Below are 68456 nucleotides of genomic sequence, written 5' to 3'. Positions count from 1 at the left end.
TCTCAATGTTTTCTCTTTTTTAACAGCTCTTCGATGGCAATAGGGAACACTACTCCCACTCTCCCAACATCCCAACACACTCATCATTCTGTCTCCCACAATCCCTTGCGAAAACAAAAAACAGCGCTGTTCCCTATAAAGATGTGGGAAACGTTGGGCTTGTACGTATACCAGCAGACCCTTCTCTTCGTCACATTTACAAGCATCCTGGCAGCTCAGAACATCACAATTCCCACAATGCAACATTCGCATGTTGGATTTACGGATTTATTTATGCGATTTATGACGTCCCTGTGTGACATCTGTACTCTGAATGCAAGGCCATTAAATTGGCTCAAAAACATTTGTTTCGACATGGACATTAGCATGTAGCACTAGGATATTATGATGTACTGCAAAACAAAGCAGCTATACATGTAAAGACCACGGTTATGGTTGTACTATGGTATGTTTTAATCTAAATTTCAGTCAGAAATTGGCTAATTTGGCTAATACCTTGGCTAATTTATTTCCTGTGTGAGTGATGCAATGCTAACCAACACTATTAGCAATGGCTAAATACTATAGCTAGTTTTGATTTGTTTTTGTGGCTATCAGTTACTAAGAAATGAATACATCTGATTTTAATATTGTTCCTTAAAAGCTCTTTACTTGCTAACTAGCTGTGACTTAGAGAACACAAAGCTATAGCTATTCATGCTAGCTCTGCCACTACTGTGTTTACATAGCACTGATCCAAAATGAATGCTAGCACAGGTTTTGACTGCCTTAAAGCCTTTTTTCCAAACATTTTTGTCACTAAATTTCTGGCTTTTAGTAGTCACAGGTAAGTTATCACAGGTGTGAAGAAGTGATGAAGTGATTCAGCAGATTTTTCCAGCATAAAGAACTCGGGCTAATAAGCTAAAGGCTTTTATTTTCTGTGGCTTTAATTCAGAACAAAACTAAACTTAAAATGTACTGACCTCTGCATCTGAAGTAAAGTGTGGGTTTGTGTGTGTGTGTATGTGCAGCTGCACTCTCTCTCTCTCTCTCTCTCTCTCATACACACACACACACACAGTGATCATAGCCAAGCCAAAGAGGGAATATTATTACAAATGAGGGTCAGATGTGTGTGTGTGTGTGTGTGTGTGTGAGTGTGTGTGTGGGTGGGTTAGAGCAGGATGCTAATGGAGGAGCAGATCATTTCAAGAGTGTGTTAGTAAGCTGGATAAAGAGAGGTGGGGAAGGTATGAGTGTGCAGATTGAGTAATTGTTAGTGTGTGTATGTGTGTGTGGTTGACAAGAGGGGCACGTGCGCAGAATGGGTGTTGCAGATCTCTTTAGATACTGCCTGTTCCAAAACACTTTGTGTAAATACACAGCCGCCCACGTGTGCGCGCATACACACACACACACACACACACATTCAGGTACTTTCCCTCGTCCTCTCCCTCTCTGCATGGTTCTTCATAGCTCGTATGGGATGTTAAATATCCAGCTGTCTGCACTCCACCCATCCCACCTCTCTCATTCTCTCTCTCTTTTTCCCCCCTACATCCTCCTGTCCTCCCCCACGTGCCCCCTTTTTTCTGACAAAACACAGGAGAGAGTGGGAGTTGAGAACGTGTGGAGGAATCCGCAGGCATTCCTCCTCCTTCATTGCCTCATTTCCTGTCCCAATCTCAATGTCTCTCCCTCAGTAATTGGAAACAGAGTTCTGTCTCTTTCCACTTTTTCACCTATATCTCTTAGCTGCTTCTCCATCCCTCTTTTTTTACTCATTCCCTTTGTTTATCACTCTCACAGCATGCTTTTTTCTCTCTGCTTCACCCATCCTCTGGCATTCCTCTATTCTGTCGTCTCGGGAAATAGGTGTGACTCAGGCAGGATGGGAAAATTGATGACTTAGCTTAAATTGAATTAGATAGATAAATTGATATGGGTTTATGATGTGAAGCAGAGTTACTGTTACCACCCTGAGGTTGATTATTTTTCCTATAACAGCAGGAGTTTTATCCTCAACCATGCTACGATAATCACTTGCACCCAGCAAAGGAGAATATGCATCTCAGTCTTGCACTTTTACCATGCAATTTTTTCTCTCAGGCAGGCAAACTTATTTTTTTTCTGTCCCTTTGTGAATATTGTAGCCAGTGTGACAGACTCTGTTGGTTAAGACACAATATTTATAGCTTGTGAACTAATTTTATAGAGTGTTTACCACAATTGTTTGTTTTAGTTCCCCTATGGTAAGAGAATAAAGAAAACGGAGCCGGATAATGAATACTGTATAAGGGCCTAGCCATGATGGCGCTGGATGTCCGGGAAGCAGGACGTTACGGTCTGGATGTGATGAAGCGAAGTGGAAAGCCCAGTTTAAGGAAGACGCCGGAACTTTGAGCTCTAGCTCTTTTTGTGCCCATAAATCCAAATCCATACGAATTCTCACAAGGCAGTTTGTATGAAAAGTAAAAATAGTTCAGTTTAATTTTATTGTTCTTACTATTACTGTCTGGGGAGCACAATGAAGCATACTTGTTGAAAGAAATGTAATCTAAGAACTGGGTTCCACTACAGCTACATTTACACAAATACATGTAAATGTAGTGAAGGCCTGTACATCCAGTGAGTTTTGATTCTAAAGCAGGTGAAAATCTGGCCAGAAGGAGCCATCTCTGCTCTTCAGGACTATTTCGAGCACACTGACTGGCACATGTTCAGGGAAGCTGCAACCAGTGGCGACTCCACCAACTTATACAAGGAATACACAGCATCAGTGACCAGCTACATCAGCAAGTGCATCGATGATGTCACTGTCTCCAAGGCCATCACTACACGCTCCAACCAGAATCTGTGGATGCACTGCTGAGGACCCAAGACTCTGCCTTCAGACAAGATGACAAGGTGGCCCTAAGAACAACAAGGGCCAAACTGTCCCAGGCCATCAGGGAGGCAAAACCTGCACACGCCCAGATGATCTACAGCCGCTTTAAGGACAGCGGCGACATGTGGTATCCAGGCCATCACCAACTACAGGACAACATCACCTGCCTGTGACAGTGATGCCTCCCATCCAGATGTGCTGAACAACTTCTATGCTCAGTTTGAGGTGTAGAATGATATGACAGCCAGGAAGACCACCCATCCTCCTAATGACCGGGTGCTGTGTCTAACCACTGCTGACGTGAGGAAAACTCTACACAGAGTCAACCAAGAAGGCTGCTGGAACAGACAACATTCCTGGCAGAGTGCTCAGAGGATGTGCAGCAGCTGATTGGAAAGCTGAGCTGGCTGGGCCTGAACACTTCCCTCTGCAACTTGATCCTGGACTTCCTGAGACTTCCTGAGACCTCAGACAATCTGGATTAGGAGCAGCATCTCCAACACCAGCACACTGAGCACTGGGGTCCCCCAGGGCTGTTTGTTCAGTCTACTGCTGTTCACTCTGCTGAGTCACGTCTGTGTAGCGATGCACAGCTCAAATCACATCATCAAGTTTGCTGGTGACACGACCGTGGTGGGTCTCATCAACAAGAACAATGAGTCAGCATAGAGAGAGGAGGTGTAGCAGCTAAAGGACTGGTGCAGAGCCAACAACTTGTCTCTCAACATGGACAGAACAAAAGAGATGGTTGTTGACTTCAGGAGAGCATGGAGTGACCACTCTCCTCTGAATATCAATGGCTCCTCCGTGGAGATCGTTAGGAGTACCAACTTCCTTGGTGTTCACCTGGTGGAGAACCTGACCTGGTCCCTCAACACCAGGCCCAGCAGTGTCTCTATTTTCTACAAAGTAGAAAGTAGTGGACTTGTCTGGAAAGTCTCTTTGGGTGTGTTTACATGCCTCCTATCCCTCAGGTCCTATCCCCCATCATACTGCTAAGAAATCAATGATGGAGAAACCTGCTGACTACAAATGAGATAGAGACGTTGGACACTGAATTATCTACAGTATACATCATTTCCCCTATATTTCGATCAGTAACACTGTTAACTGGTAAAATGTTTGAACTAATGATTGCTAGAACAAATCTAGATATTTGGTGTAATTTAGCTAATGTTTAATATCTAGGCAAGTAGAATGTGATGACAAAAAGTTAGTTAACTTGCTAGTTATCATACTAATGTGAATGAACTCCATTGGCCACTGTGGATTTTGGGAGGTGTGGCTTTGTTGTACATTGGCAGGAATTAGAGATAGGGTCAAAGATGTCTATCCAGAATGTCTAAACAGCTGAGCTAACTGACCAGAACCGTGACCCTCTCGGTTTCAGTGGGACTTCGACACTACATGTAGACTTTGCGTATATTTATAGAGTTAAATAGAACAGCTATACTGATCTAGAAACTAACAAACTGCTGTACAATATAAGTTGTTCTGAAGCGTATTTGCAGTCTAGGAGTCTTGACCTAATGATATGTTATGCACACACACACTTCACACTTTACTGTAATCCTAGTATTTCCTGTACTTCTCTTATCGCCTTAAAATAAGCCGGTGCTGAGGTTTAAGTGTGGTAATGTGAAACAGTGGCCTGCTCCTTACCTTTGGGATCCTTTGATCCTTTGAGAGAGAGAGAGAAGGATGAGGCTTCGCTTGGATATATATAGCTACAGTGTGTATGGTTCACCCTTTCTGTTTATTCGTTTAGTGTTTTGGGTTTTTTTCCAGAAGGGAATCTTCCCACGGCCTTGCTGAGGAGCACGACGATCTGCGTCAGGGATGAGAGGGAGGGAACGAGGAAAAGAGGGGGGCAATGACAGAAAAGGAGGAGATTCCCAAATATTCCCTGTAATATGTAAGAGAATGTAAACACATCCTCTGCTCCTCTGCCCCTGTGACATGTCATTAACACTACACTCTTTCCTGCAGGATAGCATTGCGTGTGTGTGAAAATGACACTGACTTTGACCCTGCTACTGACAACCAGATTCCTGTTCTTGGCTGACGGGAGTGGAACTCGATGTGGTCTTTTGCTGTTGTAGCCCATATGCCTCAAGTTTTGACATGGCAAGCAATCTGAGATGCTTTTCTGCTCACCACGGTTGTAAAGAGTGGTTATTTGAGTTACTATAGCCTTCGTTTCAACCAGTCTGGCTTTTCTCCTCTGACGTCTCTCATCAAAAAGGTGTTCCCACCCAGACAATTCTGTGTAATTTCAATCCAGATGGGTGTGGTCTCTTCCAGCATGACAACCATGCTGTGTGTGTGTGTGTGTGTGTGTGTTACTGATGGAACAGGGCGAGTGAACACCTAAAACTATAGCCAGGCTAAACAAACATGGAAAAGCGCTACAGAGAGCGGGAAGGCCGGGATAACCTTGTTCTCACCAGTGTAGACTTTCATAGATAACAGAATGGCACACACACACACACACACACACACTGCATAAGGTTAGGTTATTAAGTAAACACACACAAAATGTACACATCAGGAATGACAATGGGATGAGACTGGAAGGAAAAAGTAGGAAAGTTCGGTTCAGTGGAAGAGTGGAAGCTCTGTAGCTCGCTAGTCACAATGTTTGTGTGTGTGTTTCTAAAGCACAACTTATTGTTGCCTCGACATACTAAACCCAGGTCATGAAATCATAACGTGTACATGGGACATAATCTATTTGATCTATAAAGAAATGGCCACGGTTTAAAGGATACTCTGACCAAGCCCTTATCCACTACACTTCAAGTATCAAGTACCAAGTGACTTTTGTATTGTAGTAATGACCTGTAATTCCACTGATAAACAAAACACACACATACAGCTTCTGTTAGGGAGTGTGCATGTGATAGTGTATGTTTGGATCACTTACGTTTCCCATGAACAGATCTGTGGGAAATAATAGTTCAATCCAGTGACACTGGACACACACAATTTCATGACAAATTGCTATGAGTGCTAAAAATGCTGGAGTTCATGTAGCGGTCTTTAAAGACACCCGTTTTTATAGAGACATGAAAAATTCTGCAGTCGTCGCACTAGATACACACAATAGACAAAATGGGCGAATACTGTTCATTTGCATTACTCGAAGACATTACTCATCCATTCACCCAACACACTCCTGTACTTCGCTGTCCGTGTGTGTGTTATGACAAATGCACTGGGTTTAATGGCTTGTGTCTGGCTTTCCCAATTATGATGGAGTGTCCTCATATTCTGTCCTTGTTACAGCATTAATCATCATTTAGTCCTGTGTCGAGACTCAGGCGTGCGTTGGACTCAATAAAGCGGACAGACACACAAATTTATTTTTCACTTACACCAAAACACCATATTTTTGTGAGGACGGGGTGATTATGGGGACATATGACTGTATCCTTTCATTGTGAGGACACTTAGTCTATTTTTGGTTTGAACAATGGGCTAAATACATGAACACACACATCCACACACACACACACACACATCCACACTGAATTGGTCCTCATGGACCATTGTCAAAAATGAGCATGAGACTCCTAATTACAGTCATTTTGATGCTTTTTCAGGGTTTTTTTGGTTCCATGACGTCTGGGGTCCCCGTGAGACAAAAAAATGTCTCCCCATAAGTTACAATAAACGTAACCTTTTGGGAAAAGTAGAGAAAAGCATGTTTATTTTTATAGATGACAAACAGTCCAAGAGAATGAACAAAAAAAATGTCACATTTACAGGAAGTTCTTACCTTATTTGCTCTTCACACTCTGAACAAACACGAACCTCCTAAAGAAGCCAATTACTGCTCAGAGTTCACACACTGGCGAGATAGCAGTCTCAAAACCTGCACACACACAGTCATCTTACACTGCATACATACACAGTGTTCAGAGATTATGATCCTGATTGCGCCTGAGATCTTATCGCGCATAAAAACTTTCTCAGGCATAAAAACTAACTAAATGGCACAGAACAAACATAAAATGTTTGCATAAATGTTCAATAAAAAGAAAATGTGATGAATAAGCCCAGGCCACTGCATTGAGCCTGTTGGGAAGGTTCTGTTTACAGCCACGGGAAAGGGGAAGAGCACCAAAGTGTTAACAAACACTGGGGGCAGTTTAGTTGTTGACCAGGCCGTTGTGGTTAAGCTGCTACTGTGTGACTTTTTCATGGGAAAAGCTAACCGTTTCCCAATCTAACTCGAGATTTTGGAGGGGGGAAAAAAGTTGCAGGAAATCTTGGGAACACTCGGGGCGAGGTGGGAATACACCTTGGATGGGATGGCAGTCCTTCAGAGGGCTCCACACACACACACATTTTTACACATTCATTCACTACAAGGGTCGATTAACTTTGCCAATCCACCTACCGGCATGCCGTTGCGAGGTTAAAGGAAACCGGATAAGTGGGTGGAAACCCACATGGACACGTGGAGAACATACAAAACTCCACTCAGACAGTAATCCAAGCTCACGAGGACCATGGAGATGTGAGGCAACAACACACCATGGCAACATACTAAAATAGCAATATGGTGTCTGGATTATTATTGAGATCTACACCATTTTAGTGGATAAATTATCATCACTTTAACAAAATATGACAGGCTATTATTAACATTTGAGTGAGAGATATTCATCATCCTCATATTTCAGTGCTAGTAACCAGAACATTGAGAATTTCAAATCCCAGTTCTGCCAGAGAACCACTTTTGGGGCATTAAGAAAGTCCCTGAACTGTGCCTCAGTCGTTCATAGCTTTGGATAAAAGTCTCCTCCAGATGAATGAATGTAATGCACTACAATGTAAATGGAATATACTTTACATCCTGCTGGGTTTCCACATCTGGATAGAATCAGACATACAGCCGGCTTCTGGCAGCAATCAATTGTATAGATATCAATCTCCATTGCAAGTTAGCCAGAGCTTATTTTTCATCATTCCTAATTCTGATCATTGTATATCCCGCTAGCCCTAAACATTTCGGTGAGTTTCCTGCACTAGCACATCTGGCTGGGTTCATCAGGCCTGTACATGGGTATATCAGAGCAGAAAAACAAAACAGTGCAGTGCACTACAGCTACTCGGGAATTTGGGAATCATTAATAATAATAAGGCTCAGCCTAGTAACCGTCTAGATTGATATGTATAACATGATGGGTTTGCATTGTTTTAGCGACTCGCCTGCAGCTGGAATCCACCCATACGGCTGATTTGATCCAGATGTGTTAATCAAGCGGGATTTGAGGTTTGAACGCTGAACCAGGTCCAGAATCATGCTGGGTCTCTACCCATGGCTGAAATCCAAATCTCCAGGTCTGATATATTAAATTGGGGTCTGGTATCCGGCATTACTTCTATCCAGAAGTAGACTTGTGCCAATACTATGTGGGTTAAAAAACTATTCGTGGGCACAGTGGTCTAAGGTCTCATGAGGAACTCAAGAGTTGTCGCCTGAGGAGCTCATGAGTTTGAACCTTGACAATGCCACTGTCATCTGTCACCAGGAGTACAGGAGAAGATAATCGTCTTGCCTTCTGGGTGGAAGGGATGGACTTCCTTTCTACTGATGCTAACCAATTATGGGTAGCTTCCTCCAAGCACATTCCTAGGACTTTGCTTGAGCACTGGTTCAGAAAGATACAAAGGCTTGCACCATCTAGGAGGAAAGATGCAAAAGCTCTTGCCCTCCTGGTTTGGTAGCCACACTGCTTGATAGACCACACTGGTAGCTGGTGGTTAGGCATATTTGGAGAAAATTGTGAAAAAATCAAAAAGAAGAAAATTGTTTCTCAGTTTTATCAGTCCACCATGTTGTTTTTTTTTTTTTTTTTGAAAACCAATATATACCAAACAAAATGATCCGACTGATTTGCTGAGAAGGATCCATGTGGTGCTGCCTTCAAATCCATCACATATGGAACCAAGGAACCTATGGCCTTTGCTAGGAACAATCTGGACAAAAAGAAACCAACAAACCAATAAGTAACCGAGCAACCAATAATCTTTGTTGAGAAGAATCCATGTGTTATTGCCTTCAAATATGCCCTTATTAGGAAGTCATTTTTTTTTTTTTTTACATTATAAAAAGCATACTGGAGTCTCTCGCATTGCACTTAATAGTTTACCTGCGAAACATCTACAACACCTCATGTATTCAGAGTGCAGAAATGCGCATGTGGTGGAATGTGGTGTATGCATGCTAAAAAACAAATGGCGAGCATAAAGTAAAGAAAGAGCCAGAGTACGTTGTGTGAGAACATACTAAAATGTTTTACCGCTTTCCCAAGTTCCATGATTCATATTTTACCTATAAAACAGTTACGCACTCATGACACAAATTTCCATAAAGTGAAGAGCGAGCCAGAACTCTGTGGTTCCACTGCGCTGCAGACCCAAATCAAGCCAAGATTTACTGGAATTTCTCCCAAAACAACAGCGAGCTCAAGCTGAACTGCTCATGACTGCAATCTCGCTACATCAGTGTATGTTTCATCTGGCACATTCTCTTAATCGACATTTTTGAAGTCAAAGGTCACGCAAGGCACCAAGCTTAAACTTTAATTATACTATAAATATATGTACACAATCACACCAGACGTTCTTCCTCTTTTTGCGTCTCTCTCTCTCTCTCTCACTGTCTCTCTCTCTCTCTCTCTCACTGTCTTTCTCTCTCTTACACACACAAACACAGCTGTTATAACAATACTGATCACTGAACCCTGATTTCTCCCCTATTCTCTCTCTCTCTCTCTCTCTTTCTCTCTCTTTTTCTTCACTTTTTCTTAACAATACAGACACATTTTAAGTTTATCTTTATTTTTTAAACCCCTTTACGTTCCACTCATGAGATTTTTTTTTACCAGAGAGAATGGATTAGAAAGACGTAAGCCAGCAAATGGAATCAGAATCTTCCTGGAAAGCTTTGTGTGTGTTTCCCCAGAGAGAACAATATTAGCTTGGGCCTCATTCAATCATTACAATGGATTTTTTTTTTTTTTCAATTTTAAGAGTGCTAATATCATGATTAACAGGCATTTTCCTGATCAGCTAATTGTCAAAACGTAATGTTTGGTTGGTACGTACTCCCATGATTAACAAGAGGTTAAAGTTATGAATAATTAACTACCTGCAAGATGTTAGTTAACTGGCTTGTAGAGTGTTTCTGTCCTCAGTGGCGGTCAACTGCTTATATAGTACTTTATAAGAGTTTGTTTTATTGGGTGTGCTGGTATAGGAAAATAATCAATGACAGGCAGGTGGCAGGTGTGATGTGGCTCGATGCGAAACGGAGTTACTACTATCTGTCCTGCAAGCTTTCCTATGGTGGAAAACCTGAAGTTGCAGCTTTACCTCTGACTATTACAAAGCACTGAAACTGGAGACTCCTTCCATAAATGGCGTTCCTCTTTCAGCTGCTCCCGTTAGGGGTCGCCACAGCAGGTCATTGGTCTGCCTATTTGACTTGGCACAGTTTTTACGCCGGATGCCCTTCCTGACGCAACCCTCCCCAATTTTATCCAGGCTTGGGACCAGCACTGAGAGCGCACTGTTGCACGCAACCCCAGTGGCTGGAGTTGGTTCCCTGGCCGAGAATCGAACCTGGGCCGCAGCAGTGAGAGCACTTTGGCCTAACCACTAGTCCTCCAGGGACCTAGACTCCTTCTGTAAATGTTTTCCATAAATTAAACATTTCACCATATGGGAACACTTCAATCCTCCTTTTTTTGGGGGCTGGACTTTTGTCCTACAGACAACAACACATTCTTATTACATGTTAATATTCATAGGGAAGTAAGGGGTCTCAAATCAAACAAATGATCACAAGCCTGAAGAGCCTTCAGGAGAAACCGCCAGGTATAGTACCCAAAATGTCTGATGAACTCATTTCAAAGACTTCACACAACGATGTGTCCCGAAATAGTATTTCATACTTAACTTTGTTTTAACTAAACTGGTCTAAGTTTTCCTTGCACTGGGAAAAATTTTTAATTTTTCCCTTAAAGGCTTCACTTTAAATTTGTGGATTGAGGAAACAATTAAACCAAACCAATGAAAACATCATAAACTTCCTGTACTTCATAAATATGGTTGGGAATTAAATACTGGGAATTGGGAATGAATTATTTTATGACTTCTACATTATCGAGCCAGTATAAAAACATTTTAGATTTCCAAACATTAGTTTTCCAAAATTAAATGTTAAAGAAAAATGTTTGTATGTGTAAAGGGTTAATGAAGGGCACATTAAATTTTTAATGGAAAAGAGACACCCCCCTAATTTTAAAATAGGAACATCACCAGTGAAGTTGTCCATGCACATGCGTATGTGTGTATATGACGCGCCAAAGGAACGACACTCATTTTGTCTGTCTCTATTGTTTCACAGGTAAAGTAATATACATATATATATATATATATATATATATATATATATATATATATATATATATATATACATATATACTTTAAACATTTTTTCTGTTGATTAACGTGACTTTGTTGACGTGATTAAAAGTGATCACGAAGTGTGTTGAGTGACTGCGCAATTCTAATATGTTTCGGAGAATCTAATTTTGCCGAATGCTAAATTGAGGCCGAATTTAATTGAGGTCATAGGTGTAAATGATTAACGCTGTCTTAAGTTCATTTAAGAGTGTACCATATAATGTTCGTGTATGGCAAAATGTCTGTAATTTTAAACACATTAGCAATGAGTTGTTTGCTATGTAGTGGTACAGCTAACCGTGCACCTGTTGTATTAGCTGTTCAGTAGCCATATTGAATGCTATGCATGCACATGCTCAGTGTGTAACCCGATGCAAATCACATTGTAAACGTTCTAAATGCAACAGTGGTTGATGTATTTCTCTTGATATGTGTGTTTGTGACACATTTGTGTTTGGTTCTTTTGAGTAATATGAGACACTTGTTAAGTGAACTAGGAACTTTGGTTTACTCTTTAAGTTTTGTATATGGAATTTGTTGGCGCACATATTCTGCTCTCTGTGTGTTATGTAACTCCATGTTTTATTATGTGAAATAAGTAAGGTAAATGGATGCATATGTATACGTGTATGTTGTGTGTATGTATTCATATCACGTTATGTTGTGTGTACTGTATCCATATGACGTTATCCCATGTATAGATGTCATGTAACATGAGAAGTGTTCATAGTTACTAATAGGTTCGATCTCAGAAGAAAATGACGCGCCAAGGGAACGACACTCATTTTGTCTGTCTCTATTGTTTCACAGTTTCACAGGTACACAGTGCTTAACCGCCTGTGTGTCCTTAGTTGCCGACCCAGATATCCCCTAGGTCTGAGGCCGGTAACATATGTCAGGAAAGAAAGCAGGATATTATGTAAGAGACCACTTTCCAGACAAAAATCATAATGAAGGCTGCTGGGTTTTGCATGCACAGTGCGACAGTCAAAGTCTCTAGAAGAACTGTCGATGGTTCTGTGAGATACTCAGTAAAACTTACAGCTCATTTCCTTATAAAACTTCACAAATTGTACCTGAGAATACTATTTTTTTTTTAAAAAAAGCGAAGGATCGTCACACCAAATATTGACTTTGTTTCATTTATTACTGTTTACTGCTCTTTACAGTTTTTTTTTCTTTATATCTTCTCTCCCTATGGGTTTTCTCGGGGTTCTCCAGTTTGACTGGTGTCTCATCCAGAGTGGATTTCCGAACACTCCCAGTATTCCCGGGATAGACTCCGGATCCACAGTGACCCTGTCTGTTTACTGAAGGTGACGAATGATGAATGATCTACGTGTAGAGCAATATAAATGAATAGTAAAGGAAATGTGTACCTTCAGTTGAATCTTAAATCTTAAATTTAAATACTTTTTGTTTGGCATATTTGTGGCGTAATTTCTGACAATCCTTCAGTCATTGAATTATCATGGATTAAATTAGGAAGCAATGATAATATTTTGGTGGCAGTGCTTCAGAAAAAGAAAAAAAATTCCTGCGTGCTGAGTGAAAAAGGTCTCCAGTGTACTACATTTCATCTTTGGTTCACTACTCATCACTGAATCTGCCCGTTTAAACACACTAGTCATGTTAAAAGTATGTGAAGCACATCATTTGTCTCTTGGCTTGTCTCAGTCTCTCCTCATTGACAATCACTGATTTTACTCAAACCCCTTCTGAAGGCAGAACAGGTTAGAACAGTTTAAGACAATGGAGATGGGTTCTAGCTCTGCTCTTACACTATCTTATAAATTATACTACTACTTTAATTCTTCTACTACTGTTCCCTGAAACACACATTTGTATATTGCCATGAATAGATAAACTGTTTATGCATAACTAGCTACACACAGGATGTTAGCTAGCCCTCGTATTGCATTTCTCTCATCAGCTAGCTAGCAAGCATGTAGCTAGTCTTCTTATTTTAGTGACTGGGTAGAAACTACAATATTATATTATAACTAAATATGAAACTACTCATATTTATATTAAGAGTGAAGTAAAAAGTAGCCAGGTAGCTCGCTAATAATGTTGTTTGCTAGCTACTTAATGTTATGCTACGACACCAGACAACAAGACTGGCTGGAGCTGGCTCTCTGTGATGAACAGCTTCACTATAACATTTATAACAACAAGAAAACACTGTATGCTAAATACTAAACATTAAGACTGTGTTTTATATTTCTGAGGTATTTTTTGAGGTATTAGCAGCTTTCAGATTCGCTTTTAATAAACAGAAAAGCAAGTCGTTCTCCTTCACAGGTAAAATATTATAACGACATTTAATGAACATCTGGAACGGGTGTTGTTCTTTAAATGAATGGCTCGGCACACATTGTCCTCGGTTTTAACAAATCATATAAAAGAGAATGTGTTGGACCTTTTCCAGTTCAAGCTGTGAGAGAGACAACGGCGGCTCTGTGTCTCACAGCCTACCGGTCTCATTAATAAAAAAACAACAGAATAGCTCCGTTGAGAGAGAAAAGGAAAAAAGTGTGTGTCTTGCTAGTACACCCACTATCTTTCACACACACACACACACACACACACACACACACACACACACTAAAGGAAATAAAAAGAAATGTTGTAATCAGTAGTAAAGCTCTGGGGCTGATCCACCTAGAGACACTCTGGGAGTTATCTGGGGTTCATTAACGTGTGTGTATGAGACTAGTACACCAGCCCACGCTAAAACCTACACACACACACACACACACACACACACACACACACACACACACACACACACTGAAGTGATGTATTCAGCTGGACACTTCTTGTGATTAATCTCCCTGCTGGTGGACTTTGGAGGTTTATCTGAGCTGTAAATGTGTTTACTGATGAAGTAACCACACAGTGAATTAATGTTTATAGCGTTTCCACTATAAAGTCATTCTTGAAAATTTAATTTGAGTCACTGCCACAATGATGCCACGCTTTATTAACACACAGCGTTACGGGACAGCTTATTGGAAAATCTCTAATGTCCTAACTCAGTTTGAAAATTGCTTACAATTGCTTTTAAATAACAACCAAATGACTATATTAGCATGTGGTATTGACGTGATTACATTGTGGATCTCCTTACAGTTTAGATACATCAATATCACGTACAATACACATACTTCATAATTAAAAAAAAAGTAATTTTCATCATAAGAATTGTCCATGATGAGCTGGGCTGTCTATATCCATCTCTCTCACTCTAGAGCAGAAACGAAGCATTAGCTATGGGACAATAACCTTTTTTGTCTTGTTTTTATTGGTCTGAATAGAAAATGTAGCTTCTGGGTCGATAATGGTTCATTAATCATCTCCAGGTATTAATGACCTCACTGATGTTTCTTGGCCCTGCCTCGCTCCCTAAAGACTTAAAGAAAACTCGTGTGCTCTTGCGACGCACTCCGTTCGATTTTCCCTCTCGGCGTTTGAGCGATGGTGTGTGAACTGAGCTCGGCAAAAACTCAACAGCTTGTTTTGTCACGTGCTTTGCTTCGAGGCAGTTAAAGAGCGTGTGGTTGTCACGTTGATTGAAATGTAGCTGTGGCGCGCACTAGATAAATGGCTCTGACTCAAACTGTTATTCTTTCTTCTCATCAGTCATCCAAGTGAAAAAGCAGTGAGGTCATAGTTTAGACCGAGATGTTTTCAGCGCACTGATTGGCTCTGATGGATGTGTGCATGTGTGTGTGAGTGACTTCATATCACAAACATAAGGGCCTATACTACTGCTAGGTTCTATCCCAGCCTCAAAATGAAAACTTGAGTTAAAGAGTGAGATGTTGGGCATCAGGTTTGGACATCATTTCTTAAATATTCATTGGGCTTGGAGGTCAAGGGGTCGAATTTCATGTTCAGGTTCAGCTTTTCTCAGAGCTTCATTATTCCCCTCTCACCATTAACAGATTTTTGGCCTGCTTTCCAAGTGCTTTAGTTTTCCTCCTTACTTTTATTACCTTCAGTGTTCTCATTGGTGTTCTTGGCTTGTACAGTCCTCATTGCAAAACATGATACGACTCAATTTGGGCCAGGACATCCTTACGGATTAGTGTATCTGAAAATAAAGTCATGTGTTTGGGAATCATTTACATTTATCTGATAAATAGAAAAGTGTTCGCCTCATCACAAGTTCAAATACTAACAATGCTACAGAGACTAAATGGCTGTGCTTTGGGTGGGAGGGACATCATCATTCTCTCCCCTGTCAATCACAGCAGCACTAGCCAATCACGGGTGTCTATGACAGATCAACTTTTCAGAAATCCGCTTACAATTTGCCAAACAGATTGGAAATATGCCTATAGATGAAGACAAGGTCAACGTTTCCAGTTTTTCTCTCGGTGCCGTAAGCACCCAGCATGGACGGGTTCTCACAGGGGTTCTGACCCTTTCGCCTGAGACGAGTGCGACTCTGTTGGGAACACAGCAGCGTCCTAAATCCCTTCCCACAAGAGGGCATGGAGGTCAGGGACATTCTATGAAAGAGTAGACTGTGTATATACTGAAATAATTCAGTTTCATATGAGGAATGTTTACCAAACTGAAAGTTATCTAGCACTAACATAACACATCCTACACCTTGGCTCGAACACATCCTGAAAGATAACGCATTGTGTAAGATAACACAATAATATATTGTTTTAGCTAGCATTAGTTAGTCAGATATTTACAAAAGTAAATTAACTGTAAGTTAAATTAACACTGATCCTCCATCTTGTCACTATTTTCCCCACTGAGTGAAAAATACAGGAAGTACGCACTCATGCTGGTGTAGGCCATCGATTAGTCAAATGCAAATGCAATTGTCCTGAAATGATCTCTTTCCGTTCTTTCTGGAACTGAAAGATTAACGTATTAGCATGCTAAGGTGTGTTTGAATGTGTCAGTAAGTGAAAGTTTGCTTGTTTGCATTTTCACGAAAGAAGTGCTGCCACATCAGGTTTTAGCTCGTATTGGAAAAAAGAAGTACTCTTATGTAGCTAACATAACACATTCTGAACGATAATTCATGGAACTTTATAGCTAGCGTTCATTAGCTAGCGAAGTTAACCATCTGCATACTACAAGTGACAAGAATGTGGCTAAGCACGCTATAATATACTTTTTTCTAACAGTTGATCTTATTCCCGGCACGTCTTCTCAGTAGACCTTCTTGATGAAATGGATCGTATAATTTAATACAGATTACAATCTTTACAATCCATTTTGTATGTAAAACACATATTGTTCTGGGCTTTAACCATTGCTCAGCACTAGCAAAACAGATCTTTTTATCCTGAGAACCTTCTTCCATGACCTCCACTCTCTGTTTCTGCTTGAAAACTCGCACGCCAGCTGGGTAATTCACACACCACACCATTCAGAGCATTCTCTCACAGGCGAACTAAAGCTGCGTAAACAGGTATTAAAGTATCAGATGCTGCTCAGGATAGTGGGTATGGCACTGCTTTGTGGTTTGTGCTTCATTCCTGTACTGGGATTTAAGGGATTCTGTAACAAATAGACCCGGGATCAGGACGCAGTAAAGAGTGAAATCTTGCTTTGCGTTTTCTCAGTGCTGCCTTTGCATTTCGGAGAAGATTTAGAGCTCCTTACCATTTGGCCTTTACGTGGGAAAAGTTATGATGACATCATGATGACATTGTTACCATCCACAATGCTGTTCTAGCTGCTGATAGTGATAGTGCAGTGGGATTTAGCTCTCCTTTCATCTGTTCTTCAAGTGAGTGATGCAGCAGAGCTTTAGTCCTTTAGTCTGTCCAGCTCTCTCACCTCCTCTTAGGTACAGATTTCCTAAGCTACAACTTTCCTTCTAATACAGCCATCAACACAAATAATTCAGGATAAATATCTATGTTTACGTGTCTGAGCTTTCGAAGCATGTTTTAAAAAGCCTGAGAGAATGAGGAAAAACTACCAAAGGTTCACACGGGATGATTTACCGCACGTCACCTTAAACTGAGACTAACCAGGCGGCACAAAGAGCAGCTAATTTTACCCTCGGCGTAATTACGGTCCTGGCTTTGACCCCTGCGCGGCTGCGTCTGAACGTAATTACACGTTTTCAATGAGCCCAAATAACAGGCCTACAAAGGCCATGTCATGCTATCCAGAATCCTATTGGTTTTGATTTTACGAAAGCATTCTTCTCTTTTTTTTTTTTTTCCCCCTTCCTGGCAGATTAGCGTGGTTCTCAAAAAAGAAGTCCAAAATTTCTCAAAAATTATTCTTAATGCATCTGGAGAACAGATCTGCAGGTCTAACGCTTTGCCAAAAGGTTTAAATCGAATTTCGCAGGTTAACGTGTTCAAATATCTTTCCATCTTTCCACAAAAACGGAGCACTTAACAGAAGGAACAATGTTGGAGCGCTCCGATGCGTGTGACCGAAGTTCGGTGGGCTTCAGTCGTGGTTTGCAATCATACACTCCGCCAGAACTTGACCCAACACACACCTGGGCCTGATCCAATCCGTTCAAGACAGACGCCATGGGTCTACTCGGGAATGAGAAAAGAAAGGAAAAAAAAAAACACTGGTGATTGTTAATAAATCAAATCCAACCATGCACTCCACCCAGCTGTGGAAAATAAAAAAAAATGCCTCTCTTCTACTTTTTCCATTGAATTTGTCTGGAACGTGAGTTTAGGTGGATGTTTAATCGTTGCTCAATTTGTCTAAGCGCATTATGTTCTTTTGTTGGTGCACATGAACTTGAAATGGGACAAGAATGATACACACACACAAACTCGCACACACACACAATCAATGGGATTAACATTACACATTAACACAAATCAAAAATCTAAAACAGTGTACTGGACTTTGATTGTTCACACGAGTTCATTCGTTTGTCTTTGGTAACTGCGTATCCTGATCAGGATAGCCTGAATTATTTTCATATTTTAGGAACAGAACCAGCTAAGTTCAATTGAAAACATGGTGAGTTGCTTCACAGAGTGGGACGGATTGCTCAGAATTCCTTCAGGATCCAAGTTTCTTCCATATTGTCTCAGGGAATTTTTCCTTGCTACTGTCACCTCTGGATTGCTCATTAGGGATCTAAATCTAAATTCATATCTGGATTTCTGTAAAGCTGCTTTGTGACAAGGTCCATTGTTAAAAGCTCTATATAAGTAAAATTGAATTGAATTGAATTGACCGTATGCCAAAAATTAAGATTATCTTCTAGGAATAATTGTTAACTATCTAGTTTTGATGTAAATATCTGCCATTAAAGGAAAATGGTTCAAAGTCCATAAACCAGAATATCCAAGCATTAAATTAAAAAAAATACACCAAATCATAGGCTACAAGCGATGAAAGCACAGGTCAGAATAACCACAATCAGAAAAAGCACCTGGAAAGCACTCAGACTTGATAGCAGTGGCTTGGAGTGTCACCTTTAGACCGATCAGATTCAAGAATTCAACAGCGTTTTGATTCAGTTGAATCAATATTTCCACGCTTAACAAGAATTACAAGGTTTAGCTAGATTTGGTTTTTTTTGTTTTTTTTTTGCAAGTTTTTGGTACATATTCTGTGCCCTGTCCTCCAACCTTCATTAGGAGAAAACATTTGGCCTGCTAAGAAGTCTCCGAGATGTTCCTCAGCTCAATTCGCAGCACAGCAAATAGCTATAAATCAGTTCATTTACCTCCTGCACATGCTAACGGCTCACCATAGCTCACTGATATATATCATAGCCACTGGCGCGAACGCCTCAGATCAGATCCATATGTGAGCAGGCCATGATGTCATCCCTCACGGATATTCTCCAGAATAGGGCCTTGTACACGCTCCGATCTATAAACAGCACATCTGACGAGTTAAACATCTCTGTAATCAGATGCTGAACTGAGGTCAATTCTGCAAAATGGGCGACATCCTCCTAACCTCTGACCCCTGACCCCGCTCAGCTCGGCCCCCCGTGACCCGCATGTGGCAGTGATCAGAGCCAATCAGACAGCAGAAACTGTGATGGGGAGGAAGGTAATGGAAACCAGATTGAGAATGAGAGACAACGCACCAACCCACCCACCCACACACACACACACACACACACACACACACACACACACACACACACACACACACACACAACAGACTCATAGACATGAACTTAACTCACTATATGACACTTTAACCACCTGATAAGTGTAAAAATTCAGTGTGTAAATGCGTGTGGTTTCTGAAAGAAATTTTCGGTTTTTGGTTACACTGTATTTTAAAGGAATTGAATCAAATCCTCTCATTTCTAAAGTTATCTCCATTTCTCTTTCTCTCTCTTGCACTTTCACACACTTTATGGCTTTTGGAAGGAAACATGAGCATCCATCGCAACCAAGAGTTCAAATTAGGGCTGTCATAACCAATTTTACTGTTTTAATATTAGTTGAATTTCATAATTTACATATTTGATGGCAAAAACTCTGTTGATTTTTTACAATTCTGGTTTCTACTTTCGGTTTTCTAACACAAATGTAATAAAACTGTTTTGTTTGCGTTATTTGATGTAGAAAAAGAGTCCTAAATAAATGACATTTATATGTCATTATATGTCATTTATAGCAAATTTCAGCAAATTTTCAATTCAAAGGCATTAAATAAACAATATATAGCTAATAATAAAATATTTTTAAAATATGCCTTAATTAAACAAAGTACATTGTGTAATAATATATGATATGGTGACATTTTCAGTAAGGAGATGTTTATTTACCATTTATGGAAGGAGTCTCTAGTGTCAGTAAGTTTCCTGCCAAGGGAAAATCTTTGTGTGTGTGTGTGTGTGTGTGTTTTATTTTTATTTTTTTCTTATTAACCTCGAGGAGAGGCTGGAGAAGGAAGGACAGTTTATACCTGCTATAGTGTAAGTGATTACGGGAACTAAATTGTTTTGTGGATGTTCCACAACATTTAACGTAACCATAAATGGATAAAAAGTACTGTGTCGTGTTCTTTAATATAAAAAAAAAAAAAAAAACTGCGTTAACAAATTGCTGTGGTATATTCTAATTTTAATTACATTTTTTTAAAGGAATTTCACAGCCCTAGTTCAAATATGTCCAAAGCACACAGCAACTTCCTGAAACTGGCACCACACACACACACACACACACACACACACACACACACAGTAGACCAAAGAGAAACAGAAAAGCAGACAGACACCGATGAAACTGAGTAAACCAACTCCGAGTCAAACAAAGCCCAGTCACAATAGCACAGTGTGCAAACACTCTTTCAACTCCTTCATCGCACTCACACACACACACACACACACACACACACACGCACCATTTCCACCACTGAAATAATGGCATGTTCATTCACCTTTGGTATTAACACACACTGCAGCAGCTGTATAACCAAAGAGGCCTCTCAGAGCTTTAATGAGGTTTTCCATTATACTCTAGTTTAATTAAAGGTCAAAGGGCACAGAGCAGCTCTTACACACATAACGTAGGAGACGGATCATTTTTCGTTTCCTCAAATCACTTTAGCCACCTGGCAATCACTTCGGATTAAAAGAGAAAGTTTACACACAAATGGAGTCGATCAGCTCCGACATGTTAGGTGTCTTTTTCTCCCTTATTTTGGCACGGCATGTCTAAATCCACTCAAAAGATAAAGCGTAGATATGAAAATCTATTATTCGAACTATACTAAAATCTAAATTGTACAGTTGCACTGTATAATTTCTACCTTTAAACTATAGGCCAAGCTGAGTCATACTTTTTAATCAGTTTATAATTACATTCAGTGTTGCTTTCTGTTATATATCATGTTATAGCAGCTATAAGCAGTCATTCCCTGATCCGTGTCTCTTTTTTTCCTTTCCACAACCTGATCAAAATGAAAGGTAGAAGAGTGCGTAGAGAGAAAGAGACTCATATGCATCCCTCTTTTTCAACACGCACACACACCTCCTTAATTCACACATGCTGTGAAGGTCGTATTCTTCACTGCGGAAAGCTGTTAAACTCACCACACACACTTTTACTGCTTACAACCAGAAACCAGGCTCATCATGACATTCGGCCACACTTATTATGGCCTCACGAATCAGGTCAGAGAGACGCCCAGAGCGCCGCAGCCCACAGAAATGGCCGACTGACACGAGGCTCCGGCTGACCTCCTGCTGCAGGGGAAACACAAAGTGACTGGAGATGGAAAGTAGTGGGAAGTACTCTGGGAAAGTCCTGAATCTGATTTTAGAAAAACAGCACCTCCTCAGACCTCAGTGGACTGGAAAGCCCCGGGTTTGAGTCCACAGTCTGAACCGAACTCAGACAGTCTCAGAGGGCCGACTGGAGAAGAAACACAGGGTCTCATTTATCAAAGTGGATACGAACAAATTTATTCGTAAATCATTCACAGGAGCATTTATTTTTAAAAATTTCCCGCTGCTGTGTTCTCGAAAATCCAGTTCTGGAAAAAATGATCATAATGTTACGAGAGCTCCTGAGTTCCTAAAATTTACATATGAAGAGTCACTAACGTGAACTTAGATAGGTTTACGCTGTCAAGTTTAAATCTCTTATTAGTTTCAATTACAAACAAATTGAATTAACATTTCATATTAATGAGAGAGCAATCCAAAGTAAAAGAAAATCTGCATCATCATTTGTAAATCTGGCAAGAATTTTTTGTTCCATTAGCCTAGGAACATAAATGTGTCGTGGAGAAAGAGCAATACCATCTCACGTTTTCAAACGTATTATTAATTATTTTTTTAAAGCATAAGTTGAGGGGCGGGGTTTAGCTACTAAACATAGGTACACCTCGTTTTCTAGCATTCTCACAAATTTAATGTGAGATCACATTAAAGATATATACGAAAAGAAGACAACCAGGTAGAGCATGGGACTCTTGATCTCACGATCATGGGATTGAGCCCAACCCAGGCTAGTGCACTCTCAGTGCCAGTCCTAAGCCCGGATAAATGGGGAGGGTTGCATCAGGAAGGGCATCTGTTGTAAAAACCTGTGCCAAATAAATATGCAGACAATGGAAGGTGATCCACTCTGGCAACCCTAAGAGGAGAAGCCAAAAGAACGACAACAACAATAGCGAAAAGAAGACAACCAGCACAGCTTGGTTCATCAAAGCAAACTGCAAATTTGTAAGAATGTCGGTGTTTGAGCCAAGAACGGCCAGGTTTAACAGTTGTCGATCAGCTTCCTTCTTGTAAAATTCAACACAAATTGTTCTCGATTATCAGACTTCCTCCATGTTTGGCATGGTTTCACACTAGATGCCACCAACTCCATCCTGGTCAGGGTTGCATCGGATCTGGAGCTGCTTCTACCAACCGTTTACTTGGTGAGTGAAGTAAACGGTTTTGAACTATTTGTCCCGTATCAAACTAAAAAACAATTAAGTCTTTGAGCCAACTGTAAACTATAAATCTGACTATGGTAATGGTTTCCCAAAATAATTAATCTGCCCATATATTCGTAAGAATTCTGAGGAGAAGAGCAATGGCACATAGCTTGCCCTCTTTTCAGTCAAGGTGTGTGCAAATCAAACCAACGCAGTGTATTATGGGTATGTAGTGTCCTCTGGTGTACATCTGTACACTGAACATTGCAGCGCTTTGACTCGAATCAAAATCAAAAGAGTTGACTTGTGCCAGCAAACAAAGGTCATTTCCCTAATGTTAGCATTTGGGTATTTCTGGGAGCTTCTACTTTGGTTAACAAACTCAGTTCTCTTCCTGAGGCATTCTGGGAACCTTAAAACATGGTGTTCTCGTATAGTTATATGACAACTGAATGTTCACAATCTTAATTGTGGTTTTTTTTTCTTTGTTTTAAAGAGAACAAGCGAGAACATGCCAACCAGACAGGTTAACAGGTTTTTTATCGAGATGGTTCAGAGAATGTTCCTCTAATAATTTAAAAGTTACCAGAACATTGCAGCGGAACGTTCTCTGGAAAATCAAATGGGAATAGGAAGAGATTTGTTTACCAAAACAAAAAAAAAAATTTCCAGAATGTTCTGGGAACATTAGCACATTAGCATCACTACACACTACTACACAATAGCAGACCCCAAAAATAGTGCACTATATAGTATATATGTCATAATTTCAGGGCTCAGGGCCACTCCATGCTTTCAGACAGGTATAAAATGGCAAAACTACAAAATAGTGCACTACATAGTGAACAAGGGCTGTCTAATAGGAATTGTAACAAGCCCCTGATTGGCTGGGAAACATCATTGCATTTTATGTATTTTAACATTTTTTTTTTAATATGGATACACTTTATTTTCTTCTTAAAGTATCTATAAGATGTATCTTTAAGTCAGGTGACACATTTTTGCTCGTATTTCTACATTTTAACTCGGAATAATTGTGCGCGCGCACACACCGCCATCTTGTGGCCATACAACCCAAAGTAAAATTCTCTTCTCGCGCATGCGCAGTGGCGAGCCGGCACGGTTAAAAAGAAAAACATGGCCGCCTCCACAGTGTGTCGTTCTGTGCGCTGCGTGTCTAAAGCTTTACCTCGGCTCAACACGTCTTGGACAATCGTCAACTCCTGTAGATATGAAAATGTCTCCGCTCCGACTTTAACGTGGTGTCGTTTTTATATTTCTGGACTGGATACGAGTCGAAGGAGAGAAGAAAACAGTGTGACATTGAGGGGGTGTGCAGGTACGGCGTTAAGTGCAGGCTGAATGCCAAACGCATTAACACTTACTACGTAGGTGCACTTCCTGTTGTAGAAATAGTGGCGTTTCGCGCCCTATCCTAGTGCACTTATTTTGAAATCGGAGCAATTTGGGATTTAGACAGTATTAACTCGGCGCAACTGTCAAATGAGTCGTGTTTTGTTGTATGTTTCTGACGTCATGACGTTTTAGATGGAAAAAAAAGCTTTTTAAAATGTTTTTACGAAGGAATAGTTTCTTAAAAGGCATTCTCTTGGGTCTGGAAAGCAGGGATGATGCAAGGGACCTATGGGATTGCAAATTCAAGGCTAGACATGGACTGAGGTTTATGAAGTGTTTACATTCACATTAATACACATGAACAATGAAGAAGCACTCAATCCACAATTTATCATCTATCATCTATCTTACTTAAGTCAAGTTTGTCTTCCTGATATTGTATTGCAATATGATATTATACAGTGCCTTGCATAAGTATTCGCCCCCTTGAACTTTCCTACATTTTGTCCTTTTACAACCTGAAAATGACATGGACTTAACTGAAATTTGTACCATTTGATTTACACAGTATATTTAACATGTGAACATAAGTATTCACCCCCCAGGTCAGTACGCAACAGAACGTTATACGGCTGCGATTGCAGCTGCACGTCTTCTGGATCCTGATATTTTTGCCCATTCTTCTTGGAAAAATTGCTGAAGCTCTGTCAGATTTCTTGGACACTGAACAACGTTCATGTTCCTGGCTTTTGTCTAGATTCATGACATAAAATCACAATTACATCAATTTAAATTCTGTGAAATGCAGAAAAGTTCAAGGGGGGTGAATACTTATGCAAGACACCATGTATCATCATAATGTTTTTTTTTTTTTTTTTTTTTAACAAATTGCTTTTTGAATATCAGGTTCTATTATCGCTAATTGACTTTTTTGATTTGTGTGTGTGTTACAGGGTTTAAGAGCCTCTGTATTTTCAGCTTACGCACCTTCCACAGCAGCTCGGTGTGCCATGAGCAGCAGGATCTCTACAGCGTGTTGGGAATCCCACGCACCGCCACACAGAAGGAGATCAAGAAAGCGTACTATCAGGTCAGTAGTGCATTTCAGCATCAAAATGGGATGTTTTTCCTGCTCCAGAACACATAATGAGAGAGATTAGTGACTACTCGCTTCTTCTTGGATTCCAAACAATACAACATTGCTGATAAAATTCAGGCAGGTCAGTATCATCTGGCCAACATTTACAGTTTAGCATAGCATTTACAATTTTTGACCTTTTGGCCCGCCACGTGAAAACGACACTTTTCTTCATTTTAAAAATCGATCTGGCGGAAAAGCCAATTAACCGAAGGGGAAAGGACGTGGAGTTGTGAAAGAATTAACCGAAGGGGAAAGGACGTGGAGTTGTGAAAGAATTAACCGAAGGGGAAAGGACGTGGAGTTGTGAAAGAAGCATTTGTTTCTGGTAACAGTTACTTACACTTCTCAGTTTAGTGCTACAGCTTGTCTTTTTGTTATCAACAAGCTAGCCAGCTGAAGTTAGTGATATCTTCTCAAAACAGTGTGGTCTGTATGGTCAGTGTTATAGATTTGACCAACCAATGTGTCTGTATGCTGTTTGATCTAAAGCAAGTGTGACTATAATCTCATATAAAAGTAGAGAGGTAGTTTATTTACTGTTGATGGCGTGAGAAACCATGTTCTAGACTTTCCGAGTAGGAATTCCAAGTTCTTTAACATATTACCTTTGTTACGTAAATCGTGTAGTTACAGTGACGCAATAACGATGTTTGTTTTCCTGCAGTTGGCGAAGAAATACCATCCCGATACAAACCCAGATGACCCGCAGGCCAAAGAGAAGTTCGCCAAGCTAGCAGAAGCATACGAGGTCAGGTTCAAGGAAAAGTGTGTTTTTTTTTTTTTTTTTTTTTTTTTTTTTTAAAGTAAACAAATGTGACCATTGCTTTTGTCAGGTTTGTTTTTCTTCCCAAATATATTAGATATTTGGTAATGAAGTTAATTAACATGTGCTGCTTTATTTTGTATGTGTGTGTGTATGTGTGTGTGAGCAGGTTCTGAGTGACGAAGTGAAAAGAAAGCAGTACGATACGTACGGTTCGGCGGGGCCGAGCGCAAGTGGGGCGGGGCAGCAGTACTGGAGGAGCGGAACCACCGTGGACCCAGAGGAGCTTTTCAGGAAGATCTTCGGGGAATTCGCCGGAGCGCAAGGCTTCGGAAATTTCAGCTCCATTTTCGAACAGCCGCTCGAGGTCAGCTACAGCACCAGAAACTTCCTGTCCGTACTGCATTTTTCTCTGCTGAAAATCACCAGCACGCGTTGTTCCCGTGTGCAGCACCGTCTGACGAGATTCTGAAATAGAGTTTGGTTATTTTTTAAGGAAGGAATAATATTGAGGTTTGGAGGAAATTGTATTTCAATTTTGAGAACTTTGAAAAGAGAAATAATTTTTCAAGCCCTAAAACTCACCCAACCTTTCTGTTGATTATATCAGAAACTGAGATATTTATTTGTACAGTTATTATATAATGATTTTTATTGTTAACAGAAAGTGTGTGTGTGTGTGTGTGTTTAGTACGTCATGGAGCTGACGTTCACCCAGGCAGCCAAAGGAGTGAACAAGGAGATCACAGTGAACATAGAGGACGACTGTCCACGTTGCCATGGCAAAGGTTACGAGCCAGGCACCAAAGTCACACACTGCCACTACTGTAACGGCACCGGCATGGTGAGAGCACCGTAGCAGCCGTCTCCATGGAGATTTCGGAGTTAAACGGATTTGAATATCGGTGTTAATATTTAATATAACTTAATACTGCGTGTCTATGTGTTTGTGTGTGTAGGAGTCGGTGAACACAGGCCCGTTTATGATGCGCTCCACGTGTCGGCGCTGCGGTGGGCGGGGCTCAATCATCATCACGCCCTGTGTGATGTGCAGAGGAACAGGCAACACCAAGCAGAAAAAGAGCCTCATGGTGCCTGTACCTGCAGGTGTGTTTACTTCCTAATGAGCCACACCTTTACACAGATTACTTTCAAATTTGAATAAAAGGATTAAGTATTGGAATGGATTTAAATATCGATAAGCGATAGCATGAACATTAGCAGGAGCTACACTGTGGTTCATCACATAATATCAAGGAAGGTGGAAATTATGTAGCTAAGAAAATCATATAATCAATGACGGCGTTGTGTGATGCGGCTTAATACGAAGCAGAGTTACAGTTGAGTTACAGTTACAGTGAAGTTAAGAAGACCAAAGCTTGTTGTGTTGTGACAAACCACAACGTCATCTGTCATGAAAACCGTCCTGACACTGGAGACTCCTTCCATAAATGTTGAATAAAGAATTGTGTAAATTTAACTGTGTGTATGGGCGTTTTTAGGAGTGGAGGACGGCCAGACGGTGAGGATGTCTTTAGGAAGTAAGCAGATCTACATCACGTTCAGAGTGAGTTTACCTTCAGCATGGCTGCTAACCGTTTCCTCAATCAGTAAACCGTAGTAATATTTCTATCTATTTCTGTCTATGATCCTACACTGGGGTTTGGTATTTTTTTCAGCATCAGATTGCATGAAGATTGTTGATTCCAAGACCCAAGAACTGTTAGATCAGAGTAGGACCTGTGTCACTGGGTTTAATATTTGCGCTCATTTGTGTCTCAGGTCCAGAGGAGTCCAGTGTTTCGGCGTAATGGGCCTGACATCCACTCTGATGTGATGATCTCCGTGGCTCAAGCCATCCTGGGAGGAACGGCTCGAGCCCAGGGCCTCTACGGGACGGTCGACATCGCGGTGAGACGTGTTCACCCTCAGCACACGCCTTATTCTAGTAGCTTCCACTGTGATGCGTTGACGAAAGAAATTTACACGGCTCCCAGTCAAGACTCTTTAGTTGAAAGTAATGTGTACATTTCATTATTAGAAGAAATATTCCTATAATTCATTGCCTGCTCCACAATTAGAATACATATACACTGAAAAACTGTATGATGATACACACAGTATATCACACACCTGGCTGTAGTGTTCTACTTCCTGTATCTGTCTATATGCAGTGACCTGTATGGCCACTAGAGGGTAGTATTGAGTTAAATAGCCAGATAAGAGTCTAGTTACCTAGTCACAGGTAAATGTATATATTATATACTTCTGTATTTTTAATATTTATATTTATTTTTTATCTAAAGTGAATTTCTCCCCCCTCCAGATCCCTCCCGGGATTCAAACAGACCAGAAGATCTGTCTTGGTGGTAAAGGAATCGCCCGGGTGAATGGGTACGGCTACGGAGACCACTACGTCCACATGAAGATCAAAGTGCCCAAGTAAGACACTTCTATACACACACACACACACACACACACACACACGTTCACAGTCAAATTCACAATCACATCCAGCTTAAAAATGTGTGACATCCAAAAAGTATGAATGTATATTAGTTTTTTTTTTTTTAGTTTGCTCCTGAACGCTTAAAAACTAAAATAGAGTGTGTTTTTCTTTTTTTCCTGGGTTTCCCTTTAAGGAAGCTGACCCGGAGGCAGCGGGATCTGATCCTGAGCTACGCTGAAGAGGAGACGGACGTAGAGGGATCCGTGAACGGAGTGACCCGATCAGCACCAGGTACAGCAAGTTTCCTTTACATGATTGGCCGAGAGATTTGCTTCTTTGCTTTTAGACTCGATCTGTGTAGCTAACTAAGAATGGAAGTCCATCTCAACTAAAGTCTTTTTCTGTAAATATCAACCTTAAGCTACATCAAGTTCTTCAGTGATGTACAGGATGCTGAATGTGTGGGACAGAAAAAAGACAGAGTTGGACAAAAGTGTGTGTGTGTGTGTGTGTGTGTGTGTGTGTAGCAGGCTCCCAGCACACAGCGAAGGAATCCAGAGAGGAACCGAAGAGTGACGAAGAGCAGCCCGAGAAGGAGGAGGGCGGATTTTTCAACAGACTGAAAAAGATGTTCTCCTGAAGGGTGCTGCAGGTAGGAGCTCTGCACGGTCGTGTCTCAAACGCAGTCATTACTTAAACTCCAGTTTGCCCGTCTCACTGTTATCCACGGTTTCTAGGTGAGAGACCTTTGAGCTCTTTGGAGTTCGGATGCACAGAAGCTCGCCACTCACCTCAGGAAGAGAGCGAGTCAGTGAAAGAGAGACACAGCGAGAGGAGGAATGAGAAGAAAGAGGCATCCAGAGAGCTCTTTCTGTTACTCAGCATTTGTTTATCAAAATCCTGGCGAGCACAGAGCTTCGGTTAAGGAGGATTCTGTAAACGAATTCTACGTAATGAAGTATGAACTGTTGTGAAGCTCAAAAATCATCAGAAATAATGGTTTATTAATGTCAACTCTTTATGCTGGTTAATGTGTATTTTTCTAATATATTAAAGAATGAAGTTTTCTGAAAATGATAACAAGTGATAACATTAAATATAACGGAAAAGAAAATAAAAAGTCCGATGTGTCTTTCTTGAATTAATAGATTTTGGCAAATTGCTGTGTTATAAGAGGAATAAAATCCTTTGGAACATGCTGTCATTGAACAGTAATCAACTTTGGGGTGAAAGGGTGACATGGGGCTCCAGAAACCAACACATCGTTGATTATTTTAATGCAACTTCCCACTTTGTCATGTTTTATTCCTCACGTATGCCGCTTCATCGCTGAAGATGAATGAACGAATGATTAAAAAAAATTGGAACTAAAATATACTGCAATAGTAAAAAAAGAATTGATTGCTTGATGAAGTATGGCATTTTTCAAAATTCTTCATATCACCCCTTATAAGACATAAGCTGAGTCTTAAATCACATCCTCCTGCACTATTCCAGACACCTTTTAGTGAGATATATATATATATCTGTCTGAGAAATATAAACTCAAGTAGTGCAGCAAGAAAAGCTGGATAATGGACTGTTTGCTTAATAAATAAAGAATTGCCTTCTCTTACGCTGCAGTAATAAAAATAGCAATACTCAACAGAAACGTGTTTATTTCACTGATTTGGTCTACTTGCAAGGTTTTAAGCTCCGCCCACTTGGCACAAACAGTAAAACTACATAAACTACATTATATTTTTAAAACTGTTTTTTCCTCAATTTTTTTTTTAATCTGTATTCAGAACCAAAAATCCATGAAACCATGAAACTGTATAATACTGTTTGTAATTAGTATAATAGTATAATACTGTATAATATAATTAGAAGTATTTTACAGAGGAATTTTCCAAAATGATGATTATTTTTGGCTTTACATTAGATTTTATCCTAAAAGAAAAAAAAAGAAACTCTTGTAAAAGTCTTTCTCTTGAGAATGTCTTTACAGTGAAATAAATATTTTAATTCTAACTTGAAAAGACTTTTTTTTTTTTTGTTGCTGTAATAACATTGTATAAATAGATAAAAAAAAATAAATACTGGAAGCAAATAAGATTGATTGTGATTTTTTAATGTACTGTGTTGTTGTGCGTATTAAAAAAAACACACACAACTTTTCCACTTTACCTCAAAAGAAATCAATCAACCAGGACATGTGGTGTCCAGTGTTTACTTTTTTAGCTTTGCTCTGGAGTAATGGAAGTGTATCTTATCCAAAAATAATTTCAACACACACTACCAACACACACGGCCTCAAATCACATCCTGTCCTTCAGTAGTGTGTGCATCAGGACATCGCCCGGCCTCTTGTTTTCTCTCAGCTCATGCTTCCAAGATTCACAAAATTACAGGGTTAAGAATCCGAATAGAGTGTGTGCCCAGGTAATGCAAATATATCTAACTGTAGTAAGCTCATCATAGCTTTAAGGAGGCAGAGTTGAAAATATAAGCACAAAATAGGCTGAAAACTTAGAGGTAGCTCTAATATTGAACAAAGAGCGACCCTTAATCATTAATTTCTGCAGCTGCTCTTCACAGCCTGTGAGAGTTCACTGACGGGTTTATTACTTGAGACTATAACCTGACCAAAGTACAAGAGCTGGACTGATACTTTAGTGTCTCCTACACTAATATCAACAACAGAGAGAGTCCAAGAGAAACCTTTTACATTTAGACAAACAATACATTGTATGTTTTATCTATTTATAGTTACATTTGCTGTTGTGGAATGTCCAAGTTCGACTATGAAAGCTATGAACAGTCATTCCGCCCCCCCCAAAAAAAACACAGCTTGACATGTTACCAAGCAGCCTGAATGTGCAAACTCCTCTGTCCATGGGGAAAACTTACAAAGCACTGTCTGTTACAAAGCACTGACACTGGAGACTCCTTCCATAAATGCTGAGTCCTTACAGCAACCAACCGTCACTATATCAACAATTATTTATTTTTCTTTGTTAAATAACAGCATGTTTTTAAGTCATTGCTATTAAAATGATAATATATTAGAGCAAACCCATTAATATAAACTTCTGATTTGCCTTGCATCCGGAACTACTGTCAGAGATGCTGTTATAGAAAATTAATCAATACCTTCAGACCAATCGGATTCAGGAGTTCAGCAACGTTTTGGTATAAATAAAGTTTGGTGACAGACGTTTCTCTAGTAGAGGTCTATTCAGTACAGCTAACTATATATATATATATATATATATATATATATATATATATATATATATATATATATATATATATATATATATATAGTTTATATATATAGTTTCAAATACATCTTTAAAAAATACCTGACAATTATGTTTATTTATCTTAGAAAAATGGTTACATTCATTTAAAAAAATTATATTATTCACACACATATATATATATATATCTGAATCACTGGAAATCTGAATCACTGCTGAACATGTGACAGGCAAGTGTTATCACATCATAAAACATAAGGTTGCAACATGAAAAGGACTTCTGTTATTACACCAGTTCTGTTTATGGGGAAAGGGGGTGTGGCTTGTATAGGATAGGAGGCGTTTCTGTACGTTTCTATATGAAGGTAAAAGAGTAGGCATTTATTATGTGTCTTTTTTCTGTTCTTTACTGATATTCCATGTTAAAACACAAACAAATGATTGTTCAGGACAGAAAAATATAACTCTATTCCAAATAACTGAATGTCCAACCAAACGGATAAAAGGGCTGCAGCATTTAAATATTTGATGTGCTGGATGTGTGGAAGAGAAAAACACAAGTATTGAGCATTCAGCGGTCACCAGAAAAAGAACTCTGGCCTGCTTCCAAGGGTGTTTTAGTATTCCTCGGAATAGCTCTCAGGGTAGTAAAAGGACGTTGTTCCACCTTCATCTTTATTGGAATGTACTCGCTTACCTCAGTACTTGTTTACACTTTCAGTGCTTTTTTTTTTTTTTAATTTTTGGAGGTTTGCACCTTTTTTTTCAGCTGAGCAGCTTTGACTGGCTACAGTCATCTAACCTTCCAAGAAAAAGTAAATGTGAACAGGGTAAAGCTTTTTTAAATTGGTCACATTTGGGTGACCAATGGGTGGTGCAGTAGGTGCCACCTCACAGCTTCAGAGTTCTCAGTTCGAACCTGAGCTCAGGCTACTGTCTGTGTGGACTTGCACATGTTCTCCCTTTGTCTTTGTGGGTTTTCTTTTGTGGGGGCTCTCCAGTTTCCTCCCATGAATGATATGCAGTGAATTAGACATGGTATCAGCACAAAAATAGTCAAACTTCAATGACTTTTGTCCATCGTTAACCATTCTATTCTTGTCTACATCACTATGCATGCATGGGTGTGAGAAAACAACATTAGCCAATAATATTGTGGCATGTTTCACCGTTATGCACAGGCTTTAAGACTACAAAGGAAGCCTGGCTTCCCTTAAAATTTCCCATCAATCTTGGTGGAATTCTATATTATTCTATTCTAGATATTCTAGATATTATTATTCTATATAATTCTATTCTAACAGGACAGTGAAAATCTCCTGACACAGAGCTAATACACAGCTATCGAAGCCAGAGCATCGATTAGCGTCTGTTAGGTGTTCATGTACTCGCTGTTTCAGTGAGATGAAAGATTAACACTCACTGGACAACAGGCTTTTAACACGCCATTTTGAGTCGCGCCTGGACGCATGGCTTGACTGGAAGTGAATGGAGTGTGGGCAAGTGTGTATTGAACATGACATGTCAATGGATATGTCAAACTTAAACATATCCATGTCAGTCGGAATCACTTGAAGGCTGCAGTATGATAATGTATAAATATTGTAAATAAACTGTTTTATATAAAATAAAGTTCTGTTTGATTATTTGCACTCATTTCTGAAATTTGCTGCTTATAAGTCTAGCTAGCTAGCGGTCACGTCCTTCTTCAGCTAGCAGCGTAGCTGCTTTTCGGGACAAAATGGCTGCTCATGTTGACCTGATTTTAGTAAAGTCTTTTGATGCTCATGCATATGAGGAGAGGTTGTGCTTCTCCTGTTTTAATGACCACCAGCCGCCACTGGTGTTACGATTTCTATTATCATGGCTTCTGAAAGTTGATCCTAGTAGAAGGTTCACATTCAGCTCCACTAGGTGTAGTCCTTGCTCCTATAGTGATTAAAGCCTTGAGACAGAGAGGAAGGGAGTGAGAAAAACCGTCAGCCTGAATTTATACGGCAGAGCTAAGAGTCTCACAATGTGTCTTACTCTGTCAATCTCTACCAGTAGTTATGGGAATTCCGGATCTTTCCAATGAGTCAGACCACTTGACTCAGCTCACCAACAACAGCCTTCTTTAGGAAGATTGTTGGAAAGAGTTTCCCATGGAAGCATTTAAGCATTTACTGAACATGAATGAATGAGTAAGTGAGTAAGGGTGCTGTCTACACATAAATGAATAAATAGATAAAGGGGAAAAAAACTGGATCACACGAGTCAGCGGTCACTTAAATGAACCATCTCAAGGAGTCGAATCGTTTGCAAACGACTCATCAGTAGTTCTGCAGATTAGTTAGTTCTGATTCTCATTGACAGCTTATTGCGTTATTCTACAGTTTTTAATGTTTTTAAATAGTCAGGAATATGCTCTTTGCCTAACTGACTAACTGCCTCTTGAATATTATGGGATGTCATACATCGAGTTTCAAATTGAGTAGCATGTTGCTATTTGTTTGCTAAGGCTGCAACAATCCCTAAGGACAAAAATAAATGAATATTTCAACATGGAGGGCAGCTGCTTCTATAAAAAGGACACACTTTTTCACAGATAGCTAGTTAGATGCAAGATTCTTCTCCAACGTTACCTAGCTGCTTTGTTTTGGGGATAAACGTTTAGCGAATAGTGCTGTGGTAGTGTGTTTGCTAAATTCTTCCTTTTTCAAACCAACACTACATATCTCAAAATAAATCTAAGCTTCGGTTTGCCCAGGCTAAAAGCAACTATCAATTCACGTTTTCATGCCTTAGGGTCCTTGTACTTTTTATAGACAGAAAGCTAAAGGGTCAAAGGTTTCATTTTCTGAGAGACAGAAAAGTTCCTCAAAGGTTCTTTTCATGGTTCGGGCTAAACTGGGCTTGCCTCGTCTGGTTTTTATAGCTGTGAGGTTATGGGACATCAAATAAGAGCTCTTGTGTATAAACCCACACTGAGCTCGTCTCCAAAACAGTAGGTGTGTAGCGCCTGTGTCTCATCTGAAGCTGTCTATTTTTAACTGGCCGAGAGCCAGACGCAGAGCAGCTTAGCACTGAGGCTAACCAGGTGTCTGAGAGAGAGAGAGAAAGACAGAGAGAGAGAGGGAAAAATGTGTGAATGAAGGAAAAGTTTCTCTCTGAATGACTTTTTAACTTTTGGTCTGTAATGTAGTGTATTATAATGTTATACAAAATCCATATCAAATGTATGTACACCATGTTACACTATACACTATACAGTAATGATCGAATACACAATATGTCAGATACTTTGTAGTATCTTTTTGTTGCATTGGAGGCTATATGTGTTTTTGCTGGCTGAAATGCTATCAGTGGAAGATACCAAGGTTTTGCTCCTGCTTTGGATTGGACCTATTTGGCCACTTCTGAGCCAGCTACGTGTCCCATCCACCTTCCTGGAAATTCCCTATTTTTCAAAAACAGCCTTCAAACCTGACCAGTTTTTACCTTGTTAGTTTCTGGTCATATCAGACATAATTCTGAAATCCGAGCGATTCATTTTCTGATGCTCTGAAAAGTCTTCAAGGTTTAAATCAATGTGTTCATTCTAATACATTCTTTTTTTCTATAGTAACAACTTACACAAGGACTTGTGTAGTGGATGCAGATTTTTAAACAGTGTGTAATCTTTGATAGGTGAAATTTTCTGTAAGGAGGCGTCTATTTAACATTTATGGAAGGAGCCAAGAGTGTCAGAACTTTCAGAACTTTCAACAGTCAGAGGTAAACCTGTAACGTAAGTTTTCCAACACACAAACGTTTTCAGGACAGAGGAGTTGAGTGTTTCTTGGTAACATAACAAGCTGCAATTTTTGCTTCTGAACTTCAAGTGAGAGGAAAAAAAAGAGAGAGGCTGCAGACGGAACAACCTTTTATAGCTCCTACGGTATAACGTAACAGGAACTAACTTGTTTCGTATATGTTCCACAGCATTAAATGTAACCATAAATGGATAAAATGCGAGAAGTGTCGTACCTCAGTAAACGATTTGTTAGTGTTGACAAATTGTTGTTGTATAAGAGGAATAAAACGCAACTCCATAGCAACTCTACTTTGCATCAGGCTGCATCACACCACCTAATTATGGTTTGCTATTCATTAGAGCACACCCCCCAAGTGTTTTATCATTACTGTCATTATCTTTCATTCATTCATCTTCAGTAACCACTTGATCCTGATTCTGGAAGGAAACCCACACATACATATACAGGGAGGACAAATGAAACTCCAAATAGACAGTAACCAGACCTTAAAGGTTAGGGTTAAGGGATCCTGGAGCTCTGAGACCCCAACACTACCTGCTGCGCCATTTTGTAAATGTCAAACTGTTGTTGTTGGGGTTTTTTTTTTTTTTTCCCACTGATGATTTTCTCATAGACCTCTAACACAGTTCTCTGTCATATCTCAGTGATCTTTACTCTGTTTGGGCATAGTCCCACCGTTAATCTTGGACTTTATACTTGTACTCTTTCCATTGAAGGTTTTCCTTTTTTGAGCGTTCGCTTCTCGTAAGCTGGGCACATTGTACACTTTTGGTCACAATTTAGATTTTTACATTTTTGTATAAATCACACAGAATGAGGAGGTAAAGTTACTGAAGTTACGACAACTTTTTTGTCAGAAATGTGTTAAAAAAATCAGACATCATGTAGCATGAGCAGTATCACGATCTGATGTCAGAAGCCTTCAGATAAAGTCGTTCCTATCATCAGCGTATCCAGTGTAACGGTCACTGAGAGGAAAAAGAAAAGCACCAAGGTAATGAAAGCAGCACTAACTGAATAGTGGCAACAGGGTCCTGCATGTCCATATCACTTTTCTTATATAAGTTTTAGCAAAACTGAGCACGGACCACCACTTGGCAACTTTTTCATTACTTTCATTCTGAGGTGAATAGTGACATCATTTCCACCATCACATGGAGGGATCAAGTCGTGCACAGTGAGGAGTCAGATGACAGGATTTCTCTCGTCGTACACCGTAAGCCCGGCTTTAGGGTTTCATCTTAATGTTGTAAGGGAGTCACTTCTTGACACTCTCGCTTTTGAGTCACTCATTAGGGGTTTAGACCTGGATTTCTATAAAGCTGCATTGTGACAATGACATGTTAAAAGTGCTGCATATACACGGTAAGCCATTAAACACCTGAGTAAACAGGTACAAGGAGAATATATCAATCAAAGGCCACTCACACTGCTTTATTTAAAACCTGCAAATAATGCACACATGTGCACTGTAAAAAATTTGCTATAGATTTTACAGTAATTTACTGGCAACCTAGGTTGCCAATAAACTATTGTAAAATTTACAGTAAACAACTGTAAAACAAATATACAGTAAAGTACTGTAATATCATACATAGTATAAAATAACACATAAGCCAGTATGTTGATGCAGCTGAAGGGGTCTAGGATCCAATCAAGGCAGTTTGGTGGTGCTGGGATTTGAACTCATGCCCTTCTCCAACTTGAAGCCATAACCACCGAGCTACCACGACTAGCATGCACTAATTCATTGCATCTTTTAGTGGTGTTAATTAGGTGCTAGACATAGTTGAATCAATGCAAGCTAGTTACGGTAGCATCGCGGTGTAGTTGTGGTGGCTCAGTGGTTAAGGCTTCGTGTCACAGCTCAGAAGACTGTGTGTTCAAATCCCAGTACTGCCAAGCTGTCATGGCTGGGAAAGACCTGTTATGTTCAACTCAGCTGTATCCCGCTTCAGCCAAATGAGCAAGTGTGCTGGGCTATGTGTCATTTTATACAACATTAAGATATTACAGTACTACACTGTAAATTTTACAGTACTTTACTGGCAACCCAAATGACCAGTAAATTACAGTAAAATTTACAGCAATTTATTACAGTGTGCATACATGGGCTATATTTCTTTGTTTTTCAATTTTGCATGCACTGTGTTTGGCCTTTGCGTCATTACAAAGTCGTTTATTCTGACGTCACCAGGCAGTTCTGAATAGCAGCGTGTGTTCAGATGTGGAGTACGTGCTCGGGGCACTGTTGGCATTTCAGCAGACTTAAACTTTCCAGGGGAGAAAGACTCCTTTGTGTGGCTTATTACATCAAATAATCTACAGAATCACCACTGATGGTTCATTATAGTGGAAGTGAGCACTCTGTGGGTGTGTGTGGAGCCATGGCATATGGGTTTTGGGGTGTATTAGGGTGGGTAACGAAGTGGTTGTCCCTGGCTGTATGCCCAAGGCAGCCCTGTTCTCATTACGTATACACGCACACATACTACAGTCTGATATATATCTCTCCACTGCTCACTGACAGCTTTTCCACATAACCACAGCATTCTGATCAAGGCAACACATTACCGCACTGCCATCGTTCCCACCAACCAGCCCTGTGTGTATGTGAAAGACAGCAACAGAAACAGCAAACCATAAAAAAAAAAAAAGATTTCCAAACTTAAATTTTAGGCTGCTGTGCCACTGCGACTTAAGTCGTCAGAGTGTAAAGGAAAACTTCATAAAAGGAGCGTTTGAGAGCAGAAATGTGTGCTTTAACATTTAGTTAAACCAATTTATTCCTCCAGGTCTCTCTTGTGAGCAAGAAGGAGTCATTTTTCCCACCAATAAAACATGATAGAACTTTTTCCTATAAAGATATATAGGAATGTTTAAAGCATACAGTAATATACAAAGGTCTCTTGTGGTACTGTTGAGTCCCAGAGGAATGAACACTGCTAACAACCAGTGCTAATTTTGACAGCAAATTTTAATTTAGTTTTAGTCATAGTCTTTTGTCTAAAATGCAATTTTAGTTGTAGTCATATTTTAGTCATCTGCTTTGTTTTAGTTTTAGTTGACTAAATTGCATAAGATTTTAGTCGACTAAATCTACTGTAGATTTAGTTGACTAAACTATATTGGGTTTAATTTAAGTGTAATTTAGTTAACTATTGTAATATACAAAATATTCTAACTTAAAATGAAATGAAACCAAGTCTCATTAAATACATGGAATATAGCCTTTCCATAAAAGACCAAAAATTAGATATGCATTGTTTATAACTTGCATATGACATTCTTCATTCTTTAAAGCAAAAGTGCAGAACAAAATATTAAGCAAAAACAGAACAAAATATTATTTTGGTGCTAATTCAATATCAAAATAAAAACTACAAGGCTACAATGCCATGATCTGCTGTACTGTCATGCCAAAGAGGGAGAAAAATGAGTCAATGCATTAAGTGAACGAGATCGTTTAGGCCTACCTAAACCTTAAAAAGGCAGATTCGTTCACAAACGTAACATCACTATCTTACATTAAATCATCTTACATTTTCATTCATTCATTTTGTTACATAACCGATTCAATTTGAGGACAGCGACAAATACCATTTATTATCTTTAGCATGTCAATCACTTTTAATGTACGATCTAACGGAGTCACTTCTCTAGTTAGTACAGGTCAGTGAGAAGCTATACTGTTTCATTTATGCAAAAGCACACTGACTCAGATAAGCTGACAAAATAGCATTAGCAAAAAATGTCGCGCTTACCTTTGCGTGAACTTCAGGATGATTCCCTTGCAGACGTCGCTTTAGATTTGGTGTGTTTTTAACCAGCGATTTCCGCTCCACACGGTTAACACAAGGTCTTGATTGTCTTGACATCAAACGTGAAATTGACCCATATATCTTCTCTTCTTTTTCTCCCAAATGTTGCCATTTCATTATAGTTTAAGTCAGACAGACACCCAATGTATGCAAGATGATATCGTGTACACGCGTAATTGATATTATACACGTATAATTGATAGTATCTGATAACATCTACTACAGATTGTTAAGACAATGCGAATTCTGGCAGCTAGATGCTAAACTTAGGAGCTTATCTACTGTACATGGATCAGATTTATCTCGTCATCAACTGTCCACTTTCGGTGAGCCTGAGATGCCTGTTCTTTGCTGACAGGAGTGGAACCTGATGTGGTCTTCTGCTGTTGTCGCTCATCTTATACCTCAAGGTTCAGCATTTTCTGAGATGCTTTTCTGCTCACCACGGCTAACAAGAGTGGCTATTTGAGTTACTGTAGCCTTCCTGTCAGCTCAAACCAGTCTGACCATTCTCCTCTGCCAGCTCTCATCAACAAGGCGTGTTTTTAGCACCATTCTGTGTAAACTCTAGAGAGTGTTGAAGATGAAAATCCCAAGAGATCAGCAGTTTCTGAAATACTCAAACTGGCACCAACAACCACGCCAGAGACAAAGTCACTGAGATCACATTTCCCCCCCATTCTGATGTTTGATGTGAACATTAACTGAAGCTCTTGACCTGTATCTCTGTGATTTCATGCACTGCACTGGTTGGCTTTTTGGTTAATTGCATACATGTTCCAGGTGTATAATTGCATACAGGTGTATACCTTTAAAATGTGTTATGACTATGTGCTGTATATTTCCCATAAATGTTCACACGTGTGCTTCTAACATACAGTATAACTTGTTTTTATGTGTTAACACTTCACACCAGATATGGACTCCATTAATAAAATGCATAATGCATTACACGTTATCGTTGCTACAGCTTTCAGCAAATATTATTCTAATGATGTAATGATATCTAAGAAAGAAACAATACAGGCTCTTGATAGTGAACAAACACTTTCGGCTGAAAGGAAAAAGGACTTTAGTCAGTAGCATTATACGCGTTTGAACAGAGGCCCTCCTCTCTATTCTGGGTTGCAGGTGCTCGGACAATCTCAGAAGCACAGGTGAGCAGGATTAGCTGCCAAGGCTAGGTATTTGAGAAAAGGGTGACCTCCAGGTTAACGGCAGACCATAAAATGTAAGCCTTTAATACAGAGCTGTATATGCAGGAGACAGCCGTACCAGCCCAAGCCTGGGGCCAATCCCACAGATCCACCACAGTGACCCAGAACAAGCTAATGAAGGCATTGTATGGAGGATTTTCTGTGACAAAAAAAGGAAATGGATTGAGAAGACATTATTAGGGCTTTATTTTATTTATTTTTATTGATCTCAGATTAGCTAAGGTTGTGGTCTCAAATATGGCAAGAACCTGCTAAACAGCTGACCTAATCATAATCATCGTCAGCATTTATCTCTCTTTCTGAGCCATGAGATTTGTGGAGACAGCTCTCTAAAGCAGCGTCAGCCTCATCTCCTGCTGTGATGTATTCAACTTTTTCAGGCAGGAGCCATGCTTATAGACGTCTTTGGAGCTTGCCAAGCTTTTACACCAGGGACCCTTTTACTTTACACGATAAAATCTGAAGTGGCTGTTATAGCGACTGCAGTTCCCTGATGACGACTAAAACTAGCGGCGAGCAAGAGAGCAGCTGAGGCCAGACAAAACCAAAGAGAGGGCCTTGGCTGGACCACCCACCAACACACACAGACATGCACACACACACACGCACACACACACACACACACACACACACACACACACACACACACACACTTGGGGGGCTAAGAGCTTTCACAAATTCTTTAGTTTATATGGCTGAGGGTCTGGTCACAAAGGAATGTTTCTGCAGTAGTGCTGTCTTCTGTAGATGGGATTCATCAATAAGAGTTCCAAAATAAATAAAGTGACATTGGAGAGAGACTTGTAACAACGAAAGCTGACCATGACCATGTAGAGAAAACTTGTGGGAAAATAAATCTTAAACATATTGTAAAGAAACTTTTAGGAGAATGAATAGACCCAGGCCCATCTGCAACTCCTACCCCAACCCCCCTAAACTATTCACACCAACTTGCCCTAGTCCAACTTTAACTGCTCCCTACTGCATAACTACTTATATCTCTGCCTCATCCTATTCCACCTGCTCCTCTCTAACCTGCACTCGTACCCCTGCCCATGAAACTTTATCTTTACCCCCTTTATCTCTTGCCCCGTCAAACATTCCTTTTCCCACAACTTTATGCATATCCCAATTTTTCTGATCTTTCCTCCATGCAGCTTTAGCACTACTCCAACTTTTTGCCCCATCCAGTTTTACTATTATCCCAGCCTTACATATCTGCCCCATCCAACCATAGCTCTTCTTGAACTTTACATATATGATCCCATTCAACTTTATCTTTCCAACCTTATCTATCTGCTCCTATCCAGACTTAACTACTTCTCACCTTGATATACCTGTCCAGTCCAACTTTACCCCATCCCAACCCCATCCAATTTTACTTCTACCCATACTTCCATACTTTGTCTATAAACCAGTTTTATCTATCTGCCCCGTCCAACTTCAACTGTTTCCCAGCCTTAGATACACATCCATTTGACTTTACTTCTATCTTAGACCTATACAGCTTTCCCCATCCAACTTTACCTGTCTCAGACTTGTATACCTGTCTCCATCTGACATTACTTCTATCTCAGACTTGTATACCTGTCCCCACTTGAATTTACCTCTATTACAGACTGTACCTCTATCCTGGACTTATATACCTGTCTCTATCTGACTGTACCTCTATCCTGGACTTATATACCTGTCTCCATCTGACTGTACCTCTGTGTCGAACTTGTATACCTGTCTCCATCTGAATGTACCTCTATCTCAGCCTTATATACCTGTCTCCATCTGACTGTACCTCCATCTCTCCAAAATTAATTCTCTCAGACTTATAAACCATACAACTTCACCTTTATTTCAGACTTCGATCCTGTCCCCATCAAATTTTACATGTCTCAGACTTACATACCTGTCCCCATCTGACCTTTTACTTCTATCTCAGACTCGTATACTGTACATGTCCCCATCCAAATTTACTTATATCTCAGACATTTATAGCTGTCCCCATTCAACTTTACCTGACCTTTGACAGCTGATCTGCAACTAACTCTTCTACCCATGCGACATTATCTACACCCTCTCCTCAGCCTCAGAATCTCCACCTATAGCTTATGGAGCATCTGGTAACTTTTGTACACTTAGCTGGCCATAAGCTTCCAAATCTTCAAGGTTGCAATCTTACTGGCTAACCATATTTCTGAGTAAACATGCTGGATACTAAAACTTTTCAACAATGTGGCACAGTGAGCTTTTTGGAGCAAGATATAGTCACTGGCTCAAGAAAGGTTCACAGCATGACATCTTTAAATGGTATGTGAGAGTTTAAAACAATTAATGGTGAGTTAATGTAGTTTGCCATTTGCAAGGTCAATCTTATGAAATTAGTCACTTCTTTAGTTAATGTTTTATGATGAAATGTACCAGACTGTCAAGAGGAATTTAGAAGTATGGCTTGCCACATACCTTCCCCTACTCAAATTTAACTCTAACCCAACTTTATATACCTGCTTCAATCCATTTTCACCCTACCCCACCTCATAATTCCTCTCCCAGTTCACCAATATTTGCTCTCCATTAAACGTTACCTCAGACTAATATATACAATGCCTCCTTTCAACTCTATCTGTACTGTTTACACTACTGCTCCTTTTTCCTACTTTTACCTACCACTCACTACAATCTCTAACTTATCACCCTCTCTTACCCCTGCATCCCCTGGCTTTTCCTCTCAACACCCCTACACGACTGCCCTCACCTTTGCCAATCATTTCACCTGTCTCTACTCTTCTGAATCATTATATATCTCGGCACGCATTTTGCCCCTTTGAAGTGTAAGCCATCTCAAATCACAGGATATCGTGCCTGCATTAAGAATATGCAGTATGTTTGCTCGGCAGTTTTGGCGTATTAAGCATAAGTCAGGAGCTTATCTTTTCATGTGCCTTCTGTTATCAAAGAGAAATCGTCTGCAATGACTAAGACTTCAGGAATCTGTCCAACAAAAGCTTAACACATCACCAGAAATTGCAAGCATCGCAAGCCTAGTTAACTCTGTGGTTCAGGATAGAATAGTACACCAAGCAGGGTCTATGGACATTTTGCATATAGCTGCAGGTTCTACGCTCAAAAAGGGTTCCTCTAGGGTTCTTTGGATAGTTAAGAGTTCTTAAAGGGGTTCTATTTGGAAACCAGATTGGGAAAATGCTCTACATAAAACCTTAGGGGTACTGCCAGAATAGGGGTGTCAAAATCAACAATAATGTTAGGCTAATCATTTTCCCCCAAATCTGGTTTTGCTAATGCCCTCCCACTAGCTAACTCTGCCCTATCACACAACAGCTACCAACTGGGCAGGGTGGGGCAAACATGTGCTTCCTCCAAGACAGATGAAGCCAACCTTCATGTGTCATGCTGCATCACAATTGGCTAGTGTCACTCTGATTGACAGGGGAGAGGGAGTAACGTCATCCCTGCCACCAAGAGACCACTGCCAACTATTGCTCTCTTGAATGCTGGCCACGGATGCTTGTGGCATCATCGGGACATTATTGAAGCCATGATTTCTGACCATGGACGCTGAGCGTTTGTCGGTTGCACCAGCATTTCAGCCCTGGATGGGCCTAATGAAACAAGGCAGTGGGTCTATAGGTCTTGAGTTTGACACCTGTGCCCCAGAGGGACAAAGAGTCCTTAAGGGTGCTAGATGGAACCTTAAGACTCATCAAACCCAAACTGTTGCTACTCCTGCAACCTCAAAAAATATATAATTTTGCACTACACCAGAATTATCTAACCTCTACATTTGTTACTGAAGTACTCAGTGTCATAGGTTGCGGTTGCTAGCAGGCAGCTAAGCATGTAGTTCCACGAAGTCCTCAGCAAGTTCTTTCAAGAAAATGGTGTATAATATAAAAACAACAGCTGGCGTGTTTCTTGCTCTCTGTTCATCTTTCTTTCTTTGCGCTTTACCCTGTAGGCTCTCCCAAACTCTTTTATAATAACCCCCCAGACGTCTCTCCCCTAATCTCAGCTGCACTGCAGAGTTGAAAGGCTCCGGTCTTGCCACTGTTTGATCCCTCTCAGTAAGCCCTCAGATCCTCCTCAAGGGGCCCAGAGGAGTATGGGGTGGATGGGGCGGGGGGGGGACGACGCACAACAAAGAGTCGGAGAGCGCAGCCGAACCCGGATGAGAGCAAAGACGAGCCACTTAAATCAGAGCCTTTGTTCTAAAAGCTCACAAGTCCACACTTGCAGCTTATGGATGATGTCGGTCTTCTGATTGACTCTTTTGAAAAAAGGCCTATCGTGATGGGAAGAGATAGTGTTAAATTATGCCTAAGGCTGATTTCTGTCAACACAGAATGTGAAATGTGAAAAATGCACTCACAAACGACAATATACACAGAGTAAATGTATATATAGCAAAGCTATGCATTGTTGGCATTTGTGTGTGTGTATGTCACGCTGGAATCTGATCCCAATGCAGGGCGAGTCGGCACCTGACTGCTCGACAAAAGCCGGTGTCACAGGTCAAAGGTCAGATGTCATGGATAGAGCCCTTATGTGGGGGGAGGCAGAGAATATACGGCAGTTAAATCAGTCTTTATGTCTCTTTAACTGGCCTTCATTTCCATCCCTCGCTATTTCTCTCTATTCTGTGTGCATGATATATATGGAAAGCAGAGCAAAATGGACACATGGCCTCCTCCATTGACGCTGAAAGAGAGCAGATGGTTTGGTCCTTTTCTGACCACCCAGAACTTTATCATTGGACATGACTGACCTCAAGGACTCAAAGGACCTCAGAGAGCAGCTACAATATGGATGTGCAAATGTAATAATATAGAACGGTTGCAAACGCTGCAGTAAAAAAAGCTGCAATATGGTTACATTTTTAAGAATCATATGCAATTCCTGATTGAGTGAGTCTTTTTTGTCATTTCCCTCTTTTGTCCTTGACTATCTGGCCTGTGGTTTCCTTTGCCTCAGGCAATTGGGCAGTTCAGGAAGTTCACACTTTACTTGCTATGAATCGTCTGTGCTCTTGCTTTTCTTTCCTCCCCTAAGTCAATCTCTTCCACCCAACTTGTTTTTTTTAAACATGACTCTCTTGTTCTGTGAAGTGCCCTCTTCATTCTCTCTCTTTGTCTCACTGCATCTCCTTTGAGGTGAGGTGCTGTTTTGAGGAGTTTGACGTCCTCTAAAGGATGTCGGCTCTCTCTGGCTGATTCCCTTTCTTCCTCCGCTCGGTTCCTGTCTTCCTCTCTTTTATTCTCTCTGCCCTTCATCTGGGTCCAGCACTTAAAGCTACCACGGAGAATTGAAACCCAAGCATGAAGGTGGGGGAGAGCAGAAAAGGGAATGGGGGCTGGCATGGCAGCGTGAGTAAGAGAAAACGTTTTTAGCTTTCTTTAATAGCTAGATCAGTAGGATAACATGGTGCTGTTGAGTTCTCGATTCTGATTGGTCAAAAGGTTTCCTGTATAATTTTCTGCAGATCTGACAGTATTTCTGGATGCAGGTTCCGGATGCTGCACATAAGCAGATTAAAAACATGTTTAATCATTGAAATGGTGAAATTTTCTGTAAGGAGATGTTTATTTAACATTTATGGAAGGAGTCTCTAGTGTCAGCACCCCACTGGAACAGACAGAGGTACAGTTGTAACTAAGTTTTCCGCTACGGAAAGGACTTTGGGGGAAAAAGGACTTTCTAGTTTCTCAAATAACCAACTTTAGACTGGTAACATCACTGCCAAGTGATTCATTCCTTTCTTATTTTGCTACATGTTTAGTATTAGATTAGTCTGACAGAATATATGTCGGAAAAGTTCATCACGCTACCCGTATCATTGTGTGACAAACTCCCCACAACTGCTCGGTGTGTGAAAAGGGAGAGTGCAGTGATTTAGAGACTCCTCTTGTCAGGTCATAAGCTATTTCCTTTGTCCATTCAGCAAAGTAAAAACTGACCCTTGGCTATAACTCACCAGGAAAAAAAAACACACACACACACACACACACCGTTGCCCCAGATACCCCAAGCCGTGCCCACTCATTCCTTCACCTCTCATTCCTCCTCCCCCTCTGTCTGGTCTGTCCATCCTTCCTTCTCTACCCAACTCCTTCATTCTATTGTCAGGGGGCAAAAGCATTTCTACATAGCTATGATTTGAGCGAAGCTGTGCAAAATCTGCTTTACTGAAAACACACAGAAACCTCTGATAGGGATCTAGACTTCTGTAAAGCTGCTTTGTGGCAATGTCTAATATTAACAGTGCTAAATAAATAAAATTCAACTAATGTAGTTCAACTTTTTGCCTTATATACATATATATATGTATGTCTTTGTCCTGCAGCTACTGTACATTAGCGTTATCTGTATTTCTCTTCTGTGAATGCATACACTCTGCTCAAGCATGCAAACTTTCAAATCACATCAGAAGTGCAAGCTGTTTTAACATGTGCAATATAGTATTTTAGAGTTATGCAGGGCTTCTCTCTTTCTTTATCTCTCGCTCAGTGTGGGAGTAGCTCATGTGTCATGCCGGCTTTTAATGGCTCTGCAGTGGGGAATCCACAGGATTAAATCCAAACATGAACAAAAGGAGTCTAAGATGCACCCTGTAATCCCTAAATGGAGTGTGTGTGTATATATGCTTGCGTGTATATATACTTAGATGCAATCTGGGTAGTTTAGGACCGTGGTGGATTATTACGTGCATGAAAAGCAAATAAAAAGTTTCTGCCTGATTGCAAACCCCTATTCCTCCTTCTTGCTTACTGACTAAGATGAACTTCACTCAGAATTCAGTATGTAAAAATAAACTTCTGTTCTCACTCCTTTTTTTAACCTTCTTTAAAAGGTACCTTCTACCACATATATCCATCTCTGTTTTTTCCACTAAGGAGAGAAAAAAAAAAAATCACTAACCAATCTTGATATGTGCGTAGAAAATCAGGTTTCACAAGGCTTAAGAAAGAGAGGCGCCGAATAGCTTTATCACTTTTCTCAAGCTCCACGCTTTTCAGCCTGATTTGTGCCAGCATAAAATTTAAAATGAAATCGCCAACAAATACACAAATAGCGTCATGCTGCTTGGGAACCACCAGCACACACACATACTCTCTCTCACATTCCAGCTCTCACTTGAAAACAAGGGAGTATAAATAAGCTTCTCCTTAACCACACACAGGTGTAAACACTCGTTACCCACTCATTACCTGTCACCCTTGCTCTCATTCACAGCCTGCACTTGACCACGCCCCTGCTGCAACACCAATATGAAGCCAGGGCTATATAGGAAAAAAAAAAAGTGCAAAAGTGAGCCTGGTGATGTAACTGTTGAAAACCATGACAGATTATGCTGTTATAGGAAAATAATCAAACCCAAAGTATATTTGTCTTATAAAAGCACGTCCCAACATGTTTTAGTCCTTTATACTACAATAATTCGCCAATGATTACAATTTTTTTTATTAATTAAAGAATACTTTTTATCCATTTACTGTAGTGGAACATCCAGGAAACAAGTTAGCTCCCTCATCAGCCTATTTCTCTTCTCTCTCTTGTTAGAAGACAAACAATGCAGATTGTAATGTTAACAAGAACCCGTAAAAAGTCCTCCATGCTGAATACCAAAAACTTAGTTAATGCTTCACCTCTGACTGATACACAGCATTGACACTGGAGACTCCTTCCAAACATATTTATGTCACTATAAAAAAATAGCATATTAGAACAAGCACATTAATACACATAAACTTGTGTTTTGAAATATAGCCAGAATTATTGACAGAGCTGCTGCTATAATATATACAATAAACACCTTCTGACAAATCTGCTTTGAAACTTCAACATAGCAGAGAATACCTTGCATACGTACGTCAGTACACAGGTTGAAGAATGGACAGATGAATGTAAGTGGCTAGATGGATGAATAGATGTTTTTTTTAAACACGTCCCCATTCTCGAGCAACAGTGTTCTCCGCCATTTTCCTTTTCTTCTTCTGAGAACTGTCAGATGCACAGCTACATAAACATATAGAAAGCTGCTTAATCATGCGATCACGTTCACACGTGTTCACGCATGATTCTACATTCTTTCAGAGATAAACCCACACTGGATTTATTTGTCTTGCACCATGTTCTCTGTAAATTCTGCTTCTTCAAGAACATCTGGAAAGAGATTTCCACTGGGCGTGTGTGATTACTTCACCATGTCAAGCCTACGTTACACTGATTTTAAATTAAAGCTGAAAATAAATACCTTTAGCATGATATAGGCCATGACCTACAAAGCTGAGATATTTAACAGTGTTTCTGCTTTGAAAATATAAAAATCTTACTGCTGGCTTTCTCCCAGATGACTGGGGTACATGTTCCCTTTGTTGCAGGAAGTGGGCAGGTGTGATCTAAGAAATCAGGAAATGGACTAACCTGCCCTCAGGCTAAAACTCACGGTCGTATGAAATGCACATTCAGTACACTCTGCCTTGATTTTAAACTTAAGCAACCCAATCCTGCCTCGACAGCTCCAGCACATTCCAGAGTGCGATTGAAAAGTAGCTCTCCGGATGTCTTCTTGGTAGGAACTGTAGGAGCCATTTATCTTTGGCCATTCAAACGTGAACTAGAGATTTTGGGCCAGTTTGGGCCAGTTTCCCACAGGGTCACATTGTGAACATTGTGTTTGGAGTATACAATACCAATGGCAAATTAGGACTACGTATATGCTTAAAAACTCCAGCATTTTACCCTCTGTTAACACCGTACAGTTTAACATGAAGTAACATTCTAGTTTATATATATATATATAAAACAAGCTAGCTACTTGTAAAACTGTATACAAACTTCGTAGCTTTAGCTAGTTTGTTCTCAAGTTAACTTATTACCTTGATAACTTATAATTCAGCTACCAAATCTCTACTTTGCTATGTTGATAATTAAAGGTAAGAAGTTTAGGAATTTATAATAAGCTAGCTACTTATAAACCTGCATATCAACGTTTTAGATATAGCTAGCTTGTTAATAATTTAACATCTTAAATTGATAACTTATATTTCAGGTACAAAATTTCTACTTTGCTATGTTGAAGATTAAAGGTAAGAAGTTTAGGTATTTGTAACAAGCTAGCTACTTGTAAAACTGTACATAAACTTCGTAGCTTTAGCTAGTTTGTTCTCAAGTTAACTTATTACCTTGATAACTTATAATTCAGCTACCAAATCTCTACTTTGCTATGTTGATAATTAAAGGTAAGAAGTTTAGGAATTTATAATAAGCTAGCTACTTATAAACCTGCATATCAACGTTTTAGATATAGCTAGCTTGTTAATAATTTAACATCTTAAATTGATAACTTATATTTCAGGTACAAAATTTCTACTTTGCTATGTTGAAGATTAAAGGTAAGAAGTTTAGGTATTTGTAACAAGCTAGCTACTTGTAAAACTGTACATAAACTTCGTAGCTTTAGCTAGTTTGTTCTCAAGTTAACTTATTACCTCGATAACTTATAATTCAGCTACCAAATCTCTACTTTGCTATGTTGATAATTAAAGGTAAGAAGTTTAGGAATTTATAATAAGCTAGCTACTTATAAACCTGCATATCAACGTTTTAGATATAGCTAGCTTGTTAATAATTTAACATCTTAGCTTGCTAACTTAGATTTCAGCTATTAAATCGCTACTTTGCTGTGTTGCAGATTAAAACTACTTATTGCATTAAGTATCAGGAAACTTACATTTGGTGTTTAGATGAAAGAATGTACTTTTTAAGGTACTGTTCCGCTAATTAAATTCAAACTCAGTGAAGAATTTGAAGCTGCACTTCAAGTATTTAATGCACTTTTAGTGAGTAAGGAACTTGTGTACTTTTACCACCTCTGCACTGCGGCACAGCCGCTAGCTGTTATCTACTTATCCTTGGAGTAGCTTTCTTAACACGGCCTTCATTTCTCCTGCTTGTCTGAAAACCAGCCATGCAAAGAAAGAACGTCGTCTTGAAATGTGAGTATGAGAAACAAATTCTGTCTTTTGTCCAGTTCTGAGGTCAGAAACTGATCCCGGCAGCCCGATCAGTTCTGACTTATTTACACTGTCTGCTGCAATAAAGGAGCTTTGAGAGGAGATCAGCGACAGAATTAAGTTACTCTACTGTAGAACTCAACACAAAGTCAGTGCAATAGATCTCTCTCTGTAAAAACTATCCTTGAGAAAAACACACATCCATGCATTCTTGTTATCTTTTAGATAGATTTCACTGAACCATGTATTACAGCTAAGCTTGTTTCCTCATTCAATCCACTTTTTCCTTTGTTATATTGCAGCCTTATTCTGAAAATATTGTTTTCTCTCTGAGTAATCTACTGAAAGGAGTGTCATGGAACAATTTATGCATCTTTGTTTATGTTATTTGTTGCCATGTGCTGATAGCAATGAACTACTCATGCCGAGTTTTATGAGGAGACGTTATGCCATTTAAACAGTAGCTTAAATAGAGTGTCAGCGTGGCCGACCTGGGCGTGTAGTGCAGTATCAGTGAGCATGGGCATTAAAAATGTGTACAAGGTGCACTGAATTACAAAGTGTAGACCTTGGGGCATGCCCATGTCTCAGTGCTCAGTGCTCGCAGAAATGAAGTGCTCTCATTTGCGACAGTTTCTCCACACTCACAGTTCATGGAACTTTCCTGTCATTTTTAATTACCACTCTCTGCGTGCTCAGGTCAGCTCCCTTTGAGCTCTCTGTTTAAAAGAAATAAGATGTTTTATCAGGTTAGAATCATAGAATTTATCCCTCCTATGTCACCGCTTGCTCAGTTTGATTGGGTAGCTTTATTAAGAGTCACTGCACTTCTAAGCTTCCTTTTAAAAAATGATGGAAGCCACAGCGTTCTTCAAGGGCACCAGAACTGCAGAAATGTTAGTAACATTCCCCAAGACAAAGTTTCTAGAAATGTCTCAAGGGCAATCAATGAAAACAAGAAGAACTCAAATTGAAGTGTCATAGAAATGTGATATTTCATTTTTAATAAATGTACACAACTTTGTAAAAGACTGTTTAAGCCTTTTTCATTTAGTGGAGTAATGAACAAAAAAGAGAAACACACCAGAATTTCACCCTTTTTAAAAGCAAGGCTGTATTGTTACAGAGTGAGGAAAAAGTGAAAGGGTGTAAATACTTTCTAAATGCGCTGTATATTCAAGTTTTCCTATCATAACAGGGTCAGCTGGTACACACGCTGCTGCAGATCCTCAAAGCCAATGCCAACTGTGGAAACGGCCCTTCACACACATCCCAAACACACTGGCTCTATTGTGGCTTCGAAAGCACACTCCATCCCGAAAAGTGTGCTAGGGGACACTCCAACAAACATGTTTCTGCACAGCAGTGTGTGGGAAAGCATGCTAAATCGCTTGCACTTTTATGGCTGAAGAAAGGATATTACTTTACACACCGCACTGACATTATGGAACTCGACCACGAACCGACGTCAAGCCGCTCCAATGTTTTGGGGTTCAGGCTTCTACCCACATGCTAACACATGTCCGGTTTGTTGTGTTTTTTTACGCTGTGACCATACGCAGCTGGTGGTGATGTAATGATTAGCATTTGGTGTGTAAGCCTGTTACCAGTGCTAATTTAATTACACAGACTGATTACATGGATCTTTGTATTGGGAAGCACTACATCCTGGTTTAATTCTCTCTCTCTCTCTCTCTCTCTCTCTCTCTGTGTGTATATGTGTGTGTGTACAGAGTTCCAATCTTTGCCTTCACAGATTATAGGCTTCACTGTCTCACATCAATCACACACACAGGTGTGCTAAGTCGAACTCCATGACTCTAACATGCAGGAATTCTGCACTCTCTTTCTTGTTTTTTATTGTTTTTTCCCGCCTTTTCTTTTTAATTTCCCTTCTTTGACAGTTACAACATTTTCCAGACCTTAAGGCATGTTTTTTTTGCCCTCTGTGACTTGTACATAATGATATGAAATGTACTGTCTATGATAGATGTTTTTTTTTTTTTGCATTAGCCTACTATTAGAGTATTTACGGTAGGCATGATACTTCAGCAATTACGGTAGTTTGTCCACTTGTAAAAGCTTGTAAAACATTAATACCTGACTGCAGCACCACAGGCCAGTGACGTGAAATCCCAGGATGGGCAGAAGAAGCTCTCTACTTGGCTGTGTGAAGTGTCTGCTTGAGTAAATAAAAGCATAGTATCACATAACTAAAGTAGCTTTAGCTAGCTAAAGCTAAACCTGCAACCTGTGATTAGCCAATTTTATGCAGTATTAAACAGAATTATGTACCATGAAATATCACACGATTTATTTTCACAGACAAACTTTCACATGATGTTAGCTACTAAGGCAACACTTTAGTGCGGTAGCTATTGTAGTTGAAACAGTAACTTCTGCATATCCGTTCCCCAACATATGCATTATGTAAATAATTGCACCATTTATAAAAGATATGTATATTATCACAAAAACAAACTTTTGCAAAAGTTAATGTTAAAACACTGATTACAACTAAATGGTTTCTTCAATCTTACCTTGTTTAAACAAAGACTTTCCTGCATTTTTCTCAGGACCTCAGGCTTCTTATCCAAGCGGAGGCAGTCTGCAGGGGTTTGCTAGGTAATTAGCATTATCAGATCAGCGTTGATAATACAAACAAAAACTTCCTAGGAACCTTAATAAAAAGTTTCAGCACTAAATATTGATATTTGTTCTACCATGCCATTGAATTCTCAATTTTGATTGGTCAGAAGGTGTTGACTCATTTTCTGTAATAGTACACCATAAGGCTAATCACTGGTTCACACTAAAGCACTCGTTGTTTCTGTAGTAACAAATAATTAAAAGGAACTTGTATTGTGGAAACTTTTTAAACACATTTAGTACAATAAGTATGTACTTATTGATGATGAAGCTTTCCATAAGGAGATGTTTATTTGCCATTTATGAAAGGAGTCTCCAGTGTCAGTGCTTTGTAACAGTCAGAAGAAAGGTCTTCAGGACAGAGTTCAACATAGTCTAGTATGGCAAGCTGCGTTCTTTTGTCTTATTAACTGAAAGATACAATAAAAGACAGGCTGGTGAGGAAACGACTGTTTATAGCTGCTATTACGTAAGTGATAGCAGGCACTAACTTGTTTCGCAGATGTTCCACAACATTAAATTAAACTATAAACGGATTTTTAAAAAAGTATGATGTGTTGTTATTTAATAAGTAAAATATTGTTAGCACTGGCAATTTTGTGCAAGAGGAAGAAATCACTGTGAGATGTAGGAAAACAATCACATTAGTGGTAATGGTAACTCCGCTTTGCATCTGCTTTGCATCACACCACCTCAACGGTGATTATTTTCCTGAAACAGCACACCCTGAAGTGATTCGTTCCTTACATAATGACTTCCCGATGAGGACTGACTTACAGAGAGATATTTTCAAGGCCTGACAGAGGGACACTAAGATCAGCACTGAATTACAGCAATATCATTTAAAGGCAAATATTTTATAGTAATATCACTGAACCTAGCTATAAAAAAAACATCAATGCACTTATAAATAGTTTATTAAAGGCTATTGAAGGCTGTTTTTCTACTGTACATACAGCATATGAATCTCAATAGAAAATGGGGCTACAAAAATAAGAGTGTATACTGAAAAAAGTGTTTGCTGGAAGAAAGGAATCTTGCTATAGAAGTGAATAGTTGTGTCTGTCCATTACATGGTAGATCCAAGATCCAAGCCGGGACCGTCCGTTATGAGCATTCAGACTCCATGCTGAAGCCGAGGAAAATTTGCAGTCTTTATAGTTTTGACAAAAAAAAAAATCCATCCATGAGGCAAATTTGCTTCCTTTGTGTGTTTTTGTCTCACTTTTTTTTAATCAAAAAGTTCAAGAGACATCCAGTCCAAAAGTCTGAAAGCTCAACAACGGTCCGTTTAGCTTAATCCAGGCCAGGTGAGTGGATTGCGGTGATTGTTTGCTTGGGGCTGCCTTTTTGCTGGATGTCAGATGGAACCAAAGATTTTGATTGGACAAGATGGCTGGCCCTTCTTTATCACCACACACTCTCCAAGTTGATCCAGTCAGATTCACCGTACATCTGTGAAGTCAAACAGAAACACACAGAGTCGTATATTACTGTGTTTGTCTTTGATCTAGACTTTAATGTTAACCTCAGTAGTGAAATGAAATTGTTTAGCGTTTTAGTTTTTCATGGGGGCATGGCGAATGATTGCCCCACTCAAACACACATGTAAATTAAGCATTAATTAATGATGCTGGAACATTCATTTTCACACTTGAGATTTTTTTTTGAGACCAAAGAAAACCCTGCTTGCTCTCCACATTTGGTGGAGAGTGAAATCTGTTTACGAGACTGTGAAAGGTCCTGGGTTTTCGCGGCGAAAACGTTGTTACGGCATTTAAAACAAATAAAACAAAAAATCGTGGATTTGTTTGTAAATTTGTAGCTTTGTGGTGTGATCACTTGCACTGAGAACATCACAAAATGCTGTTTTTGCACAAAGAATTCTTTTATGTGAAAGCAAACCTGAGCTTATGAGCCCCACCCCCAAACGAACCCAGAATCGGTCTTAGGTGTGGACTCAAGTGTGAAAACGCCATGATTCTTCCTCCTCGCACTCAGTATTTATTAGTTTACCAGTGTCATTAGTGATCACAGATTAGAAATTCTCTCATTAAACCACCTCATTCATTGATCTTTATATTACGAGTTACGGATGAAACCCATCAGCATGGCAGAACATTCCCTCCACCTGAGTGGCTGATCAGGACGCTGATTGGTTGATTGGTAAATCGATTGAGCTGCCCGGCTGCTCAACTCCTACCTGCCAACTCAGTCCAGCGGCAATGTTAGACTAAGAACCGACTGTGTACATTTTTTCTGTTTTTTTTTCCGACTTTTCCTGTATCCTTTTCCTCTTTTTAGCTCTCGCCCTAGAGTGGCCTGCGAATGGAGGGATGGTGGGAAATGGGGAAGAGAAGGAAAGACAGACTGGAGTATATTCAAAGTCTTAACGAGGGTGCAGAAGTGGCAGACCAACAATACAGAATGACTTGATGTTTTGCGTAACTTGAGGAACCAAACAAGCTTAAAGGGGTGAAGCAAATGGTGCGCATGGGTGTGTTTGTGTACCTGTGTGTAAGCGGGACTCTGTGTGGTGTTTGGACACGCACACGCACTCCAGATGATCCTCCAGCTGCACCTGCACCTCCCGCAGCTTCGGTTTGCGACGCACATACTCGATCTTAGCCACCTGAGACGGAGGGAGAGAGAGAGAGAGAGAGAGAGAGAGAGAGAGAGAGAAAGAGAAAGAGAATGTAAGTATCAAAGCTATGTGAAGAGTTTATACACACACACACACACACACACACACACACACACACCTATTTATCTGTGGGGTTGGAGAGAGGTAAGTCCAGGTGAGAAAAGCACATGGTGTGCAGCATGATCTATCTCGAGTGAGTTTTCTCTCTATAAACACACACACACACACACACACACACACACACACACACACACACACATACACACCATATACTGAAGCACTCCTGAACTGCTTGCGCCAACCCCCTGAAGGCCTGATTATACAGAACTCCATTCATGTCTCAACACACACACACACACATAACTGGAGAACAGCTCTGGAAAACACAGAAAGAGACAGACAGGCCCCGCGGTTCAAGCGAGGTTAACGCTATTGAACGCTCCCGAGGGGAAGTTTTGGCCTGAAACCCAGTAAGTTCAGCAGCCATGAAATCCTCGCGTTCCTCCCTTCCTCTGCCAGACATATAAAGCCTTTTCCACTTGAGTTTAAAAGCGTTTGTACAGTAGTACAAGCCGAGGAACAAGCGTCAACACGTCGACAGCCAAGAGAAGCACTCCTGTCAGGACTGTAAGCAAACTCAGGCTTCGAGTGCTTGTTGAAAGCAGTGTAATCAATTACAATAAATGTAAACATACTAATTCGGTTGCTATTAAAAAAGGCTTAGCTCTAACACTGCAGTCAAACTCAAGCCCTGAGTGGCTGTCGAAAGCAATGCAACTATCATTACTGTTACCATGTGAATATATTGTGAGACTGTGCAAAGCAGAATGACCATCACTGGTGACTAATATAAACTAGCAAATTCTGTCTCTATTAAAGGACAACTAGCATCTGTATTATAACTAAAGTAAAACTATAACCCAACTAATTTTATTCAGGTTACAGTACTGACACTAGTTCTCCTTTTACCTTAAGCAACTTTAATTAGATTTTTTAGATTGGAACTAGCATCAGTACTGTAGTTAAGCTACTTCTGTCTCTTTATAGAACTAGCATCAAAATTGTAACCAAACTATTTAAGCTGCTGTCTGCTCTGGTTACAGTAATGACTCTACGTCTGCTTTTAACTTAAGCAACTTTAATTTGGTTACAAATCTGATGCTGGTTCCAATTAAGAGAAACTGAATGTACTGGGTTGCAATACTAATGCTACTTCTCCTTTGAACAGAGACACAATTAGCCAGGATGTACTGATGCTAGTTGTGTACTCTTCAATCTGCCTTTACTTCACAGACAGACAGTGACACTATTGCGACCAAACTAATATCCAAGAAATAACTGAAATTCCTGCAATGTTGCTCATACAACCTTACAAGTTTGCCATAAAACAGCATTAGTTCCTACAACCAAAAATGTTGCAGTACGAATGTTTACAAATAATTACTGTGTAAAAAAGGTTCTCGGAACAACCCAAAAACTTTACAGATTGAATATTCTTGGAAGAAAATGTCAGAACCGTAACGTTCTGCTAAACTAAAATTAACATTAGTTGGCTAACAAGCAACAATCCTGTAACCAAGCTACCTCTACCTCTATTGAAAAGAGAGTTAGCACTATTACTACAACCAAACAAATTCCATCTCTAGTAAAATAAGGACTAGCATCAGTACTGTAGCCAAGCTACTTCTGTCTCTTTGTAGAAACTAGCATCAATATTGTAACCATGCTATTTAAGTGACTATTAAAAGAACTAGCACGAGTAACCAAAATTATTCTGCCTACACTCAAAGTAGAATTATCAACAATAATGTATCCCAGCTAGTTCTGTCCATGTTAAAAGGAGAACTATTGACAATACAGTATCAGTATCCAATGCTATTTATGTCCATGTTAAAAAGAGAACTAGCATCAGTATGGCATCCAAGCTAACTCTGTCAGTGTTGAAAGAATAACTAGCAATACTACTGTGTCAAAGTAAATTCTGCCAATGTTGAAAGGAGAATTAGCAGAAGTACTGTATCCAAGCTAACTCTGTCAGTGTTAAAAGGAGAACTAGCAACATTATTTAGCCCAAGCTAATTCTGCCTTTGTTAAATGAAGAAATACAGTATCGAAGCTAATTCTGTCAGTGTTAATAAAAGAACTAGAATCAGGTCTGTGTACCACCAATCTGTCAGTGCTGAAAAGAGAACTACCAATACTACTGTGTCAAAGTAAACTCTGTCAGTGTTACAAGAAGAATTAGCATCAGTAGTGTATCCAAGCTAACTCTGTCAATGTTGAAAGGAGAATTAGCAACAGTACTGTATCCAAGCTAACTCTGTCAGTGTTAAAAGGAGAACTAGCAACATTATTTAGCCCAAGCTAATTCTGCCTTTGTTAAATGGAGAAGTACAGTATCCAAGCTACTTCTGTCCAAGTTAAAAAGAGAACTAGCATGAGTACTTTATTTCAGGATCTGTTAAAAGGAGAATAAGCATCAGAAGTGTATCCAAGCTAATTCTTCCAGAGTTAAATCTGTACTGTATCCAAGCTACCTCTGTCAGTGTTTGAAGTAGAACTAGCAGAAATACGGCAACTGTTTCCTATGATTTATGTAGCCAATGTAAAGGCTTTTTAACAGTCCAAAACAGAACAAAGGTATAAAACCATTCTACACTGCTGGAGTTTGGATTATAACAATAGCCAGTGTAAAGCATAGAGAAAGAGAAAGTGAGTGTATGTTGTAAGAAGATGATAGCTATCTCTCTCTTTTGTCCATCGCTCGTGTAATAGCGTGTCAGGTTCTTCCTTTATCTGCTAACACAGTTTAGCTGGCCTCACCTTCACCAGAAAACGAGCTCTCGGATAAGACACAGAGCAGTGGGTGTATGCGCGTTTCTTTATGCGCTGGTAAACTGAGCACTGTGCAGCTGTTTGTGTCTGAATAGCGCTTGGAGAACGAGAGCAAAGGAAAGAAGAGAAGAGAAATAATGAGGAGGGAAGATAATAAAGTATGCTGTTATCTGTTCTCTACAAGTATATAGTGGGCGTGTGCACACAGGAGAGTGCTCACCTTTGTACCTCCAGTGTAGTTTGGTGTGTGTGTGTGTGTGTGTGTGTGTGTATGCAAGGTAGTGCTTTGGTTAGATGTGTGTGTGTGTGTGTGTGTGTGTGTGTGTGTGTGAGAGAGAGAGAGTTTGTGTGTGTGTGTTGTTCCTTACCTTGACATTCCGGTGTTGTTTTTTGGTAGCATGGCAGCGCATGGCGCCGGTGTTGCAGCAGCCCGAGCACCGCGTCACCTCTACGCATGGTGGCCAGATGAGGAAATTCGCCGCTGTAGGGTCCACCTGAGAGCGCGGGATCTCGTACACCTCCGTCCGAGTCTTGCACACGGCTGGGACTGCTTCCTCTACACACACACACACGCAGATGAGCAAACTGATACGCAAACTGTCCATATACATGCCTACACTAACATATGGGAGGCTGGGGCTCTCAAAGTGCGCTCTGTGAAGAATATCCAGAGGGGTCCACAGTTTAGTTACAGTGGTGGAAATCACAACCCACTGTTATCAAAGTTATTATATTTATTATTGAGTTATTAGCCTGTTCAACCACTCACGTGCATCAAACCCTAATACATCACGCATAAGTAGGCTTATAAACAATGTCATTTCGATTCTAATTAAATTTGAATACAATGTGTCAGAGGAAAGATCAGGAAAAACAAACTCAACTGTTCCAATAAAGCCAAAAGAATATTTTACACATTTAAATAATGAGCGTAATATTTGAATATTTGGATTAGAAAAATAAATCGGAAGTGAGGGGGTCTGTGATTTGTGAAAAGAAGGTGTGTGTGAAATGACATTCCACACATACACTAATATCATAGTATTTACGAGAGACAGACAACACACATGACTCATACCGCTACACAAACACACAGCTGAATCAACACACTCCGCACACCTACTCTAATCTAACAGATTCGGTGCTTATCTAAGGAGGTTATTCAGTTCAGACTCTGACAGGCTGCAGCATGATCACTGACACGTATGGAATCTCTACCTATTAGGCTCCATGTGTGTGTGAGTGAGTGTGTCTTACCAATGCTCCTCTTGTGTCTTGGGCGTGTGTGTGAGCTCTTGAGGTTGCCGTTGTGGTCGAGATGTTCTTTGCTGTAGCGCCATTTAGTCTCCTGAACCACCTCATTCTCTGCACCAATCAGAACAACAGAACGCAATCAGTGTCCCTGTAAATCGACCAATCAGGACCCGGTTTCCCAAAAGCATTGTGACAAAAAAAATGTACGATTTGAACACTCAGTAAACGTTTTTTTGTAGATTCTGTTTAGTCGCTAATTAGAGCACCTTTATAGCCTTTATCAGGTACACCACTTGTCATTACAGCCACGCCCACATCATGTAGACTCTGGCTTAAGGCCATGATCAGACAGCACATTTAAATCAGATACGAGTTTATGTTTTTGTAACCTGAGGACATATGATTAGTGCACTTTGACGAGCTTCTAGCTTTTTATTGTCGACCAAAAACCACATGAATAAGCTCGCAGTCATAAAAGATCATATTACGCATGTCTAGACTTGACAACAATTAGATATGTATCAGACACATGAAAACAGGCCTGGGCAACAGCTGGCACGCGGTTACGTAGGCTTATAGAACATGGTACTGTGGAAGATTAATAAATTTAATACTTTAAATCAAAACCAATTAAACTTTCATTTGAAAGGTATGGAGTAATTCATATTTAATATTCTCTCATCGCTACCCTGACATAGACAGTTTATGCTAACTGTATGCTATTTTAGAAGGGAACGCCTGACTTCACGACGCTTGTTATCGCACAACAGAGACTTCGGTATTTAGAAGAGTGCAAAAGTCACAGCTGTAAAGTTATAAACCTATAAACTGTTTATAGTTTAATTCCCCTTAATTTGCTTATGAGTATTTGATTTGAAACTGCTGAGGTCTACTTTATCTCTGAACCTGCTTGTTACGATGTTTTTCTCTTTCATGTGGTTGTTCATATGCTAATTCTTTAAGGAATTAAAAAAATAAATAGAAGTTCTTCGTATTAAAAAAAACGGTTGGTTCGGTTGGATCTACGTTGTTAAATTGGATAAATATAAACCCTAATGAATCTTTTGTGAGACATGAACAATTTTTGGTCTTTTATGTATGTCACTGTTATATTAAGTTACAAGTTACATGTTAATATAAGAATTATATATGTCAGGTATAAAACATGACACGGTGTGCTGTTACTATAGAAACTGTAATGGATTACAACAACTTCTGACCAATTAGAATAGAGAATTTAACAGTGCTGCAGTATAAATCATTATATTATTGAATAACCATCACACATTTTTGTCAAATAAGAATTCTGTAAAAAAAAAAAAAAAAAAAAAAAAAAATAGATTATCATTCATAACTAATACAATAAAAAATGTATTTTTGAATGAAATGTCCTTTTTTACTGAAAGTAGTCAGGACAATAATGCATGGCATTAAGGCCACAATACTTGATTAAGTCATTAAGAGATGAAAGTGATTAAATCTGTGTGTTAGGAGCATTTTTAATAATAATACTAATAATACTAATAATAGTAATAATAATGAAATTTAAATACTTTATAGCAGAGAGTATTTTAGGCTACCATACACTACAAGTCATTGTGTGTCATTTAAATATTTGGGGCTTGTTTGGAGTATTTGTTGAGCTTGACTGAAGAGATTATGAATGTTTGAGGAGCTTATGTAGCACCCTGGTGCTCACAGACATCAAGTAAGAGTTAGAATTAAACTAGAAATGTGTCACTGAAAGGTGTCAGTTCTTATAGCCACTGAGACAGCCAGACTAAAATACGATGGTCGTCTATTTCCAGAGACGAGCAGATGCCGTGAATGGAGCTCAATGGAATTCCAGTGCCACCACGGTGGCGACTTTGACTGACTGGGTCCAAATGGAGTTTAACATCACCCTCTGTGTGGAGATTCTTCACTGGAAACTTTATCTGCCTTACTTCATGCGTGTAAAAGGAGCCCAGAAGAGCAAGTCTGGTAAATAAGCACCATCACACATCCAACCGGCAGGTCCACTCCGGAGCGGGGGGTTGGACGCCCCTGTTGTCGCCTCCCGGGAACCGCCCCAGCATGGTAAGGGGAGGGTAGCTTCGATTCAGTACTCTGAGCTGTACCCTGCACACTAGCTGAGCCTTTCACACACTCATTAGCAGACTCCAGAAACACACTCCCTGAGGCAATCTCACAGACACACACGCCCGCTAGGACTCCAACATGAATAATACATTACAGTGCTGGCATTCAGCCCTGCTAAGCTCATAAAGGCTGCATGACAACGCCATAATGGAGAGAGTCTCTTGACCTCCCTCGAGCTGCAGCAGCGCTAAACATGCAGTCGTTTGCATTTCAATTACGCATCCACAGGGGAAATCTGAGCAGAGACACCGGTCTTGATGGAGCTCCTTTGCACTTTTCTTTATCAGATGCTCCTGAAGATCTGAACTGCTTCTCTTTAGCACTAACTAAAGGTTCCTGATTGGTACAGAAACATTTTTTTGTGAAGCAGAAGGTTTTTATTGGAAGTTCTTTATCAACTGTGCAAGAAAATTGCTCAAGACATGGAACTGGTCTGATCTTCACTCTTCAAGAAGTTATGAGAGTCTAATTTCTAATTCCCCACATTTCCTAGCTTCACTGGTATCACTGAAACTATTAGGAATGTTAACTGATATCAGTGCTGCACATCACTGTTGAAGTGTCCATAGTCACTGATAATGGAAAGTCCTTGTTTCTGATTCTTTAAAGGTTCTCAAGCAAACAATACACTACCTTCTTTTGGTTTCTCCAATGTGCTATCCTGCTGTGAGTGATAGTTAATGACAACTGGGGATTTAGGCTCTGCAATTTTGGCGTGCACCATCATTATCCTTCTCCAGTAAAACCATTTACTTCTCTTCTGACAGAAACACTCTTGCAATTGCTTGTTGGATACACCAAATCTGAGCAACTGTCCTGGTAACACAAGCAACACCATCACAAAATACTATATCCCTGCTAGTACTTTTGATTTATCGTTTTACCATCAACACAAACCTGATAGGACTTCACTTCCCCAAGCTGTAGCTAAGTTCAGGAATTCTTGCCTCATCAACCATTGCCAAAGGTCAGACTGCATTTTGTGACTTTAAATCACTTCTTTGTTTTGTCCTGTCGTCACGCTTTCTTTCTCCGACACTGACTAATCTAGGACGACAACAGAGGACCGGCCAAAACAGTGACATCCGTCAAACAAGTTCACACGCAGGCAGTACTCGCGGCGCCTTGAGAGACAAGACAGAAGTGCCCGTCTCTGGGCAACAGTCCTTGAGGGGCTTGGCATCAACACAACTGCACAGTTATGTGAACTTTTGAACATGGAGCTAGATTAGGAGCAAGTCCTTCTTGAAGACTCACATTCTGCATACTGCTACACTGGCTAGTACATCCTAGAACATGGTCTATTTGCATTTGAACCCAATTAAAACAGCTACAATTCAAACGCACACTGACACTATGGGACAAATCTGGCTAGCAGACTGGATAGCTTGTTCATTAATTAGCTAATAATTTATTATTTACTTACGTTTCAGTAACAGTACAGGCCTCAGTAACAGTACAGGCCTCAGTAATAGTACAGGCCTCAATGATATTTGGGTTTATATAGATAAAAACAGATGAGCGGAAGTGTAACTTGTGTTTCCAGACATGAATGTAAATGTGGCTGTCAAGGGATAAATTTATACATTTAAAATGTATATCCTGAATTTATATATTTCTGTAAAGCTGCTTTGTGTCAACATCCATTGTTAAAAGCGCTATACAAATAAAACTGAATTGAATTGAATTGAAGGCTCAGAAAAAGCTAAGTACACAAAACACTGTGTACACATGCACAAAGGATTTAATTAAAGAATGGACGAATAACACAGAACAAAGATACACTTGTGAATAACGTAGCTTGCGAGTAACAAGAACACACAAAAATATATACATTGCAGGATTATATAACACAGGTGACTCGGGTGATATAGACAATTCAAGAAACCAAAGAACAAGAAAAGGGCGGGGAAAACAAAATCAAAGTAATAACAAAAGCACATACTAGCAAAAGCAGACTTTTGTGTACGCAGCATGGAGCATGTGTGTATTACAAAGGTATACTAACAATTTAGAATACGATAGCAACAGTAGACAGAACTCAATGCACTAGCTAAGTGCCCTAGTCAGAAACCAAGTACCCAAAATGGAGCGCAGCCAAAAATTCCCATAGCTAATGTGTGATGTCATCCCCTAGATTCCAGTATGAGGTCAGACTCTCAATATCTACTGATTTAGAACAAAGTTTGCAGTTTGCAGAAGAAACATAATGTGGAGTACCTGCAGAGTGTAACTCCAGAAGTCGCTGGAGGTCACTCATGGTGCGGATCTCACTGTTGGACAGCCTCTCAATTAGCTCTTGAGGAATCGACGCCTCCTTGAAAAGCAATGTTGTTAAATTAGCATGGAGACTCACTGACAGCACACAGACTTAGTTTCTACCATAAAGTCCAGAGTCTTTATAAATAAGCGAAATGTAAAAGTGTTTAGGCTAAAATGGGAGTCTCTGTGAATCAAATGACACATTTGTGTAAATGTGCTCAATTGCAGTACTTGAGTACCATTTTGGAGCATATGTACTTCTCTGGATTATTTATACTTTTGGAAAACTTTTACTTCATTACCAAGGAGACTTTTAGACACCGCCACATTTCAGTACTTTGCTAAGGTAATAAACTGCCTATTTTAAGCCTGAGTGAATGGCAAGTGGAAAAACCCCAAAGCACTGACTGTTACTTTTCATACTTAACCAAAACATGGGTAATTGTCTGGGTGTTTCTGGACAAAATGAAACGACTCATCAGTGCCTACCTGTGCTGCATGGAAACTAACCTGACATTAGTCATGTCTTGTAGTGAAAGAGGTACACAAACCTTTCACTTAAGGAAAAGTAGATATGCACATATTACTATTAGCTTACTAAAATAGAGTCTACACACATAGTAGGTTATCAGTACTACATAAACACTTTTAGCCTAATAAACTCTGGTCTACACGCATACTGTAGGTTATTAGTACTGCATGAATACTGTTAGCCTAACAACCTGTGGGCATGTACTACATTATTAGCAGTAGGTAAGTAGTATTTGCCTACTAAAGTATGGTCTACACACAGATAGTAGGTTACTGGTACTAGCTAAGTACTATTAGCCTACTAAAGTACAGAATACACATATTGGAAGCTGCAAACACTAGACAATTAGGGTCTACACACTTACAGTAGGTTTTTAATACTAAATAAGTACTACTAGACTGCTGAACTATGTTCTACACACATTTAGTAGATTATGAGTAGTAAATAAGTATGATTAGAATGAAGAACTATGGTTTACACACTTACAGTAGGTTATTAATACTAAATAAGTACTACTAGACTGCTGAACTATGGTCTACACACATTTAGTAGATTATGAGTACTACATAAGTACTGTTAGACTGCTGAACCTTGGTCTACACATATATATTAGATTATTAGTACTAGATAAGTATTATTATACTACTAAACTATGGTCTACACACTTACAGTTGATTATTAGTACTAGGTCAGTATTATTATACTACTAAACTATGATCTACACATATATAGTTGATTATTAGTACTAGTTAAATATTATTATACTACTAACCTATGGTCTACACATATATATTATATTATTAGTACTAGGAAGTATTATTATACTACTAACCTATGGTCTACACATATATAGTAGATTATTAGTACTTGATAATACTCTAAGCTTTCTAAACTATAGTCTGCATGCATATGTTGACTTATTGGTACTAGATAAGCCTTATTAATCATTAGCCTACTAAACTACACTCTATGGAGCCATATAGTAGGTATAGCAGGTATAGAATTGTATACAGTTATACACTCAGAGGAAAAGGGTTCTTTAAATAGTCACCAGTTCGACCTTTCTAGGAATTGTATGCATATTTATGCATAAAGGGTTCTGAGATTCATCACCTGTTCTACGTTTTGAAAGGATTATTTCATCTGTGGTAAAGTTCTACAGAAAACGAGGAACCTATGCGTGTACCTAGTCAGCACGCACGCGCGCGCGCACGTTCCAAGTTACGAGCGTCATAATCGGAACGCGCGTCATGGTAAGGTTCGCGCGCAGGTGGCGTGTGCGGTGTGGAAGCGCGTGCTCACCCCGGTTGCGGCGGCGGCGGCGGCGTGCGGCACGGAGAAGCAGCAGCAGCAGCAGCAGCAGCACGCGAGGAGGCAGCAGAGCGCGGCTCTCATCTCCGCTCTCGCGCGCTTTCACTGCTTCCCATGGAGGAACGGACCGCACACACGGTCGCTGGCGAAGACTCGAGATCCCCGAAACGCGATCGACTCGATCATCGCGTTCCAAGTGATCAGAAATAAAGAAGCCTTCTCCTTTATCTGCGCTGCATCGTGCACGCGCCGTCAACGTGATTTAAAACAACAACAACAATAAAACAACAACAATAAAATAAAAAAAAAAAAAAAAAAAAGACTGAACAGGAATCCTTTCGGTAATAAAGAGCGTCTTCCTCCCTTGATGTAATCCAAAAGTGTGTCGCAGAGGTGTGAGCGCGTGTATGCTGTTTGTTTTTGGGGGGTTTCCCGTGCAGCGCGCGCTCACCGAGCTCCGTCTGGTCGTGAATGAACTCTGAACGCTTCGTGGCTCCAAATAAAAAAAAAAAAAAAAAAAAAAAAAAAAAAAAAGTGACGGAGGCGCGCTCCCTTAACGCGCGCGCGCGCTCCCGCAGCCTCGCGCAGGGTCCACCTGTAACGTTCACGCACTTGAAGCCACCCCCTAATTAAGACTTAACCCCCCCCCCAATTAAACCCATCTTCAGTGTGAACAGAAATCTCTAGCTAAATATCTAGAACCTGTGTGAATTACTGGCATTATAATATCAGAAATAAAAGTCCCAAACTGTACTTTTCCTTATGCCTCAAGATTCAGTATGTTGTTCATTCTGAGGTGCTGAAGTGGTACCATTAAAAGTAGATCTTTTGTACCTTTAGTATGCATCTTTTACCTGGGAAAGTGCATGTGATGTTCTGTTCCTTTAATTAGCTTTTAGTTAAAGCTTTAATGTCTTTTTAAGCTCCAATTATGTACATTAAATTATTTTTAAAGGTATAAATACATACTAAATGTACCAAAGATGTACACTTGGTACATGGTACTATCCCAGCGACAAGAGCATTTCTAAGAACTGGGCTAACTTCGCTGTGAGTTTATTCGCTACACCAGGAAACATACATGCCTGCCACTTTAATAGGAACACCTGTAGATCTGCTGGTTCATCTGATCAGATAATCAAGTGGCAGCAGCGCAATGCAGAAAATCATTCAGATACTATGTGAGACTCAATGTTCACATCAAACATCAGAATGGGGTAAAAATATGATCTCTGTGACTTTGACCGTGGCTTGGTTGCTGGTGTCTGATAGGCTGGTTTGAGTATTTCTGAAACTGCTGATTTTCACACACAACAATTTCTAGAGTTTATACAGAATGGTGCAAAAAACAATCCAGTTAGCGGCAGTTCTGTTTGTTGATCAGAGAGGTCTAAGGAGAATGGCCAAACTGGTTCAACCTGACAGGAGGTGGTATGGTAAATCAAATAACCGAGGACACATACATACATGCAATACAGGGATAAAACTATATTTTGACTGTCGACCAGGGCGACCAATTTTGTCTCATTGAAATTGGCAATCCCGGTTACCCATTACTATGACTAACAGCTAACAGTGTCTCTGTAGGGAGGAGGGAGAGGGAGTTAATAGCTGAGATGGCATTTACATCATAAATAGCCCCAGCAGACTAATGACTAACTGGGGAATGAAGAGGGAGTGGGTGTCAGGGTAGGTTTCTTTCACCATCCATCCATCTATCCATCCATCCATCCTCCCTTCCTCCCTCCCTTTCTCCATTTTGGATGAGTGAACCTTTAATCAGTCCGCTTTGGTCCAGACAGGAAGCTCCACAGACACTTAGCCATTGGAGAGAGGTGATGTGAGGAAAAAGTGAGCTGAGACAATAGTGGAGGAAAAATAGGGATGAAGGAGAAAGGCCATAAAGAGGTGAATGCAATGTCCCGTAACTAAAACAACAGTAGATAAGGCAGGTCAGGTGTACACACACACACACACACACACACACACACACACACACACACCTAATCTGGACTGTGGGTTTGGTGAATTTTTCTGGAGCTTTTAAGATGCCACCATGTTCCTTAACTCAAGTGCACACTACCTGACTCACATTACACAACATTCTTTCTTGTTATATGCTGTTTTGTCTACATAGTAATGTTACCACAACTGACGCAAATTACATTATATTTCACCCGGAGGAATCCCCAGAACATCTGATCTTGACACTCACAAAAAATACCACACAAGAATCAACAGCTTCTGTTCATTTTACAATGCTAAATTCAAAGGAATTGTAATATGTGTGGGG

The 68456-nt window shown here is 39.9% G+C and overlaps 2 protein-coding genes across 5 annotated transcripts; one reads left to right on the top strand and one right to left on the bottom strand.

The window, feature by feature from the left end:
• The first annotated feature begins 23832 nt into the window (after nucleotides 1-23832).
• Nucleotides 23833-30238, top strand: dnaja3b (DnaJ heat shock protein family (Hsp40) member A3b). 2 transcript variants are annotated; one of them, XM_026947992.3, is made up of 12 exons: nucleotides 23833-24062; nucleotides 25033-25169; nucleotides 25885-25968; nucleotides 26153-26350; nucleotides 26675-26827; nucleotides 26943-27090; nucleotides 27486-27550; nucleotides 27766-27894; nucleotides 28310-28425; nucleotides 28626-28723; nucleotides 28963-29084; nucleotides 29170-30238. In XM_026947992.3, exons 1-11 carry the CDS (start codon nucleotides 23861-23863, stop codon nucleotides 29070-29072), a joined length of 1440 nt encoding a protein of 479 aa, XP_026803793.1. In that variant the 5' UTR covers nucleotides 23833-23860; the 3' UTR covers nucleotides 29073-29084; nucleotides 29170-30238. The 2 variants fall into 2 exon arrangements, with proteins under 2 accessions (XP_026803793.1, XP_026803792.1); XM_026947991.3 differs by having other exon boundaries at nucleotides 28960-29084; nucleotides 29170-30236.
• Nucleotides 30239-54082: 23844 nt separating this feature from the next.
• Nucleotides 54083-66653, bottom strand: LOC113547595 (platelet-derived growth factor subunit A). 3 transcript variants are annotated; one of them, XM_026948009.3, is made up of 7 exons: nucleotides 66155-66653; nucleotides 64279-64375; nucleotides 59920-60027; nucleotides 59031-59218; nucleotides 55695-55815; nucleotides 55387-55505; nucleotides 54083-54638 (listed from the first exon to the last, which is right to left on the bottom strand). In XM_026948009.3, exons 1-6 carry the CDS (start codon nucleotides 66245-66247, stop codon nucleotides 55417-55419), a joined length of 696 nt encoding a protein of 231 aa, XP_026803810.3. In that variant the 5' UTR covers nucleotides 66248-66653; the 3' UTR covers nucleotides 54083-54638; nucleotides 55387-55416. The 3 variants fall into 3 exon arrangements, with proteins under 3 accessions (XP_026803810.3, XP_026803813.3, XP_026803812.3); XM_026948012.3 differs by lacking the exon at nucleotides 66155-66653 and adding an exon at nucleotides 66039-66093; XM_026948011.3 differs by lacking the exon at nucleotides 55387-55505 and having other exon boundaries at nucleotides 66155-66651.
• Between the last annotated feature and the right edge of the window lie 1803 nt (nucleotides 66654-68456).

The sequence above is a fragment of the Pangasianodon hypophthalmus genome, chromosome 25, assembly GCF_027358585.1.
Source record: "Pangasianodon hypophthalmus isolate fPanHyp1 chromosome 25, fPanHyp1.pri, whole genome shotgun sequence".
Taxonomy (NCBI): Eukaryota; Metazoa; Chordata; class Actinopteri; order Siluriformes; family Pangasiidae; genus Pangasianodon; species Pangasianodon hypophthalmus.
The sequence above is the reverse complement of the archived record's forward strand: the minus strand, read 5'-3'. Positions and strand labels throughout refer to the sequence as shown.

Excerpts from the sequence above, each read along its gene's own strand:
- dnaja3b (XM_026947991.3), top strand. The coding sequence starts at position 23,861 with ATGGCCGCCTCCACAGTGTGTCGTTCTGTGCGCTGCGTGTCTAAAGCT. Across the intron at positions 26,828-26,942 it reads ACTGTAACGGCACCGGCATG|GAGTCGGTGAACACAGGCCC; the intron begins GTGAGAGCACCG and ends TTGTGTGTGTAG. Across the intron at positions 27,091-27,485 it reads CATGGTGCCTGTACCTGCAG|GAGTGGAGGACGGCCAGACG; the intron begins GTGTGTTTACTT and ends GGGCGTTTTTAG.
- LOC113547595 (XM_026948009.3), bottom strand. The coding sequence starts at position 66,247 with ATGAGAGCCGCGCTCTGCTGCCTCCTCGCGTGCTGCTGCTGCTGCTGC. Across the intron at positions 60,028-64,278 it reads TCTGGAGTTACACTCTGCAG|AGAATGAGGTGGTTCAGGAG; the intron begins GTACTCCACATT and ends TGATTGGTGCAG. Across the intron at positions 55,506-55,694 it reads AGAGTCCCGCTTACACACAG|GCCACTCTAGGGCGAGAGCT; the intron begins GTACACAAACAC and ends CTCCATTCGCAG.